Below are 72,089 nucleotides of genomic sequence, written 5' to 3'. Positions count from 1 at the left end.
GGCAGACATGGCTGTGGCAGCATGGTTCTCTGTTTCCTACTTTTGCCTCTTTGAACATATGCCGAATAAAACTTTCTTTTAGCTTTACTAAACTTTGATGGGATGTTTTTACCCTAAATCAGCAGCCAGGCCCCGCCAGGGCTCCTTACAGGCTTGGGAACACCTACGGGGCAAGTTCTACTCTGTCCTATAGAGTCGCTATGAGTCAGAATCCACTAAAAGGTAATTTTTTTTTTTTATTGCTTTCTCTATGGCTATTGAACATTTGTACTTCTTATTTTTTTGATTTGCCTTTGCCCTTTTATTTTTTGTTTCTTCCTAAATGAACAGTAGCATCATTCTATCCGGTAAGTTATTAGAAACTTCATCAAAAATACTGAGAACATTTCCCAAGGTAACCAGATTTCAATTGTCCCCCATTTAGAAGGAGTAGGGGGGAACACTGTCCACATGAGCTGCCTTTGTGTTTGTCCCATGCTTTGTGATTACCAGGATACACAAAAAAATTCAGCATGGTTCTACTGCTCTGAAAGAATTCTCTCACACAAAACCATGGAACCACAACTGGGATTTTCATAGGGAAGATGGAGAACAGGTTTTGCAAAACACACTCCAAGAAAAAATCCCTATTAGACAAGCCTGTTCTTATTCATTATCAACTGTATCTGGACTGGGGTGGGGGTGGTTTGCTAACAATTCATTTCTCCTCCTCAACTTGCTTCCTCAAACTTGTCTTGATGCTCAGCCAAGCAAAGGGCCCACCAGTTACCAGAGCTCACCCTTCTTGGAAGGCAGCTTGGCAATTATCTTCTTTTGGACATGCCCTTTGGGATATTATGCCCAACTTAAGCAGTTTATCAGAGTATTTGTTCTGATTGTTTCATGTTAAGTCCCACAAGAGTGTTAACTTTTTTAAATCTAGGTTCTGCACATTTCTGGTTAATTTTATTTTTAGGTATCTTTTTCCTTTTTGGTTACTATTGCAATGATAACTTGGCTCCATTATATTATCTAATCAACTTTTCTTTATATACATAGAATTTGAGTATAATTTGTGTGTGTGTGTGTGTGTGTGTGTGAAATTAACCATCATACTTAATTATCTTACTGTTTCTTGTAATTTTTTTTACTTCTGTTTTTCTTGATACATTATCCTCATCTGCAAATCATGACAATTGTGTCTTCTGTTCTCAAACATCCATAACTCTTATTCCTTACTCATTTCTAATTACATTGGCCAGTACTTCTAAACTAGGAGTACTAGTAGTAATAATGAGGTTCTTTCATCACAACGTCTAGCGGTTTCATTAAAAACGATACTGGCTTTGGTATATATATTATGTGTGTCCCATATAAATATATTGATGTCAAAGAAGTTTACATCTATTTCTATTTCAATGATGGCTTGGATTTCTTGTTTGTACACTTGTTTTCTTTTTTTGAATTTGTCACACATATATCCCTAAAAAACCTCTTTGCATGTGTGACTGAAGGAGCCCTGGTGGCGCAGTCCAAACCCACCAGTTGCTCCACAAAAGAAAGATGTGGCAGTCTGCTTCTGTAAAGATTACAGCTTTGGAAACCCTATGAGGCAGTTCTACTCTGTCCTATACAGTTGCTATGAGTTGGAATCAACTCTATGGCAATGGCTAGTGTCATGTAGACAGCCAAAATTGATAAAATAGTTCAAAAATAATACAAAATAATGTTGGCCATCGTCATGGATTGAATTGTGCCCTCCAAAAATACGTGTCATCTTGGCCAGGCCATGATTTCTAGTATTGTGTGATTGTCCACCATTTTGTCATCTAACATAATTTTCCTATGTGTGAGAGACTAAACTTTTATTTGTTAAAGCCATTCACTTGTGGTATTTCTGTTAGAGCAGTACTAGATAACTAAGACAGGCATGTTGACTTAAAAATAAAAAAAAAAATAAAAAAGTAAGGGCCACAAAGCCCAAGAGAGACAGAAATTAATATGAGCTTCATTAAAAAAAAAAAAAAAATTATTATTTATTTATTTATTTTTAATGAATGATGGAAAGTACTGTGGAAGATTTATTTTTTCCAGCTAAAGAAGAGCTTAGAGATAAGAGAGAGAAAGAGGGACCGGGGAGAGAGAGAGAAAAATTAGACTGTTGGAGAAGGTGGACATCGTGATTAAGGGTTATTATGTTTAGGCTAAAACATGTGCAGGAAAGCATTCATGTTCTACTTATAAGAGGGATGTTTGTGAAGAAAAACAATTTATTATTTAGTCAAATAGTTACTGGAACAGGAAATAAGGAATTATAATTTGAGATAAGAAGATAAACTCTACAAATGATGGAAACCCTGGTTGCATTGTGGTTAAGAGCTACAGCTGCTAACCAAAAGGTCGGCAGTTCAAATCCACCAGGTACTCCTTGAAAACCATATGGGGCAGTTCTACTCTGTCTTACAGGTTTGCATGAGTTGGAATGGACTCTGCAGCAATGGAGGACAGGAACAATAATGATACTGCGTCAAAAAAGAATGAATAGGAATTTTTAAATAGTACAAAGTGAATAAAAGTTTCACCAAGCCAGGAATTTGATATAAGCATGGCTTGAATTTCCTTTACCAAAGAGTACATTACTGTGTTATTTTATTTAAATATAATAGTAAACATTTCTGAAAACATCTAATTTATGTTATAGTAGTACTTTTTTCCAACACTGCTATCTTATTCAAAAAATTGGGGAGGAGAAAAAATAGAGAGGTTGAGTAATTTCATAAAGCTATAGGGAAGTAGTGGTAGTTTAGTGGTAGAATTCCCACCTTCCATGCGGGAGATCCAGGTTTGATTCCCAGCCAATTATACCTCATGCACGGTCACCACTTGTCTGTCAGTGGTGGTTGTGTGTTGCTATGATGCTGAATAGAAACCCTGGTGGCGTAGTAGTTAAGTGCTATGGCTGCTAACCAAAGGGTCGGAAGTTCGAATCCACCAGACACTCCTTGGAACTCTACGGGACAGTTCTACTCTGTCCTACTATGGATCAGAATCAACTCGATGGCAACAGCTTTTTTTTTTTTTTAATGATGCTGAACAGGTTTTAGCATAGCCTGGAGATCTACTTCCGAAATCAGTCAATGAAAACCCTGTGGATCACAATGGGCCAATCCTGTTGTGCACAGAGTCACCATGAGTCTGGGTGTGACTCAACACAGCTAACAACTAACAACATAGAGAAGTGTGGAGGAATAATTATGAAAAGTTCAAATAAGGTCCTTTAAAATATAGCTTCTGTGATGGGTTAATTTTATGTGTCAACTTGACTAGGCTATGACGACCTGTTGTTTGGTCAAACACTAGTCTAAACTCTATTAAGTAGTAGTGATTAAATCTGTTGGCCTTAAATAAAGCAGATTACCCTCCATCATGTCGGTGGGCATCATTCAATCAGTTGAAGGCCTTAAGAACCAAGTTGGAGTTTTCCCTACAGTATATTCTGCCTCCAGACTAAAAACAGCCATTTTGTTAAAACTCCCTCATTCTCCCTTTTTTTGTCACCTGATCTGTGGATTTGGGACACAAGACTGCAGAAATCTTCACTACAGATTTTGGATTTGTCAGCACCTCCCCTGCCCCACCCAACTCATGAGCCAATTCCTTAAAATAAATCTGTGTGTGTATGTGTGTGTGTGTATTATTGTCGTTAGATACCATGGAGTCAGCTTCAACTCACAGCAACCTTTTGTATAACAGAACCATATATTGCCTGGTCCTGCACCATTCGCACAATCTTTGCTATGTTTGAGCCCATTGTTGTAGCCACTGTGTCAATTCATCTTCTTGAGGGTCTCTGTTATTTTTGATGACCCTCTACTTTACCAAACATAATGTCCTTCTCTAGAGATTGGTCCCTCCTAATGATGTGTCCAAAGCTGGGCTTTGAACCGGTTCATTCTGGTTCAAAACCCTGCTGAGAATTTGCATTTCCACTTCATATACACTGAATCAGAATATACATTTATCAAGATCCCCAGGTGATTTTTATGTATGATAAATTTTGAGAACTGCTGCTCTACTAGTGGTTTTCAGAATTGGATCCTAACCAGCCATGTTAACATCCTCTGTGAACTTGTTAGAAATGCAAATTCTCAGCCGGTTCAAACCAGCAAGAACAGGTTCGAAGCCTTGATCCAAAGTACCCATCTCGCTCTGGTTCTCACTTATTCTCTTTCTCCAGAGAACCTTGACTAAGACAGACCCTCATAACCTCTTTCTATTCTTATCATCTGAAACTGCACACATGGAGAACATCACATCATCTCTGACACCCCACCCTCTGACTGCTACTTCCTTTTCCTGTAGATACTTGTACACACAGTTTCAGACACAAGATTGTAGTGAATTCTCCCCTGTATCCTAGCCCTTCCATTGGCTCCCATTGCACCTCATGCTTACTCCTGGTTTCCGTCACTATGTCCCTCAGTGGAGACACCACTGAAGGAGACTTAATTGTACAATGAGCATTTACTATATACAATATGCCATTGAGTTGATTCTGACTCGTAGTGACCCTATAAGACAGAGAAGAACTGCCCCATAGAGTTTCCAAGGAGCGCCTGGTAGATTTGAACTGCCGACCTCTTGGTTAGCAGCCGTAACTCTTAACCACTACGCCACCAGGGTTTCCCCTCAAAGTAGAGTTGACCTTAATAACATGGATGGAGTCAAGCTTTCAGGACATTCATTTGCCGATGTGGCTTGATGCAAAATGAGAAGAAATAGCTGCAAACATTCATTAATAATCAGAATGTGGAATGCACAAAGTATGAATCTAGGAAAATTGGAAATCATCAAAAATGAAATGGAACACATAAACATCGATATCCTAGGCATCAGTGAGCCGAAATGGACTGGTATTAGCCATTTTGAATCAGATAATCATATGGTCTACTATCCAGGGAACACTCGAAGAGGAATGGCATTGCATTCATCATTAAAAAGAACATCTCAAGATCTATTCTGGAGTACAGTGCTGTCAGTGATAGGATAATATCCATATACCTACACGGAAAACCAGCTAATACGACTATTGTTCAAATTTACACACCAACCACTAAGGCCAAAGATAAATTGAAGATTTTTATCAATTTCTGCAGTCTGAAATGATCGAACATGCAATCAAGATGCACTGATAATTACTGGTGATTGGAATGAGAAAATTGGAAACAATAAAGAAGGATTAGCAGTTGGAAAATATGGCCTTGGTGATAGAAATGATGCCAGAGATCACATGATAGAATTTTGCAAGACCAATGACTTCTTCATTGCAAATACCTTTTTTCAACAACACAAATGTTGACTACATGGATCTCACCAGGTGAAACAGCACGAATCAAATCGACTACATCTGTCGAAACAGACAATGGAAAAGCTCAATAGCATTAGTCAGAACAAGGCCAGGGGCCAATTGTGGAACAGACTATCAATTGCTCATATGCAAATTCAAGTTGAAAGTGAAGAAAATTAGAACAAGTCCACGAGAGCCAAAGTATAACCTTGAGTATATCTCACTGAATTTAGAAACCATTTCAAAATTAGATTTGATGAGTTGAACACTAATGACCAACAACCAGGTGAACTGTGGAATGACATCAAGGACATCATACATGAAGAAAGCAAAAAATAATTTAAAAGACAGGAAAGACCAAAATGGACATCAGAAGAGACTCTAAAACTTGCTCTTGAACATCCAGGAGATAAAGCAAAAGGAAGAAATGATGAAATAAAAGAGCTAAACAGAAGGCTTCAAAGGGCAGCTTGAGGAGACAAAGTAAAGTATAATGACACGTGCAAAGACCTGGAGATAGAAAATCAAAAGGGAAGAACACGCTCAGCATTTCTCAAACTGAAAAAACTAAAGAGAAAATTCAAGCCTCAGGTTGCAATATTGAAGAATTCTACAGCGAAAATATTAAATGACACAGGAAGCATTAAAAGTAGGTGGAAGGAATACACAGAATCACTGTTCCAAAAAGAATTGGTCAACATACAGCCATTTCAGGAGGAAGCACGTGATCAGGAACCGACGGTACTGAAGGAACAAATCTAAGCTACCCAGAAGGCACTGGCGAAAAACGAGGCTCCAGGAATTGACAGAATACCAGTTGAGATGTTTCAACAATCGATACAGTGGTAGAAGTGCTCACTCATCTATGCCGAGAAATTTGGAAGACAACTACCTGGCTAACTGACTGGAAGAAATCCATATTTATGCCTATTCCCAAGAAAGGTGATGCAACCGAATGCAGAAATTATCGAACAATATCATTAATAACACACACAAGTAAAATTTTGCTGAAGATCATTTACAAGCAGCTGCAGCAGTACATCGAAAGGGAACTACAGAAATTTAAGCTGGATTTGGAAGAGGATGTGGAAGGAGGGATATCATTGCTGATGTCAGATGGATCTTAGCTGAAAGCAGAGAATACCAGAAAAGTTATCTCCCTGTGTTTTATTGACTATGCAAAGGCATTTGACTGTGTGGATCATAACAAATTATGGATAACATTGCAAATAATGGGAATTCCGGAACACTTTATTGTGCTCTCAAGGAACCTGTACATGGATCAAGAGGCAGTTGTTCTTACAGAACAAGGGGATACTGCATGGTTTAAAGTCAGGAAAGGTGTATGTCAGAGTTGTATCCTTTCACCATACTTATTCAATCAGTATGCTGAGCAAATAATCTGAGAAGCTGAACTATATGAAGAAGAATGTGGCATCAGGATTGGAGGAAGACTCATTAACAATATTTGTTGTGCATATGATACAACCTTGCTTGCCGAAAGTGAAGAGGACTTGAATCACTTGCTGATGAAGATCAAAGGGCACAGCCTTCAGTATGGATTACACCTCAGCGTAAAGAAAACAAAAATCCTCACAACTGGATCAATAAGCAACATCATGATAAACAGAGAAAAGACTGACATTGTCAAGGGTTTTATTTTACTTCGTTCCACAATCGACACCCATGGAAACAGCAGTCAAGAAATCAAAAGATGCATCATACTGGGCAAATCTGCTGCAAAAGACTGCTTTAAAGTGTTATAAAAGAAAGATGTCACCTTGAAGACTAAGGTGCACCTGACCCAAGCCATGGTGTTTTCAATCATTTCATATGCGTGCAAACGCTGAACAATGAATAAGGAAGACCGTAGAAGAATTGATGCTTTTGAAGCATGGTGTTGGCAAAGAATACTGAATAAACTATAGACTGCCAAAAGAACAAACAAACCTGTCTTGGTAGAAGTACAACCAGAATGTTCCTTAGAAGCCAGGATGGCGAGACTGCATCTCTGGTACTTTGGACATGTTATTAGAAGGGATCAGTTCCTGAAGAAGGACATCATGCTTGGTAAAGTGGATGGTCAGCAAAAAAGAGGAAGGCTGTCTTGATCATCTAGTGCTGCTATAACAGAAATACCGCAAGTGGATGGCTTTAACAAAGAGAAATTTATCCTCTCACAGTCCAGTAGGCTAGGAGTCCGAATTCAGGGTGCCAGCTCCAGGGGAAGGCTTTCTGTCTGTGTCGTCTATGGAGGAAGGTTCTTGTTATCAGTCTTCTCTTGGTCTGGAGCCTCTTGATGCAGGAACTTCAGGTCCAAAGGACACACTGCTCCAGGTGCTGCTTTCTTGGTAGCATGAAGTTCCCCTGTCTCTTTGCTTGCTTTTCTCATTTATATCTCAAAAGAAATTGGCTTAAAATACTACGTAATCTTATAGATCTCATCAATATAACTGCTGCTAATCCATTTCATTGGCATAGTGGTTAAAAGCCATGGCTGCAAACCAAAAGGTTGGCGGTTCGAATCCAACAGGCACTCCTTGGAATCCCTGTGGGGCAGTTCTACTCTGTCCTGTAGGGTCACTATGAGTCGGAATCAACTCGATGGCAATGTGTTTGGTTTTTTGTTTTTTTTAATCCATCTCATTAACATCATAGTGATAGATTCTACAACACATAGAGAAATTACATCAGATGACAAAACGGTCAACAATCATACAATACTAGAAATCAGGACCTAGCCAAGTTGACAGATATTTTGGGGGGACACAATTCAATCCATGACAAAGACCCTCAATAAGATGGATTGACACAGTGGCTGCAACAAGGCACTCAAGCATAACAACGATTGTGTGGATGGCGCAGGACCGGGCAGTGTTTAGTTCTGTTGTACATTGGGTGGCTATGAGTTGGAACCGATTCAATGACACCTAATAACAACAACAATTCCCAGTACCTGTGACTGTGACCTTATTTGAAAATAGGTTTTTACAGATGTAATCAAGTAAAATGAGGTCATACTGGATTAGGGTCAGCCCTGATCCAATATGAAGCAGTTCTACTCTGTCATATAGAAGCAGTGGTTAAGTGCTGGGCTGCTAACCAAAAGGTGGGTGGTTCAAACCCACCAGCTGCTTCACTCGAGAAAGATGTAGCAGCTTACTCCCTTTAAGATTTCAACCTAGGAAACCCTATGTGGCAGTTTTTTGCTGTCATATAGGGTTGCTATAACCCTGGTGGTGTGGTTAAAAGTTCGGCTGCTAATCCAAAGGTCGGCAGTTCAAATCCACCAGGCGCTCCTTGAAAACCATATGGGGCAGTTCTACTGCGTCCTATAGGGTTGCTATGAGTCGGAATCGACTTGAAAATGGGTTTGGTTTTTTCTCTTTGGGGGGGATCAGAGCTATAGAGCCATTTTTCTTAGCCTCAAGACAGCCCCTCACCCAGCCCATTTCCTAGAGTTCTTTCTTCTCCTCAAACCTCCTTAAAGAGAAACAGTCACTGGCTAGCGGGAATCAGCTGAAACAGCTCCTGCCCTCCATCCTGACACTCCACATGACCTTTAGCTCATTAACTGCTTCATGCATGGTAAATTTTCCACCCCTGAGTAGAGAGCTGACATACTAATAAATAAAAATGAGTGGGGAATCGAACCCACACCTTAGGAAATGCTTACTCATTCTGGAAAGCTCTTCTTCGCTGGCACGAGAGCCATTTTATATTTTGTAATTGATCTTGTCTATTTTTTTTTATGTAAACCAGCCTCAACAAGCTGCCAGTGGAGGCAGTCTTGGACCGCACACAGCCCCATCTGTTTCCTTGCTTGGCCAACCAATACAGTTGCCTTTCATTTTCCCCATCTCAGTATACATCTTTTTGACCCTGATGGAGTTACGCTGAGCAAAACCCAGAGTCCCGGCAACACTATGAGTCTGAATCAACTTGAAGGCAACACAACAACAACAAATCCAATATGACTGGTGTCTTTACAAGAAGAGAAGAGACACACAGATGAGTAGGGAGAGATTGGGGTCCTATGTATCTACAAGCCAAGAAACACAAAGCATGCTAGCGAACACTAGAAGCTAGGAAGAGGCAAAGGAGAATCTTCCCCTAGAGTCTTCAGTGAGAACATCTCCCTGCTGACACCTTGATTTTGGACTAAATTTCTGTTGTTTCAAGCTAAGCGGTTTGTGGTAATTTGTTACTGTGGCTCTAAAAATTAAGATAAGTGATATCTAATAATAAGTGGCAAATTTGTTTTGTTTCTTCATGTAAGCACTTAGTACCTGTGTGACTCTGAGCAATTATTGAACTTCTCTCAACCAATTTTATATCTCTAAATTGAGTGTAAGGATCCCTGGTGGCACAAAGTTTGAACGCTCGGCTACTAACGGAAAGGTCGGTGGTTCAAACGTACCAGCCACTCTGTGGGAGAAAATACTTGGCAAGCTGTTGTGGTAAAGATCTTCCATCTAGAAAACCCTATGGAGTGGGGGGGAGGGGCGTGGTTTTACTCAATCCTATAGGGTCACTGTGAGTTGGAATTGACTTGACAGCACACAACAACAATGACAAAATGAGGATAACTATCCCTGCCTGTTGTAATTATTATGAAGATTAGGAATAATCTAGGTAAAGAGCCCTGGCCTATCAGAAGCACTTCTCAAGTGTAAGCTATTATTTTTACTATTTGCCTCTATGTTCTTCTCTGAATTCAGTCTCTTGCAAGAAGAGGTTTAAATGGGAGGCATCATGAAGGATTAACTATTAAATAAAAAGTTGAGATGTGTTGTCAAAAATGGGTGTTCAACTCAAAAAAAAAGGGGGGGTGTTCGTTTCAGAACATGTTTCCCAATAAAGCAGGGCCTTCAGGCCACCCTCTCTGAACCTTGAATCTGCTGCTCATTCAATATGTGAAGGGGTGGCTTAAATGGGTCTGTTCTACCGAGAGGTCATGGTTCCCAGACCTTCTGTTAGCCCAGGACAGGAACCGTTCTCAAAGCCAGCTCTTCAGACAGGGATTGGACTGGACTACAAGACGGGAAATGATACTGGTGAGGAGTGGGCTTCTTGGATCAAGTAGACACATGAGACTATGTGGGCAGCTCCTGTCTGCAGGGGAGACGTGAAGGCCGAGGGGGACAGAAACTGGCTGAATGGAAACAGAAGCACAGGGTGGAGAGAAGGAGTGTGGTGTCTCATTAGGGGGAAAGCAACTAGGAGTATATAAGCAAGGTGTATATAAGGTTTTGTATGAGAAACTGACTTGATTTGTAAACTTTCATTTAAAGCACAATAAAAATTTTTTCAAAAAAGGAAGGGTCCGTTTTAGCTGCCAAGCTTATGCCATTTGCAAAGACTAGTGACCGTAGAGAGAGCTCTTAGGAAGGGTAACTAACATAGCAAACACAGACTCCAGAGATGGTGAGTCATAAAATCATGTTTGAGGCAAAGGAGGCAGTTTCTCCTGAGTGGGGGAGAGGTACTCTGTGGGGTAAAAAACAGAGCCTTTTGTGATAAAGGAAAGCCAATTACTAAAAGGGTCTTGAAGTCCATTACCACAAAATTTATTTAATTTCAAAAACATTTGGGGAGGCGGAGCCAAGACGGCTTACTAGGTAGAAGCTACCTCGGATCCCCCTTGCAACAAAGACTCGGAAAAACGAATGAATCAATCACATACATGACAATCTACGAACCCTGACCATCAAACACAGATCTAAAAAGTTGACCTGCGTGACAGAGACTGAGAACAAACAATCACGGGGAAGCAGCGACTGTTTTCGGAGCCTTGAGCCAGCGTCCCAGTCAGGAAACCTTGGCGCCGGGCTTTGGACTGGGCACAGGGGAGCTGAGCACGGCATCCTGAGACGGCACAGACACGGGGCACAGCCCTGGCCCCCTGAGCTGACCTCAGGGGAAGCCCCGCCGGTGCGCGCAGGCAGCGCAGCGAAGCGGCTCATGGGAGGAGAAGTCACCGGGAGGCGGTGACTGGTTTTGGAGCCGGGAATGCGGCGTCCCAGCTGGGGAAACTTGGCCCTGGGCTTTGGACTGGGAGCAGAGGAACTAACCTCGGCTTCTGAGACAGTGCAAGCATGGGACGCAGGCCTGACCCTCGGGGGGCAATCTCTACCCAGCCAGCGCACACAGTTGACACGCCCCACGGGAATCTCAGATAAAACAGTCATCCCAAGCAAGATAAGTAACTTTGTCTATATTCTGGGGTGCTACTCTCTCCTATTTATCTAAACCCTCCCCTCCCTTTCCCAGGCGGCTTCATTAACATGGGAATTTCCTGAGCTAGAAAGTGAACTGCGCTGCGGTTTTTCTTTCTTTTTTTTTTTTTTTTTTGATCTTTTCCTAACCATTTCTCCTGGCCTGAGACAAGCAGCTACAAAAAACCCAGGGACCAAAAATCCTTCCCTAATTGGACTAAAAACACAGAATCAGCTCCAGCCAAGCATATGTGATCCACAGTCTTGGGCTTTCATCCCTACAGGGAACAAGGTGGCTATTATAATACAAAGGCATTTCTGATACGGATCTGACTGTAATTGTTTTAGTGGATTACTGGAAAGACAAGTTTCCCAGGTCTGGTATCTCTGCGTATCCAAGAGAGCCCTCACTGACCCACGACAGGGAACTGAGGGCTGAAGCTCCCCACAGACCACCTAACCTCCTGCCTTAGGGGTCTAAGGCGTGTGACACCTACCAATCTGTAGAGGTACTTGTATTGGGGGCCTAAGGTACAGCTACAGAGCCCACCCACCAAGGTGCTTTAGGAATAGAGACACACCTACCTCACTGACACTTGGGGGAAGCCTGTCAGCATCCTGCCCCCCTGGAGTGTGAACCCCAGCTGCTACTAGAATCTGGTGCACACAACCATCACCACTACTTCTCTAGGTGGATAGGTGACAGTCTGCACCACACACTTGACGACCGAAAATCAGATTCTACTCAAGAATAGTGAATGGACTCAGGCTTATATATCTGGTAACAGCCCAAACCAGCTGGTAAAAGGTCATAAGTGACTCAAGGGCTACAACAATCAAGACAGCGCAATCTAGTAGCCCATCTACGTATACTGAAAGAAAACAAAACAAGATAAGACTCAGTGTGCAAATATAGAATAAATCGCTACAATATCTTAGTGATGGCTTGGAGAGAGCAGTCGATATCAAATCATATAAAGAAGCTGACCATGATTCCTTCTACAACCCCCCAAACTAAATAATCAAAATCTTTCCCAAATGAAGATATAATCCTGGAATTGCCAGATACAGAATATAAAAAACTGCTTTACAGAATGCTTCAAGACATCAGGGATGACCTCAGAAATGAAATAAGGCAAGCTAAAGAAAAAGCCAAGGAACACACTGATAAAGCAGTTGAAAAACTCAAAAAGATTATTCAAGAACATAGTGGAAAAATTAATAAGTTGCAAGAATCCATAGAGAGACAGCATTCAGAAATCCAAAAGATTAACAATAAATTACAGAATTAGACAACGCAATAGGAAGTCAGAGGAGCAGACTTGAGCAATTAGAATGCAGAGTGGGAGATCTGGAGGACCAGCGAACTGACACCAATATAGCTGAAAAAAAATCAGATAAAAGAATTAAAAAAAAAATGAAGAAACACTGAGAATCATGTGGGACTCTATCAAGAAGAATAACTTGTGTGTGATTGGAGTCCCAGAACAGGGAGGGACAACAGAAAACACAGAGAGAATAGTTGAAAATCTGCTGACAGAAAACTTCCCTGACATCATGAAAGACGAAAGGATATCTATCCAAGATGCTCATCGAACCCCATTTAAGATCGATTCAAAAAGAAAAACACCAAGACATATTATCATCAAACTTGCTAAAACAAAAGATAAAGAGAAAATTTTAAAAGCAGCCAGGGATAAAAGAAAGGTCTCCTACAAAGCAGAATCAATAAGAATAAGTTCAGACTACTCAGCAGAAACCATGCAGGCAAGAAGGCAATGGGATGACATATATAGAGCACCGAAGGAGAAAAACTGCCAGCCAAGGATTATATATCCAGCAAAACTCTCTCTCAAATATGAAGGTGAAATTAAGACATTTACAGATAAACACAAGCTTAGAGACTTTCCAAAAACCAAACCAAAGCTACAAGAAATACTAAAGGAAATTGTTCGGTCAGAAAACCAATAATATCAGATACCAGCACAACACAAGGTCACAGGACACAGCATCCTGATATCAACTCAAATAGGGAAATCACAAAAACAAAAAAAGATTAATTAAAAAAAAAAAAAAAAGCTCAAAACAGGGAATCATTGAAGTCAATATGTAAAAGATCACAATAATCAAAATGAGGGACTAAATACAGGTGGCGTAGAACTGCCATATGGAGAGGGATACAAGGTGATATAGGACAGCACAAGTTAGGGTTTTGCCTAGAAAAACAGGGGTAAATATTAAGGTAACCACAAAGAGGTACAACAACTCCATAACTCAAAATAAAAACCAAGAAAAACACAATGACTCAGCAAACATAAAGTCAAATACTATGAAAATGAGGAACACACAATTTACAAAGAAAAACGTCTCAGCAAAAAAAAGTAAGTGGAAAAACGAAATTGTCAACAACACACATAAAAAGGCATCAAAATGACAGCACTAAACATATACTTATCTATAATTACGCTGAATGTAAATGGACTAAACGCACCAATAAAGAGACAGAGAGTCTTGGACTGGCTAAAGAAACACGATCCGTCTACATGCTGCCTACAAGAGACACACCTTAGACTTAGAGACACAAATAAACTAAAACTCAAAGGATGGAAAAAAATATATCAAACAAACAATAAGCAAAAAAGAAGGGGAGTAGCAATATTAATTTTTGACAAAAATAGACTTTAAAGTTAAATCCACCACAAAGGATAAAGAAGGACACTACATAATGATAAAAGGGACAATTGACCAGGAAGATATACCCATATTAAATATTTATTCACACAATGACAGGGCTGCAAGATACATAAATCAAATTTTAACAGAGCTGAAAAGTGAGATAGACACCTCCACAATTATAGTAGGAGACTTCAACACACCACTTTCAGAAAAGGACAGGACATCCAGTAACAAGCTCAACAGAGACACAGAAGACCTAATTGCTACAATCAACCAACTTGACCTCATTGACTTATACAGAACACTCCACCCAACTGCTGCAAAGTATACTTTTTTTTCTAGCGCACATGCAACATTCTCTAGAATAGACCACATACAACAAACCTTTGCAGAATCAGAAACATAGAAATATTACAAAGTATCTTCTCAGACCATAAGGCCATAAAAATGGAAATCAATAACAGAAAAATTAGGGAAAAGAAATCAAATATTTGGAAACTGAACAATACCCTGCTGAAAAAAGACTGGGTTATAGAAGACATTAAGGAGGGAATAAAGAAATTCATAGAATGCAACGAGAATGAAAATACTTCCTATCAAAACCTCTGGGACACAGCAAAAGCAGTGCTCAGAGGCCAATTTATATCAATAAATGCACACATACAAAAAGAAGAAAGAGCCAAAATCGGAGAACTGTCCCTACAACTTGAACAAATAGATAGTGAGCAACAAAAGAATCCATCAGGCACCAGAAGAAAACAAATAATAAAAATTAGAGCTGAACTAAATGAATTAGAGAACAGAAAAACAATTGAAAGAATTAACAAAGCCAAAAGCTGGTTCTTTGAAAAAATTAACAAAATTGAAAAACCATTGGCCAGACTGACTAAAGAAATACAGGAAAGGAAACAAATAACACGAATAAGAAACGAGATGGGCCATGTCACAACAGACCCGACTAAAATTAAAAGAATCATATCAGATTATTACAAAAAATTATACTCTAACAAATTTGCAAACCTAGAAGAAACGGATGAATTCCTAGAAAAACACCACCTACCTAAACTAACACAATCAGAAGTAGAACAACTAAATAGACCCATAACAAAAAAAGAGATTGAAATGGTAATTAAAAAAAACCCCAACAAAAAAAAGCCCTGGCTGGCCTGGACGGCTTTACTGCAGAGTTCTACCAAACTTGCAGAGAAGAGTTAACACCACTACTAACAAAGGTATTTCAAACCAGAGAAAATGACGGAATACTGCCTAACTCATTCCATGAAGCCACCATATCCCTGATACCAAAACCAGGTAAAGACATCACAAAAAAGAAAATTACAGACCTGTATCCCTCAGGAACATAGATGCAAAAATCCTCAAAAAAATTCTAGCCAATAGAATTCAACAACATATCAAAAAAATAATCCACCACGACCAAGTGGGATTTATACCAGGTATGCAAGGATGGTTTAATATTAGAAAAACCATTAATGTAATCCACCATATAAATAAAACAAAAGACAAAAACCACATGATCTTATCAATTGATGTAGAAAAGGCATTTGACAAAGTCCAACACCCATTTATGATAAAAACTCTCAGCAAAATAGGAATTGAAGGAAAATTCCTCAACGTAATAAAAGGCATCTATACAAAGACAACAGCCAACATCACTCTAAATGGAGAGAGCCCGAAAGCATTTCCCTTGAGAACGGGAACCAGACAAAAAAAAAAAAACAAGGACGCCCTTTATCACCGCTCTTATTCAACATTGTGCTAGAGGTCCTAGACAGAGCAATTAGGCTAGATAAAGAAATAAAGGGCAACCGGACTGGCAAGAAGGAAGTAAAATTATCTCTATTTGCAGATGACATGATCTTATACACAGAAAACCCTAAGGAATCCTCCAGAAAACTACTGAAACTAATAGAAGAGTTTGGCAGAGTCTCAGGTTGTAAGATAAACATACAAAAATCACTTGGATTCCTCTACAGCAACAAAAAGAACATCGAAGAGGAAATCACCAAATCAACACCATTCACAGTAGCCCCCAAGAAGATAAAATACTTAGGAATAGATCTTACCAAAAATGTAAAAGACCTATACAAAGAAAACTACAAAGTACTACTGCAAGAAACTAGAAAGGACCTACTAAAGTGGAAAAACATACCTTGCTCATGGATAGGAAGACTTAACATAGTAAAAATGTCTATTCTACCAAAAGCCATCTATACATACAATGCACTTCTGATCCAAATTCCAATGACATTTTTTAATGTGATGGAGAAACAAATCAGCAACTTCATATGGAAGGGAAAGAAGCCTCGGATAAGTAAAGCATTACTGAAAAAGAAGAAGAAAGTGGGAGGCCTCACTCTACCTGATTTTAGAACCTATTATACAGCCACAGTAGTCAAAACAGCCTGGTACTGGTACAACAACAGGCACATAGACCAATGGAACAGAATTGAGAACCCAGATATAAATCCATCCACATATGAGCAGCTGACATTTGACAAAGGCCCAGTGTCAGTTAATTGGGGAAAAGATAGTCTTTTTAACAAATCGTGCCGGCATAACTGGATATCCATTTGTAAAAAAATGAAACAGGACCCATACATCACACCATGCACAAAAACTAACTCCAAGTGGATCAAAGACCTAAACATAAAGATTAAAACGATAAAGATCATGGAAGAAAAAATAGGGACAACGTTAGGAGCCCTAATACAAGGCATAAACAGAATACAAAACTTTACTGAAAATGATGAAGAGAAACCAGATAACTGAGAGTTCCTAAAAATCAAACACCTATGCTCATCTAAAGACTTCACCAAAAGAATAAAAAGACCACCTAGAGATTGGGAAAGAATTTTCAGCTATGACATCTCCAACCAGTGCCTGATCTCTAAAATCTGTATGACTCTGTTAAAACTCAACCACAAAAAGACAAACAACCCAGTCAAGAAGTGGGCAAAGGATATGAACACGCACTTCACTAAAGAAGATATTCAGGCAGCTAACAGATACATGAGAAAATACTCTCGATCATTAGCCATTGGAGAAATGCAAATTAAAACTACGATGAGATTCCATCTCACTCCAACAAGGCTGGCATGAATCCAAAAAACACAAAATAATAAATGTTGGAGAGGCTGCGGAGAGATTGGAACTCTTATACACTGCTGATGGGAATGTAAAATGGTACAACCACTTTGGAAATCTATCTGGCGTTTTCTTAAAAAGTTAGAAATACAACTACCATACAACCCAGAAATCCCACTCCTCGGAATATACCCTAGAGAAATAAGAGCTTCACGCAAACAGATATATGCACACCCATGTTTATTGCAGCTCTGTTTACAATAGCAAAAAGCTGGAAGCAACCAAGGTGTCCATCGATGGATGAATGGTTAAATAAATTGTGGTATATTCACATCATGGAATACTATGCATCCGTAAAGAACAGTGACGAATCTGTGAAACATTTCATAACATGGAGGAACCTGGAAGGCATTATGCTGAGCGAAATTAGTCAGAGGCAAAAGGACAATATTGTATAAGACCACTATTATAAGATCTTGAGAAATAGTATAAACTGAGAAGGACACATACTTTTGTGGTTACGAGGGGGGGAGGGAGGGAGGGTGGGAGAGGGTTATTTCCTGATTAGTTAGTAGCTGAGAACTACTTTAGGTGAAGGGAAGGACAATACTCAGTACACGGAAGGTCAGCTCGACTGGACTGGACCAAAAGCAAAGAAGTTTCCGGGATAAACTGCATGCTTCAAAGGTCAGCGGACCAAGGGCAGGGGTTTGGGGACTATGGCTTAAGGGGACTTCTAAGTCAATTGGCAAAATAATTTTATTATGAAAACATTCTGCATCCCACTTTGAAATGTGGCGTCTGGGGTCTTAAATGCTAACAACCACCCACCTAAGATGCATCAATTGGTCTCAACCCACCTGGATCAAAGGAGGATGAGGAACACCAAGGTCACACGATAACTATGAGCCCAAGAGACAGAAAGGGCCACACGAACCAGAGACTTACATCATCCTGAGACCAGAAGAACTAGATGGTGTCCGGCCACAACCGATGACTGCCCTGACAGGGGGCACAACAGAGAACCCCTGAGGGAGCAGGAGATCAGTGGGATGCAGACCCCAAATTCTCATAAAAAGACCAGACTTAATGGTCTGACTGAGACTAGAGGAATTCCGGCAGTCATGGTCTCCAATCCTTCTGTTGGCCCAGGACAGGAACCATTCCCAAAGACAACTCATCAGACATGGAAGGGACTGGACAATGGGTAGGAGAGAGATGCTGATGAAAAGTGAGCTACTTGTATCAGGTGGACACTTGAGACTGTGTTGGCATCTCCTGTCTGGAGGGGAGATAGGAGGGTAGAGAGGGTTAGAAACTGGCAAAATTGTCACGAAAGGAGAGACTGGAAGGGCTGACTCATTAAGTGGGAGTATGGAGTAAGGTGTATATAAGCCTATATGTGACAGACTGACTTGATTTGTAAACGTTCACTTAAAGCACAATAAAAATTATTAAAAAAAAAAAAACATTTGGGAGTCACCGTAGGCTTTTGAGAAGAGCAGTAATGGATTCAGGATACTACTAAAAGATTATTTTTGTGGCTTGGAAGAGAGTAATTATGGAGAAGGTAGAATGATAAAATTTTGGTCACTTGAAGATAAAGATGTTCACTGGTGACCAGTATGTATTTTAGAAAGAATAACTTCTAATAGATGGAAAGTCACATGTTCCACAGATAAGTCAACTAAAGAAATAAGAGTTTGTGGAGATGCCATACTCACTTGAGTGCACATCTTTTGTTCACACAAACACCAAATCAAAAAACCAAACCCATTGCCATCAGGTTGATTCTGACCCCTAGAGGCCCTGTAGGGCAGTGTAGAGCTGCCTCATAGGGTTTCCAAGGAGCAGCTGGTGGATTGAAACTGCCAACCTTCGGGTTAGCAGCTGAACTCTTAACCACTATACCATCAGGGCTCCCCATCATCTCCTAAATGTGTGATTTTTTTAGAGGTGAAATACTTACAAGTTAATTTTATTTTTAGCATGTCAGACCCTGACCTAGGTTTGAGACTCTGTCACTGACTTCTCAAGTGACCTTTGGCAAGCCACATACCTTTTTTTCATCCTAAACCTCCTACTCTATAAAATCAATATAATGTCTTTTCTGACTGATAAAAGTACTTATTGTGGATTGAACTGTGTCCCCCAAAAATATGTGTCGACTTGGTTAGGCCATGATTCCCAGTGTTATGTAGCTGTCCTCCATTTTATGATTGTAATTTTATGTGAAAGAGGATTGGGGTGGGATTGTAGCACCCTTACCAAGGTTACATCCCTGATCCAATGTACAGGGAGTTTCCCTGGGGTGTGGCCTGCACCACCTTTTATCTTACAAGAGACAAAAAGGAGAGGGAAGCCAAGCAGAGATTTGGGGACTTCATCACCAAGAAAGAAGTGCCAGGAGCAGAGTGCATCCTTTGGACCTGAGTCCCTGCACAGAGAAGCTCCTCGACCAGGGGAAGATTGAGGACAAGGACCTTTCTCCAGAGCCAACAGAGAAAGGAAGCCTTCCCCTGGAGCTAACACCCTGAATTTGGACTTCTAGCCTACTAGACTGTGAGAAAATAAATTTCTCTTTGTTAAAGGCGTCCACTTGTGGTATTTCTGTTATATAAAACCCATAGCAGCACTAAATGACTAAGATAGTACTGCTGTGAAGAAAAACTGTGATAATGTACATAAACATATGCTGAAAAATACAGAGCATTATCCAAATGTAAAGTAGCATATTAAAATTTGAAGCATCTTGGTATATCTCAAAAACAAGCTTTGAAAGCACTAGCAGCAGTCTATTTTTCATCTATAGCGTTCTTGCTGTGCTCTAAAGAGGTTTCTCTTGGTTCATTCTTGATTCATGGCACAATTAAATGTTGTCTCTCTCGATCTTTGGAGGAATTTGTTTCCTTGGAGAATTAATTGCTCCAGATGATTGTGAGAGTACTTCTTCAAGAACAATTACTTTTTAAGATGAGTTTTTATTCATTTTATATAAATATCTAAATTGTATTAGATGTTCCTTAAGCAGAGTGTGCTGAATATAATTTAATGTTTTATTGGTGACTCAGTATCATGCCAAACATCTGCTATTATGATAGTGAGCTATGACTCAATGATGGGTTACCAACTTTCAAGAAAGTGAATATAATGAGAGCGTGCATACACGTACAAAGTTCAGAAAAAATCAGGTGTAGGAAAGTGGTTGCTTCCTATCTAGTCATTTCACCCTGGACTCTTGTGTACGATACTACGTGCCGTATTTGAAGGAGGACATTGGCAAAGTGGAGCATCCTAGCTGAAGAGGACAGGCAAATGGTCTAGAAACAAGGTTCAGCCAAGGAAATGACTGAAAGAATCAGAGAGGCTTAACTTGAAAGAGAAAACTTAGAGAAAATAAATGTTTAAATGTTGGTAGACCCCCCTCTGTGAAGATGCAGTAGATACATTCTGTAAAGATTTAGAACAGAGAGCCAGGACCCTAGGTAAAATTATTATAAGGAAGCAGATTTTGGTTCAGTATAAAAGAAACTTATCCTTGTAACTCATTTTGGCTCAATTTATGGACAAGATCCTACTTAGTTTCACAGGTGATAAAAAGATAAGCAAACCAAAATGTGTCCAAATAGAGACATTAGCCCACTGTAGCTGGAATGCAGTTGTGTGAAACAGAGCAAAGAGTGTTGGAAAACAGAGGGACCCAGATCCTGGAGGATCTGGAGAGCTAAGTGAAGGATATTGGATTGTTTTTAAGTTGGCAATTAGGAGTGATAAAGTGTTTTAAAATCCCTTTTAACTCGAATTTTAGTTGCAAAATACTTTTTACAAAAGTAAATCAAGTTTATTATTTAAAAAATGATAACATATCAGCCCAGCAGCAAGGACTAGAAGGCAGGAAGGGACAGGAAAGCTGGTAATAAGGATCCCAAGGTCAAGAAGGGGGAGTATTGACATGTGGGGTTGGTAACCAATGTTACAAAACAATATGAGTACTAATTGTTTAATGAGAAGCTAGTTTGTTCTGTAAACCATCACTGAAAGTACAATAATGAAAAAGATAAATAAATAATTCCAAAAATTTTTAAAAAAGAATACACTATGTACAAAGTGAAAGACTACCAATTCCCAGAGGTAGCCATGAACAGTTTAACTTGTATCTCTGCTTAACATTTTCGTGGTTCAGGCTCCTCATCTATAAAATGGGGACAATAACCGTACCTACCTCATAGAGTTGTTATGAGGATTAACTGAATTATGGCCAACTCCATGAAGGCAGAGATTTTATCTAATTCAGGATTTCTCAACCTCTGGACTACCGGTATTTTCAACTGGATAATTATTTGTTGTAGGGGGTTGGTCTGTGCATAGTAGGATTTTTAACAGCATCCCTGACCTCTACCCAGTAGTAAATCCCCTCCCTACAGTTGCAACAACCAAAAATGTTACCAAACTTGGCTAAACATGCCCTGGGGGGCAAAATCACCCCTGGCTGAGAATCACTGGCTTATTTCATTGCTGAATGCCTACTGCCTGGCAAGCTCAAAATAAGTTGATTTGAATGAATGGAGTGAATTAATACATGTCATCCTCACAACTGAACTGATAAGCAATGTCATGATAAATGGAGAAAATACTGAAATTGTCAAGGATTTCATTTCACTTAGGTCTGTAATCAATGCCCATGGAAGCAGCAGTCCAGAAGTCTAACATTGGGCAAATCTCTGCAAAAGACCCCTTTAAAGAGTACAAAAGCAAAGATGTCACTTTGAGGACTAAGGTGTTCCTGACCCAGGCCATGATATTTTTTAATCTCCTCCTATGCAAATGAAAGTTGGACAATGAATAAGGAAAACCTAAAAAGGAACTGATGCATTTGAATATGATGTTGGCAAAGAATATTGAACATACCATGGACTTCCAGAAGAAGGAACAAGTGTGTCTTAGAAGTACAGCCAAGTGTGCTCCTTAGAAGTGAGGATGGCAAGACTTCGGCTCAAGTACTTTGGATATGTTATCAGAAGGAACCAGGCCCTGGAGAAGAACATCATGCTTGGTAAGGTAGAGGGTCATCAAAAAAGAGGAAGATCCTCAAGGAGATGGATTGACACCATGGCTGCAATAATGGGCTCAAACAGAGCAACAATCGTGAGGATGGTGCAGGACCAGGCAGTGTTTTGTTCTGTTGTACATAGGGTCGCTTTGAGTAGGAACCGACTTGATGGCACCTAACAACAATGCTCCATGAAGACTGCACGCACATAGGCAGCCCTCCCTAAGTGTTAACAGTGTTAGCTATATTTTTTAATATTATTTTCCTTCTTGACTATATACCATATAGAACTATTTCTACATAAGTGAGGTCATAACATGTGTACTTTCCTTCAGTTTGCAATTTTTCACTAACAATATATCTTGAACATCTTTTTAGAGCCGCACACATAAATATAGCCCTATCTCCATCATTCCTAAGGAGTCATAGTATTCTACTGTATGGGATATGTCCTATTATAATTCACTATTGATGTATAATTATGTTAATTCCTAATTTCTTGTTATTACAAATAATGTTAAAATAAACATTTTCCACCAAGAATTCTTTAACAAAGTAGTGACACAATCAGACCTATGAAATTTATTATGTCCTAATTTGGAAAGAGATTCCTTGTCCACTGGAGAGAATTCCATCACTGGCAATACATAAGCACATAAGCAGAGGCTGTCGGACCACCAAAGAGGAAGACTACAGAGGTGAACTGTGTGCTGGCTGGAAGATTGGGCTGCACAATCTTGACATTCACTTACCATCCTGAGTCTGGATTGTGGTTATGCGTTCTGGCAATAGTGGTGTGTGTATGCCTATCTCTTTTTCCCTAACCATGGCCGTAGACTAGGGTATTCTTGTAGTTTATGTGTCTACTATTTAGAATTCTTCTGTCTTTTTGGGACTGTCAGGCAGTCAGCTACCACTTCTTGATGCTTCGCTGTGTCTGCCTCACCAGCTACTAATGGATGTGAAAGCCGTTTGTTTAATTGTGAATGCCAGGGAGATGTGTGGCAATGGGCTGCGTTGGTCTCCCATGGGCTGGATGAACCCAGATAAGCATGTTTATTATAACTGTATCTAAAATTAAAGTAAATAAATAATGAGTTAGAGCCTGAGTGTTGGTTTGTTTTGTTTTGTTTTTAAATGGATGAAAAGTACTGACTGACTTAATACATGAATCTTGTGACATCTATTTATACTCTTAGAGATTTGGGAGGACTATTCTTGTTTCCCATCTAGATTCTAGACACTTGAGATTGCTGGGTGGGGTGATTGTGCACAGGTGTGGTGTTGTACCAAGTCGCCTGCCATTTCTGCCTATGTTGTCTGTCAAACAAGGTACCAAATATACAAATAAATACCGTAAATAAGCAAACAAATAATTCTCCAATCTCAATCAATACTTCCCTACTTAGAAATTGAAAAATTAATACATTATTTCTGTTTGGTTGTTGAGTATCAGGTTCCTTTACTTGTAGAATTAAGTTTGTGTTCATAAAATAACTTTAGAAATTCAGAGGAGGGAAAATATCTACTATTTAAAAATATCCCACTATTTATTTTCATCTACCACTTTTTAGCACCTAGGCATTAAAATATATCAGGATTAGGAGCTAAGTGTATTCCATAATCTGTCATCATTCTCTCACTTCAAGAGGCCTGTCATTAACCTTTTCATTAATTCTGTATCTTTGAGACCCTTGTAAGTCAACACTTACCCTAAATTACTACTCAAATCAAACCCTGGTTTTGCATCTGCAGCCTCTCTGTTCTAGTCTGTAAAGCCTACAAGCTTCACTGTCTAGTCCCCATGTCTGCCTCACTCCAGAATCTGGCTTGAAGCCCCGGACTTTCTCACATCTAATTGCTGGCTAGCAAATCGCACTAGTAAGCAGCTTTCACATGTCTGTGTTTTAAAAATAGCTAATATGACTCACTCACAATTCTTACTCAAGCTAACAGGATCGGTCTTGTGCCCCAGGGATGGCAGAGCAGAGGGCAGTGTGTGAAAAAGGAGAACACTCATATTCAGAAATAATTCTTTAAATTTCATATTGGTGTTGGATTTATCCCTGGTATTTCCAGTAGGAAACATATCTACAAGTGATTTTCTGTAGCCATATTCTTTCTTAACTGCTTAACCTGAGGATACTCATTTCTTAAGTTTGGTAGGACTAACAGCACTGTCTTAGTTATCTAGCACTGCTATAACAGAAGTACCACAAGTGGGTGGCTTTAACAAACAAATTTATTTTGTCACAGTTTAGGAGGCTAGAAGTTCGAATTCAAGTGCTGGCTCTAAGAGAAGGCTTTTTTTTTTCCTCTTTCTCGGCTCTGGGGCAAGGTCTTTGTCTTTTCAGCTTCTCTTCCTTGGCTCCTTGGTGATCTTCATGTGGCATGGCATCTTTCTTCTCCCATCTCTTGTGTATTTAATATCTTTTATATCTCACACCCTACACTAATACTGTCTCATTAACATAACAAAGAAAACCCACTCCCAAATGGGATTATAACCAAAATATAGGAGTTAGTATTTACAACATGTTTTGGGAGGATATAATTCAATTCATAACAGGCACTGTCATGCTTTTTCACGGATCCCACTGTTTAATATTATATATATATAATAACATTAAGGTCCCCAGAGTCCTCCTGGGTGGTACAAATGGTCAAGCGTTGAACTACTAACCAAAAGATTGGCAGTTCAAACTCACCCAGAGCTACCTCGGAAGTAAAGCCTGGTGATCTGCTTCTAGAAGGTCACGGCTTTGAAAACCTTATGGGGCAGTTCTACTTTGTAACACAGGGAGTTGCCATGAGTCAGAATTGACTGGACAGCAACAGGTTTGTTTGGTTTTTTGTTTTGTTTTTTTTTTTTGTTTTAATGATAACACTAAGCATGGCTCTGGTTTCAAAAGTGGCCTCTGTCACACTGTCTTCTGCCTTAGCATCCTGAGATGAACCTTTTCTCCATTCATTCCTTCATTCCAGAAACCATCATTGGTTACCTTCTGTGGTAGGCAGGGCTGCCATGTTCCCCAAATCCAGGGGGCACCATTCTCATTGTGTTTCCTGGGGTTGAGCTACAGGGAGTGTTCTCTGCAGGTGTGTATTTAGGGCAGGGAACAGAAACTCTGTATGATATAGTCACATAGACCTGGCCCTCCAGGAGTAACAAATAATCATTTTTACTACAAGGAAGTTATTGTGCATTTATTATTCATTCACGCCTACTGGTTATTCATTAATGAATAGGACAGATTTACATTAGCCTTGGCCTCTGTCTGGCAGCTTTCTCAACCTCCAGTGACTCTGTCCCTGATATAAAAGTACACTTAGTTATCCACGTAAGCACAAAGCAGGCAGAGATTCGAAACCAACCATGAGCCACGCAATAAAAATGCTGGCTTTCATATAAGGTTTCTGTCTTATAAAATGTTGATAGCTCTTATCAACCAGTGGAATAAAGTCCAGCCCTGTACCCAACAGAGCTGACAAAACAACCTTCATAAGCCACAGTCAAGTTTAATTATCACAGTCATTCCCTCCATTTTTTTAATAAAACTAGGACAACAGAAAAATTACTTCTCTTTAATACCATCGAGCCAGGAAGTTCATAAAATCTAGCCATAAGGGGTTTATTTATTATCATTTGTAAAAAAAAAAAAAAAATCGCTTTCAGTAAGAAAACTTTTTTTTTCCTAACAGTAACTGACCTTTGCTACAATTTTTTTTCACCCCTGTCAAACATTTCCAAGACTTGACATAACTATTTATGTTAGTTGGACCCAAAACACCTTGTGATCCAGGTAGAAATAATTCTTCAAGCAGAGGAATTTATATGACTATGCCTTTTACTATCCATTAAGCAACTTTTTATGTCGGATCTACTTGTAACGTGTATTCATTCAGCTTGTAAGGGGAAACAGCATGCAGTAATTTTAAGTAACATGCAGTAAATTTTAAGTAACATTTACTAAATTAACTAACATTTACACAGAGAAACAATTAAAAGTAAAGAAAAAACAAAAACCTTCTCTAGCACTTAAAGAAATGGGCAATACTGAAAAACAGGTAGGGTCCCATGGTGGAAGGTACTGGGAGACAGGCACTTGTATATATCAGGTGGGTGTATAAACTGTGTAGAAACTAGGACTTTAGTGTGACTGTGCTGTGGGTGAGGAACTGCTGGGAGCAATTTGCAGTAGGTGAGGTACTCGGGAAGAAACGCCTGGTGACCTACTTCTGAAAAATAAGGCATCAAATGCCCCATGGAACAGTGTTTTACTCTGAGACACATGGGATTGCATGTGAGTCAGAACTCACTCAACAGTAACTGGCACTGTCATGAAACTGCAATATGTATAGATGCTTTTACCCAAAAATTCGACTTCTAAGAATTTACTTGAAATAAATAATAGCAAAACACAAAAAATAACTTAAAATGTGTAAAAATGGGGATGTGGTTATACAGCTGTATGACATGCTCTTCTTCAGCCATTAAAAAATATCACAGAAGAATACTGGATAATATGTTAAGTGAACAAAACCAGATGAATACTAGGAACCCAGTTTTTTGAAATTATTAATACACGTATATATGTACTGAAAAAATACTGGTAGGCCTTACGTCAAAATGTGAACTAGGTTTAAATTTGGATAAAGAAATATGAGTGATTTCTATTTTCCTCTGTGTGCTTTTCTGTATTTTCCAAGTTTTCTAAAGTGAGTATTAATTCTGTAATCAGAAAAAGAAATATTACAGGTGATGTAATTTTAAAGTTTTCTACGGCATGATTGTATAAAGTCCACATGCTAAGAAGTGAAAGTGTCCTTTTTATATGTGCTATCTGCACGTAAAACAAATCAAAATACAGATTTTATCTTCTCTGTGATAAGAATATTTACACTCATCTTTAAAGATGCACACTGTATGGTTGCCTCTCTGTGGTGAAATCCAGAATCTTGACAAGCGTTTCTTTGTACAATACTAGGATTAATAAAGAATAACCACAAATAAGTTACCTTGACAAACAATAGAGAAACACTCCTGGAGCACCAACAAGATAAACGGTATGAAATTACTTGTGTATCAAATTATTATGATAATATTTCAGTGCTGTTTGTAGAGTTCCAGGGTATTTTTTACAGTAGTCCCTCCCCCATTCTTCCTTTCCATTCCGCAGTTTCGGTTACCCGCGGTCATCAGTGGTTAGGAAATGTTGAGTAGTAGCATGATGAAATCTCAGCCATCCCTCTGCATCATTCACAGAACTTTCATTACAGTATATTGTTATAATTGTTTTATTATTAGCTACTGTTGTTAATCTCTTACTGTGCCTAATTTATAAATTAAAGTTTATCATAGGTATGCATGTATGGGACAAATCACAGTATATGCAGGGTTTGATACCATCTGCAGTTTCAGACATCCACGGGAGGTCTTGGAACATATGCCCCGCGGATAAGGGGGGAACTACCGCAAATTTTAAGCTGTTTGTTTTGTTGATGCGTTTAGTGGGGTTATCTGCTAAACTTAAGCTATATAAAAAATTGCATGAATTTTTTTTCCCCTTCTTATGCAAAAGATGTTGCCATTCACTCCTTGAACAGGCAGATCATTGTGCCCCTGGCATGCCAGGAGGGCAAGGGCCTCCCAGAGAAAGGTAAGAAGAGGCTTTTTGTTTAAAGCCAGTTCCAGATTTGAGACGTTGAGAGAAACTATTTACATTAGGAGCCCATGGGTCTTCTGGGAAGGGAGAGACAAATATTTCTCTCCTTGTCCCTCAAGCCTTTTACCTAGTTTCACGTGGATTTATAGACTTGGACTGGGGTGGCCCGGACTAAGGCCCAGGTCCAGGTAAAGGTAGCAGTCCCGAAATAAGGCGTGGGAGCAGGCGGCTGGCCCTGATTCTCATCAAAAAGGGGGAGTAAGGGTTTTGAGTCTGTGAGAATTCGATCCTGCACTCCTCCTGAACCAGCCATCTTGGGCCCTCTGCTCCTAAGCCAAACTGAATCCACTGCCCTTAAGTCGATTTTGACTCACAGCAACCCTGTAGGACAGAGAAGAACTGCCCCATAGGGTTTCCAAGGCCATAAATATTTACAGAAGCTGACTGTGACATGTTTCTCCCCCGAGTGGCTGGTGGATTCAAACCGCCGACCTTTGAGTTGGCAGCTCATGCTTTAACCACTGGGCAACCTGGTCCCTTAGACCTCTAATTTGGGATTCTGGCCTCTCAGGGAATGCCTGCCCTTGAGGATCTACTGCAAATTTTAAAGGGCTCTGCACCAGCCAACCTAACGGTAGCAGCTCCAACTCCATGCTCTGGACAGACTCTGAAGACAGAAGCAATACTCAACCCCCTGCAGTAGTTCTGTTCTTAGACCCGGGCAAGAGGGGCCACTGTTCTGGGTCCACATCTTAGGGGGCCACATAAATCACAGAAAGAGTCACAAAATAAATGTATTCACAAACACACAGGCCTCTTTGTCATTTAGGATGTAAGGTACTAGCACAGAATAGCCTGTAATCCTAACACTCACTCCTATGGCTAACATCATTCAGGCCAGAGAAACACTTCTCCACATCTCTTGCCTTATGTCCTGAAACTAAAGGCCACTCTGACCAAATGTGAAGGTTTGAAGGGATGTTGCTGTCAGTGTCAGAAAAATACACTGCCTGAGATCAAAGGGAGCAGGGCAGGACTGCCTAGGTAAGAGAAAGCACGAATTGTCAGATCCTTCCCCTCAGACAGCATGAACGTCGTAAGTAGATCCTTGTTTAAGGGAAGAGTCACTTTCCAGTTAGTGGGGAGCTTCCATTTTCTTGCTTCTCTTCATGTTCCCAACTTATGCATACCTTCTGAAGGCACTCAATAATATTTGCAACAGTGGCACAGGAGGTTGATGGATGTTTTGCAAGATTAAACAATTGATGTTACTCTTAATTGTGCATGTACATGTCTGAACATTCTAAAGACGAATATTCTTTTTTTTCAGTCTGTTAATTTTTTTATTTTTTATTGTGCTTTAAGTGAAAGGTCACAGATGAATTTAGTCTTTCATACAACGAATATTGATTCTTTATGTTGACAACTGGATGGATAGTTAATGCTAGTATCCTGCTTAATTTAAAAATTAATAAAACATAATTAAATTTTCAAAGAGTTACATAAAAATTCATCCTTTAAAAATAACTTTGAGGTAAAGTTGTAATATTCTGTAATTATAATTTATATTTTGCCTTTAATTTGAAAAATTTTAAGGAAAAATGTTTTTTAAAAAAATATTTAAAAATTCAGGGAGTAGCCAGGATGGTGGAATACACAGATGCGTCCGTGGAGCCCTCTTTACAACAAAGACCCCAAAAAACAACTGAAACAAGTATATCCATGACAAGCTGGGAGCCCCCAGCATCAAAGGCAAGCTTAGACAATGAACTGAGGGGCAGGGGGGAGGAAGAGGCCGTTCAGAAGTGGAGAGGAATTACCCGACCTGAATCGCAGAGAGCCCTCAGGCACCATTCCCAGAGCAGCGGCAGCAGCGGTGGTAGGCTGGTCCTAGCGTTAGGCCACAGTTTCCTCAGGGAGAAGCAGCCAGCCACACAGCCCACTCACACCCCTGGAACCTGACGAGAACGGTGGACTCTCGGCAAAAGCTAAGTACTTGCATATATTTTACTGTGCCCCCCACCCCCAACCCCCAAGCTGGCTTCAGCGGCTGAGTCACTGGGCCTGAGATAGACCCTGGTGAGCACCTGGAGCCGTCCTCCCAGCCTTGGGGAAGGAAAAAAATTGCAACTTGGGGGGAAAAGATAATTTGCTAGCTCCATTAACTGGAGGAGCTCAGGACAGAAGTGGCTCCTGTCCAGGCATAAACCACCCGTGGACCTTGAGCACATTTCCCTTCTGCATGGACCTGTGTGGGCCTATTTTGGGAGAACAGGCCCTTGTTGGCAAACTCCAACCATTTCAGCTATGCGGTGGAGAGGAGGGTATTTGGCGTTTGACATTGCTTTGCCTATTAAACAAGGTCCTCACCTACCCACAATAGGGACCTTAGGATTAGTAGCTCCACTCAGGTCGCCCAGCCACCCATGACAGGGTACCAAAGATAAGTGGTACTTCCCAGTCCTTACAACAAAAACATTGGGTGCCCATGCTCCCTCTACAGAACCCACCCACCAGCACGCTCTAGGGACTAGAGACGTGTTTTACTCAGAGACACTTGGGGGTTGGTTCTCAGCCCCCTGCCTTGTTCAGAGCTTGACCCCCTGCTGCAATCAGATACCAGTATATATGCCAATCACCCCTGCCCCTCTAAGACTATAGAACAGGGCCTGTACCACACACTTGATATCAGCTACCTGGAAACCTGAGCTGAATTCATACAAGAAAACTGAATGGACTCCTAGACTGATATACCTGATAACAGCTCTAGCCAGCTAAGGACAGGACACCAGAGCTCCAAAGGTAAAAATAATCAAGCTAGCTCACTCAAGCAACCCATAGCGGTATACCAAAATAAAACAAAGAAAGCAGCTATGACACAGTAAGCAAGCATAAACTAATACAATAACTTATAGATGGCTTGGAGAAAACAGTCAATATCAAGTCACATAAAGAAACAGGCCATGATCACCTCAACAGGCACTCAAAACAAAGAATCCAGGGATCTTTTAGATGAAAGTGCATTCCTGGAATTACCAGATGCAGAATACAAAAGTTTAATATACAGAACCCTTCAAGACATCAGGAAGGAAATGAGGCAATACGTAGAACAAGCCAAGGAACACACAGATAAAGCAACTGAAGAAATCAGAAAGATTATTCAGGAACATAATGAAAAGTTTAATAAGCTGGAAAAATCCATGGGCAGACAGCAATCAGAAATTCAGAAGATTAACAATAAAATTACAAAATTAGATAACTCAATAGAAAGTCAGAGGAGCAGAATTGAGCAAGTAAAAGCTAGAATTTCTGAGGTCGAAGATAAATCACTTGGCACTAATATATTTGAGGAAAAACCAGATAAAAGAATTTTAAAAAATGAAGAAACCTTAAGAATCATGTGGGAATCTATCAAGAGAAATAACCTAGGAGTGATTGGAGTACCAGAACAGGGAGGGATAACAGAAAACACAGAGAAAATTGTTGAAGATTTGTTCGCAGAAAACTTCCCTGATATTGTGAAAGGTGAGGAGATATCTACCCAAGATGCTCATTGAACTCCACATAACGCAGATCTTAAAAGAAAGTCACCAAGACATATTATAATCAAGCTTGCCAAAACCAAAGATAAAGAGACAATTATAAGAGCAACGAGGGATAAACGAAAAGTCACATACAAAGGAGAGCCAATAAGAATAAGCTCGCGGGGGGCCAAGATGGCTGACTAGGTAGATGCTACCTCGAATCCCTCTTGCGACAGACTCGGAAAAACAAATGAATCGATCACATACATGACAATCTACGAACCCTGACCAACAAACACAGATTTAAAGAGTTGACCTGAGTGACAGAGACCGAGAACGAACAACTATGGGGAAGCAGTGACTGTTTTCGGAGCCTGGAGCCAGCGTCCCAGCCGAGGAACCTTGTCGCGAGGCTTTGGATTGGGTGCAGGGGTGCTGAGCACTGCATCCTGTGATGGCGCAAACACGGGGCACAGCCCGACCCCCCTGAACTGACCTCAGGAGGGGGCCCAGCCGGTTTTTGCGGGCGGCGCAGCGATGCGGCTGGCGGGAGGAGAAGTCGCTCAGAGGCAGCAACTGGTATTGGAGCTGGGAGTGCAGCGTCCCAGCCAGGGAACCTTGGCGCTGGGCTTTGGACTGGCAGCAGAGGAACTGACCGTGGCTTCTGAGACAGTGAAAGCGCGGGATGCGGGCCTGACCCTCGGGGGCAATCTCTACCCAGCCAGCAGAATCTCAGATAAAACGGTCATCCCAAGCAAGATAAGTAACTTTGTCTATATTCTGGGGTGCTACTCTCTCCTGTTTTTCTGAACCCTCCCCTCCCCTTCCCAGGCAGATTCATTAACATTGGATTTTCCTGAGCCAGAGGGAGAACTGCTCTGCGGTTTTTCTTTTCCCTTTTTTTTTTTTTTTTGGCCTTTTCCTAACCCATTCTTCTGGCGTGAGAGAAGCAACCACAAAAAACCCAGGGACCAAAAATCCTTCCCTAATTGGACTAAAAACACAGAACAAGCTCTAGCCAAGCATACGTGATCCACAGTCTTGGGCTTTCATCCCTACAGGGAACAAGGTGGCTATTATAATGCAAAGCATTTCTGACAGGGATCTGACTGCATTTGTTTTAGCGGATTTACTGGAAAGACAAGTTTCCCAGGTCTGATATCTCTGCGTATTCAACAGAGCCCTCACTGACCCACAACAGGGAACTGAGGGCTGAAGCTCCCCACAGACCACCTAGCTTCCTGCCTTAGGGGTCTAAGGAGGGTGACACCTACCAATCTGTAGAGGTACTTGCATTAGGGGCCTAAGGTACAGCTACAGAGCCCACCCACCAAGGTGCTTTAGGAATAGAGACACACCTACCTCACTAACACTTGGGGGAAGCCTGTTAGCATCCTGCCGCCCCTGGAGTGTGAACCCCAGCTGCTAATAGAATCTGGTGCACACAACTATCACCACTACTTCTCTAGGTGGATAGGTGACAGTGTGTATCACACACTTGATGACCCAAAATCACATTCTACTCAAGAATAGTGAATGGACTCAGGCATATATATCTGGCAACAGCCCAAACCAGCTGGTAATAGGTCATAAGTAAGTCAAGGGCTACAACAATCAAGATAGCGCAATCTAGTAGCCCATCCACATATACTGAAAGAAAACAAAACAAGAAAATACTCAGTGAGCAAATATAGAATAAATCACTACAATATCTTAGTGATGGCTCGGAGATAGCAGTCGATATCAAACCACGTAAAGAAGCAGACCATGACTGCTTCTACAACCCCCCAAACTAAAGAATCAAAATCCTTCCCAAATGAAGATACAATCCTGGAATTATCAGATACAGAATATAAAAAACTGCTTTACAGAATGCTTCAAGACATCAGGGATGACCTCAGAAATGAAATAAGGCAAGCTAAAGAAAAAGCCAAGGAACACACTGATAAAGCAGTTGAAGAACTCAAAAAGATTATTCAAGAACATAGTGGAAAAATTAATAAGTTGCAAGAATCCATAGAGAGACAGCATTCAGAAATCCAAAAGATTAACAATAAAATTACAGAATTAGACAACGCAATAGGAAGTCAGAGGAGCAGACTTGAGCAATTAGAATGCAGAGTGGGAGATCTGGAGGACCAGGGAATTAACACCAATATAGCTGAAAAAAAATCAGATAAAAGAATTAAAAAAATGAAGAAACCCTGAGAATCATGTGGGACTCTATCGAAAAGAATAACCTGAGTGTGATTGGAGTCTCAGAACAGGGAGGGACAACAGAAAACACAGAGAGAATAGTTGAAAATCTGCTGACAGAAGACTTTCCTGACATCATGAAAGACGAAAGGATATCTATCCAAGATGCTCATCGAACCCCATTTAAGATTGATCCAAAAAGAAAAACACCAAGACATATTATCATCAAACTTGCCAAAACCAAAGATAAAGAGAAAATTTTAAAAACAGCCAGGGATAAAAGAAAGGTCTCCTACAAGGGAGAATCAATAAGAATAAGTTCAGACTACTCAGCAGAAACCATGCAGGCAAGAAGGCAATGGGATGACATATACAGAGCACTGAAGGAGAAAAACTGCCATCCAAGGATCATATATCCAGCAAAACTCTCTCTGAAATATGAAGGCGAAATTAAGATATTTACAGATAAACACAAGCTTAGAGAATTTGCAAAAACCAAACCAAAGCTACAAGAAATGCTAAAGGAAATTGTTCGGTCAGAAAACCAATAATATCAGATACCAGCACAACACAAGGTCACAGAACAGAGCATCCTGATATCAACTCAAATTAAGTTAACTCAAATTAACTCAACAAAAACAAATTAAGATTAATTTAAAAAAAAAAAACACACTCAAAACAGGGAATCATTGAAGTCAAAATGTAAAAGATCACAATAATCAAAAAGAGGAACTAAATACAGGTGGCATAGAACTGCCATATGGAGAGGGATACAAGGTGATATAGGACAATACAAGTTAGGTTTTTACTTAGAAAAAAAAGGGGGTAAATATTAAGGTAACCACAAAGAGGTACAACAACTCCATAACTCAAAATAAAAACCAAGAAAAACGTAATGACTCAGCAAACATAAAGTCAAATACTATGAAAATGAGGAACACAAAATTTACAAAGAATAAGCTCGGACTACTCAGGAGAAACCGTGCAGGCAAGAAGGCAATGGGATGACATATTTAAAAAATTGAAGGAAAAAAATTGCCTGCCAAGAATCATATATCCACCAAAATTGACTCTTAAATACGAAGGTGAAATTAAGACATTTCCAGATAAACACAAGTTCAGGGAATTCGTAAAAACCAAACCAAAACTACAGGAAATACTAAAGGGAGTTCTTTGGTTAGAAAATCAATAATATCAGGTATCAACCCAAGACTAGAACACTGGGCAGAGCAACCGGAAGTCAACCCAGACAGGGAAATCCAAAAAAATAAAGCAAGATTTAAAAAAAAAAAAAAAGCCCAACACAGGGTAACGGCGATGTTATTATATAAAAGAAGACAACATTAAAATAATAAACAGGGACTAAGAAATGTAATCATACACCTTCCATATGGGGAGGAAGATATGGCAATACAAACAAATAAAAGTTAGTTTTAAATTTAGAAAAATAGGGGTAAATAATAAGACAGCCAGAAAGGAGACAAACTATCCTACTCATCAAAATAAAACACAAGGGAAAAATACAGACTCAGCAGAAACAAAATCAGCAACAACAAATATGAGGAAGGGACAATATATAAAGAAAATCTACTCAGCACATAAAATCAAGTGGGAAAAAGAAACTGTCAACACACAAAAAATGACATGAAAATGATAGCACTAAATTCATAAAAAAAAAATTCATACCTATCTATAATTACCCTGAATGTAAATGGACTAAATGCACCAATAAAGAGACAAAGAGTGGCAGAATGGATTAAAAAACATGATCCGTCTATATGCTGCCTACAAGAGACACACCTTAGACTTAGAGACACACCTTAGACTTAGAGACACAAACTAAAACTCAAAAGCTAGAAAAAAATATATCAGGCAAACAACAATCAAAAAAGAGCAGGAGTGGCAATATTAATTTCTGACAAAATAGACTTTAAATCCATCAGAAAGGATAAGGAAGGACACTGTATAAGGATTAAAGGGACAATACACCAAGAAGATGTAACCATATTAAATATTTATGCACCCAATGACAGGGCTGCAAGATACTTAAACTCTATCAGCATTGAAAAGTGAGATAGACGGCTCCACAATAATAGTAGGAGACTTCAACACACCACTTTCGGTGAAGGACAGGACATCCAGAAAGAAGATCAACAAAGACACGGAAGATCTAAATGCCACAATCAACCAACTTGACCTCGTAGACATATACAGAACACTCCACCCAACAGCAACCAACTATACTTTCTTTTCTAGTGCACATGGAACATTCTCCAGAATAGACCACACATTAGGTCATAAAGCAAGCCTTAGCAGAATCCAAAACATTGAAATATTACAAAGCATCTTCTCTGACCATAAGGCCAAAAAAGTGGAAATCAACAACGGGAAAAGAAATCAAACACTTGGAAACTGAATAATACCCTGCTCAAAAAAGACTGGATTATAGAAGACATAAAGGATGGAATAAAGAAGTTCATAGAATCCAATGAGAATGAAAACACTTCCTATCAGAACCTTTGGGACATAGCAAAAGCAGTGCTCAGAGGCCAATTTATATCAATAAATGCACACATCCAGAAAGAAGAAAGGGCCAAAATCAAAGAACTATCCCTACAACTTGAACAAATAGAAAGAGAGCAACAAAAGAAACCCACACGCACCAGAAGAAAACAAATAATAAAAATTAGAGCTGAACTAAATGAAATAGAAAACAGAAAAACAATTGAAAGAATTAACAAGACCAAAAGATGTTTTTTTTCAAAAAGTCAACATAATTGATAAACCATTGGCCAAACTGACAAAAGAAAAACAGGAGAGGAAGTGAATAACCGGAATAAGAAATGAGATGGGCAATATTACAACAGACCCAACTGAAATTAAAACAATCATATCAGATTACTGTGAAAAACTATACTCATACAAATTTGAAAACCCAGAAGAAATGGATGAATTCCTAGAAACACACTACCTACCTAAACTAACACAAACAGAGGTAGAACAACTAAATAGACCCATAACAAAAGACGAGATTGAAAAGGTATTCAAAAAACTCCCAACAAAAAAAAAGCCCTGGTCCTGACGGCTTCACTGTAGAGTTCTACCAAACTTTCAGAGAAGAGTTAACACCACTACTACTAAAGGTATTTCAGAGCATAGAAAAGGATGGAATACTACCAAACTCATTCTATGAAGCCACCATACCCCTGATACCAAAACCAGGTAAAGACACCACAAGAAAATTATAGACCTATATCCCTCATGCCTCATGAATGTAAATGCAAAAATCCTCAACAAAACTCTAGCCAATAGAATTCAACAACATACCAAAAAAATAATTCACCATGACCAAGTGGGATTCATAGCAGGTATGCAGGGATGGTTCAACATTAGAAAAACAATTAATGTAATCCATCACATAAATAAAAGACAAGAATCACACGATTTTACCAATTGATGCAGAAAAGGCATTTGACAAAGTTTAACACTCATTCATGATAAAAACTCTCACCAAAATAGGAATACAAGGAAAATGCCTCAACATAATAAAGGACATGTATACAAAGCCAACAGCCAACATCACCCTAAATGGAGAGAGCCTGAAAACATTCCCATTGAGATCGGGGACCAGACAAGGATGCCCTTTATCACCACTCTTATTCAACATTGTGCTGGAAGTCCTAGCCAGAGCAATTAGGCTAGATAAAGAAATAAGGGGCATCCAGATTGGCAAGGAAGAAGTAAAAGTATCTCTATTTGCAGATGACATGATCTTATACACAGAAAACCCTAAAGAATCCTCCAGAAAACTATCAAAACTAATAGAAGAGTTCACCAGAGTATCAGGATACAAGATAAACATACAAAAATCACTTGGATTCCTCTACACCAACAAAAAGAACATCGAAGAGGAAATCACCAAATCAATGCCGTTTACAGTAGCCCCCAAGAAGATAAAAAACTTAGGAATAAATCTTACCAGAGATGTAAAAGACTTATACAAAGAAAACTACAGTACACTTCTTCAAGAAACCAGACGAGACTTAGATAAGTGGAAGAACATACCTTGCTCGTGGATAGGAAGACTTGACATTATAAAAATGTCTATTCTACCAAAAGTGATCTATACATTTCATGCAATTCCGATCCAAATCCCAAGGACATTCTTTAATGAGATGGAGAAACAAATCACCAATTTCATATGGAAGGGAAAGAGGCCCCGGATAAATAAGGCAATACTGCAAAAGAAGAACAAAGTGGGAGGCCTTACTTTACCTGATTTTAGAGCCTATAATGCCGGCACAGTAGTCAAAACAGCCTGGTACTGGTACAACAACAGATACATGGACCAATGGAACAGAATTGAGAATCCAGAGATAAATCCATCCACATATAAGCAGCTGATATTTTATAAAGGCCCCAAAACAGTTAAATGGAGAAAAGGCAGTCTTTTTAACAAATGGTGCTGGCATAACTGGATATCCATCTGCAAAAAAATGAAACAAGACCCATACCTCACTCCATGCACAAAAGCTAACTCAAAATGGATCAAAGACCTAAATATAAAATCTAAAATGATAAACATCATGGAAGAAAAAATAGAGACAACGTTAGGAGCCCTAATACATGGCATAAATAGTATGCAAAAAATTATAAAGAACGTAGAAGAAAAACTAGATAACTAGGAGCTGCTAAAAATCAAACACTTATGCTCATCCAAAGACTTCACCAAAAGAGTAAAAAGACTACCTACAGACTGGGAAAAAAGTTTTTAGCTATGACATTTCTGATCAGCACCTGATCTCTAAAATCTACATGATACTACAAAAACTCAACTGCAAAGAGACAAATAACCCAATTGAAAAATGGGCAAAAGATATGAATAGACACTTCACTAAAGAAGATATTCAGGTAGCTAACAGATATATGAGGAAATGTTCACGATCATTAGCCATTAGAGAAATGCAGATCAAAAGTACAATGAGATTTCATCTCACTCCAACAAGGCTGGCATTAATCCAAAAAACACAAAATAATAAATGTTGGAGAGGCTGTGGAGAGATTGGAACACTTATACACTGTTGGTGGAAATGTAAAATGGTACAACCACTTTGAAAATCGATTTGCTGCTTCCTTAACTTTTTAACAAGCTAGAAATAGAACTACCATATGAACTAGCAATCTCACTCCTTGGAATATATCCTAGAGAAATAAGAGCCTTTACACGAAGAGATATATGCACACCCATGTTTATTGCAGCACTGTTCACAATAGCAAAAAGATGGAAGCAGTCAAGGTGCTCATCAACAGATGAATGGATAAATAAATTATGGTATATTCACAACATGGAGTACTACACATCCATAAAGAATAGTGAAGAATCTGTGAAACATCTCATAACATGGAGGAACCTGGAAGGCATTAAAAACCAAATTACGCTGAGTGTAATTAGTCAGTTGTGAAAGGACAAATATTGCATAAGACCACTATCATAAGAACTTGAGAAATAGTTTAAACTGAGAAGAAAACATTCTTTTGTGGTTACGAGACAGCGGAGGGAAGGAGGGTGGGAGAGGGGTATTCGCTAATTAGATAGTAGATAAGAACTACTTTAGGTGAAGGGAAAGACAGCACACACTACAGGGGAGGTCAGCATAATTGGACTTAACCAAAAGCAAAGAAGTTTCCTGAATAAACTGGACCATGGTTTCAGGGGACATCTAAGTCAATTGGCATAATAAAATCTATTAAGAAAAATAGACCACATATTAGGTCATAAAACAAATCTTTGCAGAATCCAAAACATTGAAATATTACAAAGTATCGTCTCAGACCACAAGGCCATAAAAATGGAAATCAATAACAGAAAAATTAGGGAAAAGAAATCAAATATTTGGAAACTGAACAATACCCTGCTGAAAAAAGACTGGGTTATAGAAGACATTAAGGAGGGAATAAAGAAATTCATAGAATGCAATGACAATGAAAATACTTCCTATCAAAACCTCTGGGACACAGCAAAAGCAGTGCTCAGAGGTCAATTTATATCGATAAATGCACACATACAAAAAGAAGAAAGAGCCAAAAGCAGAGAACTGTCCCTACAACTTGAACAAATAGAAAGTGAGCAACAAAAGAATCCATCAGGCACCAGAGGAAAACAAATACTAAAAATTAGAGCTGAACTAAATGAATTAGAGAACAGAAAAACAATCGAAAGAATTAACAAACCCAAAAGCTTGTTCTTTGAAGAAATTAACAAAATTGAAAAACCATTGGCCAGACTGACTAAAGAAATACAGGAAAGGAAACAAATAACCCGAATAAGAAACAAGATGGGCCACATCACGACAAACCCAACTGAAATTAAAAGAATCATATCAGATTATTACAAAAAATTGTACTCTAATAAATTTGCAAACCTAGAAGAAACGGATGAATTCCTAGAAAAACATTACCTACCTAAACTAACACAATCAGAAGTAGAACAACTAAATAGACCCATAACAAAAAAAGAGATTGAAATGGTAATTAAAAAAACTCCCAACAAAAAAAAGCCCTGGCTGGCCTGGACGGCTTTACTGCAGAGTTCTACCAAACTTGCAGAGAAGAGTTAACACCACTACTAACAAAGGTATTTCAAACCAGAGAAAATGACGGAATACTGCCTAACTCATTCCATGAAGCCACCATATCCCTGATACCAAAACCAGGTAAAAATATGACAAAAAAAGAGAATTACAGACCTGTATCCCCCAGGAACATAGATGCAAAAATCCTCAAAAAAATTCTAGCCAATAGAATTCAACAACATATCAAAAAAATAATCCACCACGACCAAGTGGGATTTATACCAGGTATGCAAGGATGGTTTAATATTAGAAAAACCATTAATGTAATCCACCATATAAATAAAACAAAAGACAAAAACCACATGATCTTATCAATTGATGCAGAAAAGGCATTTGACAAAGTCCAAAACCCATTTATGATAAAAACTCTCAGCAAAATAGGAATTGAAGGAAAATTCCTCAACATAATAAAAGGCATCTATACAAAGACAACAGCCAACATCACTCTAAATGGAGAGAGCCCGAAAGCATTTCCCTTGAGAACGGGAACCAGACAAAAAAAAAAAAAAAAACAAGGATGCCCTTTATCACCGCTCTTATTCAACATTGTGCTAGAGGTCCTAGCCAGAGCAATTAGGCTGACAAAGAAATAAACGGCATCCGGATTGGCAAGGAAGAAGTAAAATTATCTCTATTTGCAGATGACATGATCTTATACACAGAAAACCCTAAGGAATCCTCCAGAAAACTACTGAAACTAATAGAAGAGTTTGGCAGAGTCTCAGGTTATAAGATAAACATACAAAAATCACTTGGATTCCTCTACAGCAACAAAAAGAACGTCGAAGAGGAAATTACCAAATCAATACCATTCACAGTAGCCCCCAAGAAGATAAAATACTTAGGAATAAATCTTACCAAAGATGTAAAAGACCTATACAAAGAAAACTACAAAGTACTACTGCAAGAAACTAGAAAGGACCTACTAAAGTGGAAAAACATACCTTGCTCATGGATAGGAAGACTTAACATAGTAAAAATGTCTATTCTACCAAAAGCCATCTATACATACAATGCACTTCTGATCCAAATTCCAATGACATTTTTTAATGTGATGGAGAAACAAATCAGCAACTTCATATGGAAGGGAAAGAAGCCTCGGATAAGTAAAGCATTACTGAAAAAGAAGAAGAAAGTGGGAGGCCTCACTCTACCTGATTTTAGAACATATTATACAGCCACAGTAGTCAAAACAGCCTGGTACTGCTACAACAACAGGCACATAGACCAATGGAACAGAATTGAGAACCCAGATATAAATCCATCCACATATGAGCAGCTGATATTTGACAAAGGCCCAGCGTCAGTTAATTGCGGAAAAGATAGTCTTTTTAACAAATGGTGCTGGCATAACTGGATATCTATTTGCAAAAAAATGAAACAGGACCCATACCTCACACCATGCACAAAAACTAACTCCAAGTGGATCAAAGACCTAAACATAAAGACTAAAACGATAAAGATCATGGAAGAAAAAATAGGGACAACGTTAGGAGCCCTAATACAAGGCATAAACAGAATACAAAACATTACCGAAAATGACGAAGAGAAAACAGATAACTGGGAGCTCCTAAAAATCAAACACCTATGCTCATCTAAAGACTTCGCCAAAAGAATAAAAAGACCACCTACAGACTGGGAAAGAATTTTCAGCTATGACATCTCCGACCAGCGCCTGATCTCTAAAATCTATATGATTCTGTTAATACTCAACCACAAAAAGACAAACAACCCAGTCAAGAAGTGGGCAAAGGATATGAACACGCACTTCACTAAAGAAGATATTCAGGCAGCTAACAGATACATGAGAAAATGCTCTTGATCATTTGCCATTGGAGAAATGCAAATTAAAACTACGATGAGATTCCATCTCACTCCAACAAGGCTGGCATGAATCCAAAAAACACAAAATAATAGATGTTGGAGAGGCTGCGGAGAGATTGGAACTCTTATACACTGCTGATGGGAATGTAAAATGGTACAACCACTTTGGAAATCTATCTGGCGTTTTCTTAAAAAGTTAGAAATACAACTACCATACAACCCAGAAATCCCACTCCTAGGAATATACCCTAGAGAAATAAGAGCCTTCACACTAACAGATATATGCACACCCATGTTTATTGCAGCTCTGTTTACAATAGCAAAAAGCTGGAAGCAACCAAGGTGTCCATCAACGGATGAATGGTTAAATAAATTGTGGTATATTCACACAATGGAATACTATGCATTGATAAAGAACAGTAACGAATCTGTGAAACATTTCATAACATGGAGGAACCTGGAAGGCATTATGCTGAGTGAAATTAGTCAGAGGCAAAAGGACAAATATTGTATAAGACCACTATTATAAGATCTTGAGAAATAGTATAAACTGAGAAGAACACATACTTTTGTGGTTACGAGGGGGGGAGGGAGGGAGGGTGGGAGAGGGTTATTTACTGATTAATTAGTAGATGAGAACTACTTTAGGTGAAGGGAAGGACAATACTCAATACACGGAAGGTCAGCTCAACTGGACTGGACCAAAAGCAAAGAAGTTTCCGGGATAAACTGAATGCTTCAAAGGTCAGCGAAGCAAGGGTGGGGGTTTGGGGACTATGGCTTAAGGGGACTTCTAAGTCAACTGGCAAAATAATTTTATTATGAAAACATTCTGCATCCCACTTTGAAATGTGGCGTCTGGGGTCTTAAATGCTAACAAGCACCCATCTAAGATGCATCAACTGGTCTCAACCACCTGGATCAAAGGAGAATGAAGAACACCAAGGTCACACGATAACTATGAGCCCAAGAGACAGAAAGGGCCACATGAACCAGAGACTTACATCATCCTGAGACCAGAAGAACTAGATGGTGCCCGGCCACAACCGATGACTGCCCTGACAGGGGGCACAACAGAGAACCCCTGAGGGAGCAAGAGATCAGTGGGATGCAGACCCCCAATTCTCATAAAAAGACCAGACTTAATGGTCTGACTGAGACTAGAGGAATCCCAGTGATCATGGTCCCCAAACCTTCTGTTGGCCCAGGACAAGAACCATTCCCAAAGACAACTCATCAGACATGGAAGGGACTGGACAATGGGTAGGAGAGAGATGCTGAGGAAGAGTGAGCTACTTGTATCAGGTGGACACTTGAGACTGTGTTGGCATCTCCTGTCTGGAGGGGAGATAGGAGGGTAGAGAGGGTTAGAAACTGGCAAAATCGTCATGAAAGGAGAGACTGGAAGGAGGGAGCAGGCTGACTCATTAGGGGGAGAGTAAGTGGAAGTAAGGAGTAAGGTGCATATAAGCTTATATGTGACAGACTGACTTGATTTGTAAACGTTCACTTAAAGCTCAGTAAAAATTATTAAAAAAGAAAACATCCTGCATCCCACTTTGAAGAGTGGCGTCTGGGGTCTTAAATGCTAGCAAGCAACCATCTAAGATGCATCAATTGGTCTCAACCCACCTGGATCAAAGGAGAATGAAGAACACCAAGGACACAAGGTGATTACGAGCCCAAGAGACAGAAAGGGCCGCATGAACCAGGGACTACATCACCCTGAGACCAGAAGAACTAGGTGGTGTCCGGCTACAACCGATGACTGCCCTGGCAGGGAACACAACAGAGAACTCCTGAGGGAGCAGGAGAGCAGTGGGATGCAGACCCCAAATTCTCACAAGACCAGACTTAATGGTCTGACTGAGACTAGAGGAATCCCAGTGGTCATGGCCCCCAGACCTTCTGTTGGCCCAGGACAGGAACCATTCCCGAAGCCAACTCTTCAGACATGGATTGGACTGGACAATGGGTTGGAAAGGGATGCTGGTGAGGAGTGAGCTTCTTGGATCAGGTGGACGCTTGAGACTATGTTGGCATCTCCTGCCTAGAGGGGAGATGAGAGGGTGGAGGGAGTCAGAAGTTGGCAAAATGGACACAAAAAGAGAGAGTGGAGGGAGAGAGCAGGCTGTCTCATTACAGGGAGAGAAATTGGGAGTGCATAGCAAGGTGTATAGAGGTTTTTGTGTGAGAGACTGACTTGATTTGTAAATTTTCACTTAAAGCACAATAAAAATTATTTTTAAAATATACATATATAATTTTTTACCTTTATTTTAGTTTACATATTTTTATGAAAGTATATTCAAATTTCATACGCTTTGAATACAATTTTAGTTTTTAATTGTTGAGGTCATTACTGTTAGCAGATGGCAAATTATGAGAAAATTTTCATTATAACCGTAAAACTCCTGATTTTGCTGAAAGGAGGGTGAGAAAAATAAATTTTATGAAAAGAGTGATATCCGTTTATAAATTAAATATGTCTATTTTTTAATGATTGATTCCAACATTATTCAGAGAAGATCATCCATTTATTTTCCCTCTCTTCTTTCATGCATCAAAAAATCATAGCATAATAATGGACTTATCTTTATAATGTCAAACAATCTCAACTTTGCCCTCATCAACCAGAAGTTTCATATCAAATTTATTTTAAGAGTTTGATTTACCAAAAATATCCTGTCAATTTTCTATCTTATTCTCATTCCTCTTTCCAAAATGAATACTATTGCAAAGAATAGAAAGGAAGCTTGGCGGGGGGAATTGAAATGACAATTTTAGTAGGTATCTATGATGTGCAAGCAGCAGGAAGTGAATTATGTTTTATGTAGGTCATCTCTTTGCTGCATTATTTTTCTTGGAACTCTTGGAATATCATCTGTAGCTGTGAAACGTGTCAACGACACCCCTGACGGAACTGTAGTTGAGAAGGGTTTTGTGGAAAACATGCAAGGTATATTTAGAGCTTTATAAATAACAAGGATAGCAATTGTGGTAGCCAGCTTATGTCAAGTTCTTATGGGTCAGCACTGCTTAGAGTTTTACCCATGAGTTATCTTTTTTAATTCTCACTATAGGAGAAGATAGTATTATTGTGTCTATTTTACAGAAACCCAAGGCCAAAGAGATTAAGAAACTGTCCTAGCGTCCCAAAGCTAGTAACTGGTGAAAGTGAGATGCGAACCCAGGCAATCTTATTCCCAAACTTGCCCAGGTCCTGGGGTCATTGTGCCTTGCTTCCAATCCTGGCTCCACCATTTATTAATTGTGTGACTTCAGGAAAGTTACTGTCTCAGTGTAGGTTTTCTTACCTTTATAGGGGAATACTAGTAGTAATGAACATCCTGGGGTCACTGTGATAATTTAAAGAGACATTGAGGGTAAAGTTCTTAGTAAAATGTCATACAGAATAAGTATTCAATAAATGTTAGTTATATCTGTAAAGATTATTATTATTAACTAAATTATTTTTATTATCTAAATTAGACTACTTTAAAAATATTCCTGCCCAGAGAGCAGTGGGATGCAGACCCAAATTCTCATTAAAAGACCAGAGTTAATGGTCCGACTGAGACTAGAAGGACCCCGGTGGTCATGGCCCCCAGACCTTCTGTTAGCCCAGGACAGGAACCATTCCCAAAACCAACTCTTCAGACAAGGATTGGACTGGACTATGGGACAGAAAATGATACTGGTGAAGAGTGAGCTTCTTGGATCAAGTAGACACATGAGACTACGTGGACATCTCCTGTCTGGAGGGGAGATTAGAAGGCAGAGGGGACAGAAGCTGGCTGAATGGACACGAAAAGAGAGAGTGGAGGGAAGGAGCAAGCTGTCTCATTAGGGGGAGAACAACTAGGAATATATAAAAGGTGTATATAAATTTTTATATGAGAGACTGACTTGATTTGTAAACTTCCACTTAAAGCACAATAAAAATTAAAAAAAAAAAATCCTGCTCATTTGTCTAGTAATTCTACTTTTCAGAATCGATTCTGAGGAAATAATCACACATGGATGTGCAGACAAAGGTTTATGTAAGCGGATATTCCTTGAACTTCTTTAAAAATGACATTTTAGAAACAATGTAGGTGTGCAACAAGTGGAAGGTAGCTAAATAAGTGGTTCCCTATGTTGGATTATTAGCAGACACTGAGGGAAATGTTTCAGAAAAATATTTAGTCAAATGGGGGGACAGCTTATTGTATCAAGTAGGCAAATAAAGAGAAATACAAATCTATAAATGCTATGCTATCTTAATTTAAACCCATTTATTAATTAATGTAAGAAGTATTTCTTGAGTGCCAAGTATGTGCAGGAAACCCTGGTGTCATAGTGGTTAAGTGCTACAGCTGCTAACCAAAGGGTCGGCAGTTTGAATCCGCCAGGTGCTCCTTGGAAACTCTATCGGGCAGTTCTACTCTGTCCTATAGGGCCACTATGAGTCGGAATCGACTCGACGGCAATGGGTTGGGTTTGGTTTTTGGAAGTATGTGCAGGCACTGTTCTGGGCAATGGGAGTACAGCAGTGAATAAATAGTCACTATTTCTCTGAAGGAGCTCTAGTGGCACGGTGGTTAAGTGTTTGGCTGGTAACCAAAAGGTCAGCAGTTCAAATCCACTAGCTGCTCCTAGGAAACCATATGGGGCTGTTCTCCTCTGTCCTATAGGGTCACCATGAGTTGGAATTGACTGGATGGCAGTGGGCTTGTTTTTTTTCTTTGATTTCTCTTTCTCAAGGAGCCCTGGTGGCACAGTGGTTAAAAGCTTGGCTGCTAACCAAAAGGTCAGCAGTTCGAATCTAGCCACTTCTTAGAAACGCTGTGAGGTAGTTAGTTCTCTACTATCCTATGGGGTCACTAAAAGTCAGAACCGACTCAGTGCGAACAGGTTTGGTTTATCTCTCTCAAAAAGGAGATTCATTCTAGTGGAATGTATACGTATATACATAAAAGAACCGAAAAAAAATGCATAAACTTGTTTGCAGGTTTGCAAGGCCTACTACTATGTATTAGCATATAGACTATCACAACTGTTTACATTGATTTATGTCTTAAATACTAGTGCTGCTATAACAGAAATACCACAAGTGGATGGCTTTAACAAAGGGAAATTTATTTTCTCACAGTCTAGGAGGCTAGAAGTCTGAATTCAGGGTGCCAGCTCCAGGGGAAGGCTTTCTCTCTCTCTGTCGGCTCTGGGAGGTCCTTGTCATCAATCTTCCCTGTTCCAGGAGCTGTTCAGCACAGGGATCCCGGGTCCAGAGGGTGCCCTATTCTCCTGGCTCTTGTTTCTTGGTGGTATGAGGTCTCTCTGTCTCTCTGTTCTCTTCTCTCTCTTGTCTTAAAAGAGATTGACTTAATATACAACCTAATACTGTAAATTGAGTCCTGCCTCATTAATGTAACTGCCTCTAATCCTGCTTCATTAACATCATAGAGATAGGATTTATAACACATAGGAAAATCGTATCAGTTGACAAAATGGTGGACAACCACGCAATATTGGGAATCGTGGCCTAGCCTAGGTTGACACACATTTTGGGGGGACAACAGTCAATCCATGAAAATGTATCATTTTTAAAAGAATGAACATGTTACTCTTATAATACTAATGAAATAACATATGAAATGAATATATCAATAATTACATGCATTGTATGGAAAATCTTTTGGACACCTGTTGCTCTTTAAAAATCATTTTTTATTAATTCACATTTTAAAATACAGAAAAGTATAATGAAGAAAACTGCAACCTTATGTATAACAGAACAAAACATTGCCCAGTCCTATGATCATCTATATATGCTTTCACTTTTGTTAGTCTGAATCATTTAGGAAATATTTAGGGCTACCTTTATTATAAAGAATGGAACATAAAAGAAAATTTCTTACAAGTGTTTTACACTAAAACAACTTAATAAAAACATGAATTGAATAAATCAAGAATTCACAGATAAAATGATCAAATAACAGAATATTTCTAAAAAGAGAAATATTGCAGTCCTAAAGGGGAGACAAATGGTTAAGAGATTGGCTGCTAACCAACAGGTTGGCAGTTTGAATCCACCAATCGCCCCTTGGAAACCCTATGGAGCAGTTCTACTCTGTCCTATTGAGTCAGTATGAGTCAGAATTGACTCAACGGCAATGGGTTTTTAAAGGAAAAAATGAGGACTAAAACAACATTATTACAAAACAAATGAATTAATAAATGGTTTTTGTGGTTAGCTGCTGTACAGTTGACTCTGATTCATGGTGACCTGCTGTACAACAAAATGAAATATTTCCCAGTCCTGCTTCATCCTCACAACCACCAACATGTTGGAGTCCATCACTATGGCTACTGTGCCAATCCATCTGTCATGGATTGAATTATGTCCACCCAAAAATGTGCGTATCAACTTGGTTAGGTCATGATTGTGTGGTTGTCCTTCATTTTGTGATTGTAATTTCATGTTGAGAGGATTAGGTTGAGATTGTAACACCACTGTTACTCAGGTCACCTCCCTGATCCAAGGTAAAGGGAGTTTTCTTGGGGTGTGGCCTGTACCACCTTTTATCTCTTAAGAGATAAAAGAAAGGGAAGCAAGCAGAGAATTGGGGACCTTATACCACCAAGAAGGCAATGCCGGGAGCAGAGCGCATCCTTTGGACTCAGGGTCCCTGGCAAGAGAAGCTCCTGGACTGGTGGAAGAGTGATGAGAAGGCCGACAGAGAAAGACTTCCCCTAGAGCCAGTGCCTGAATTTGGCCTACTAGATTGTAAGAAAATAAACTTCTCTTTGTTAAAGCCATCCACTTTTGGTATTTCTGTTACAGCAGCACTGTTGCTCTAACAAATACCTAAAATGTGGAAGTGGTTTTGAAACTGTTGGATAGTTGTGACAGCAGCAGAGGACCAGCACAGCAGAGAACCAGCAGCAGCAGAACTAGGAGACCAGAGTGAGACAACACTGAAGCCGACCCATGGAGCCAGATTGCTGAGTGCCTGTGCACAGGAGGCTTCCTGGTGGAGTGGGGTGCCTCCGGGCACTTATCAGCTGAGCTACAGAGCTTTGGAACACTTGCCCCACAGGGCAGATGCGGGTGTGAGGCCCAAAGAGCCCAGAGGCCAAGAAACCAGGAAACAGAAGCCGAAGAGACAAGGAACACAGGAAGCCAAGCTGCCTCAGTCTCAAAAGGTATGGCCACAACCTCAGGGGTTTCAAAGGGTGGAGCCATGGCCTCTGGTGTTTCTAAGGGTGGAGTTGCCACTCAGATGGACTAGGAGTGGCCTAAAGCTAAGGGAGCAGATTTGCTGTTCCAGTGGGCCTGGAAGGTGGAGGTAAAGCCCAGGGCCGAAGTGCCTCCACTCAGAATCTGGAGAGTGTGGTCGATGCCTAGAGTCTGGAGGGCAGGGCCATTGTGTAAATTGTCTCAGAGAACAGAGGATTATTTTCAAAGCCTTGAGGGCTTATGTAATGTGTTCTGCTGACTTGCTTGGTGCCTGTTATGCTATCTTTCCCTTCAGTTTCTCCCATTTGTAATGGGAATGTCTAGCTTGTGCCTGTTCTTCCATTGTACCCTTGGAAGCAGGTAACTTGTATCCTAGGTTTCACAAATGAAAAGGAATTTTTGAATTTTGGACTTGGAGTTGAGACTTTTGCTATGACATGATGGAGTGAATATGTTTTGCATGTTGCAAGGACGTGATTTGGGGGGGTAGCAAAGGGTAGAATGTCATGGATTGAATTGTGTGTCCCCAAAAATGTGTGTATCAACTTGGTTATGCCATGATTCCCAGTATTGTGTGGTTGTCCTCCATTTTGTGATCGTAATTTTATGTTTAGAGGATTAGGGTGGGATTGTAACACCACCCTTACTCAGGTCAACTCCCTGATCCAAGGTAAAGGGAGCTTCCCTCCGTTGTGGCCTGCACCACCTTTTATCTCTCAAGAGATAAAAGGAAAGGGTAGCAAGCAGAGAGTTGGGGACCTTATACCGCCAAGATAGCAGTGCTAGGAGCAGAGTGCATCCTTTGGATTCAAGGTCCACATGCAGAGAAGCTCCTAGTCTGGGGGAAGATTGACGAAGAAGGCCGACAGAGAGAGAAAGGCTTCCCCTAGAGCTGGCACCCTGAATTTGGACTTGTAGCCTACTAGACTGTAAGAAAATAAACTTCTTTTTCTTAAAGCCATCGACTTGTGGCATTTCTGTTGTAACAGCACTAGATAACTAGGACATCATCTCAGTGAGAATCTCCCATGCCTTTGTTGGCCCTTTACTTCTTCTAACATGATGCCTTCCTCCAATGATTGATGACATGCCCAAAGCAAGCAAGGTAGAGAATGTTCTGTTGTGATAAGATTTTCATTAACTAATTTTCAGAAGTGATCACTAGGCTTTTCTTCCTAGCCTGTCTTTGTCTGGAAGCTGTGCTGGAATCTGTCCACTATGGATGACCCTGCTAGTATTCTAAGTACCAGTGGCATAGTTGCCAGCATCACAGCAACATGCAAACCACCATGGTACAACAAACTGACGGAGAGGTGGTAGAACAAATGATAATACCAAACCCATTGCCATTGAGTTGATTCTGACTTATCGCAACCCTATGTGTTACAGAGTAGAGCTGAACTCCATAGGGTTTTCTTGGCCGTAATCTTTATGGAAGTAGATTGCCAGGCCATCCTTCTGAGGTGCTGCTGGGTGGGTTTAAGCCACCAACCTTTCAGTTATTAAATCAAACCCATTGCTGCCAAGTCGATTCCAACTCATAGTGACCCTACAGGACAGAGTAAAACTGTCCTATAGGGTTTCCAAGGAGCAGCTGGTAGATTCAAACTATGGACCTTTAAGTTAACAGCTGAGCTCTAACCAGGGCTCCTTTTCAGTAGTTGAGGGCAAATTATTTGTATCACCCAGGGATGTAAGTGTTGGTTTAAAAAAACAAACAAACCTGTTACCATCAGATTGATTCTGACTCACAGCGACCCAATAGGACACAGTAGAACTGCCCCCGTAGGGTTTCCAAAGAGTGGCTGATGGATTCGAAATATGCCACCAGGACTCCATGAGGGACACAATAAATACAGGTGAAAACTCTGTTACTAAGAGAGGTAATCACAATGAAAGCAAGCAGAATGAAAAAGACAAAGATTAAAGCAATTAGAGAGGAGGGATGGACATCAAAGATAAAGACAATCAAATCTGAGTATAACTGATGCCTATGATATATACATGAACGTATGTCTATAGGTCAAATTCCCAGGAGGAATGAATGAAATTATTAATGTTGATTAGGTATGACACCATCCTGTAAGAAGTACTTTACCTGTGTCTTCTCAGTCTGGGTTACAGAGTTTTGACTGCTTATTTTAGCGGATCTTATCATATTTGAGGCCCTCCTTAACAATACCTGGAAGTTCCTGAAAATTGTGGGTTTTTTCTCCTTTTTATTTGATGTATTTTTTTAACTGATACTTTAAAAGGAAATAAAAATTATTCTTGTACTGGAAAGATGTAATTAATGGACTAGGTACAATGTATTAAATATCCCGGATACTGCAAGCATTTCAATTGGTCCAGTCTGGAGGTGAGTCGTATCTGTTCTATGAAGAAGACAGTTTCTGAGTATAGTACAATGTCAGCCACTCACATTGTTCCAGGCCAGTTTAGGCCCTAAAGTGAGGGGCTGCAATAAAAGACTAAGTGTAAATTGGTGGAAGTATTTATTGCAAGGAACAGTGAAAGTGGTACCTTCCAGCTGCCACTGTACCAACAATAACAATATTAATACATTGCTTAGCTTATAATAAACACTCAGTAAGTATTAACTAAGTGTGTTACATGACATCTAATCATTATCACAATTCTATGAGTTAGGGACTCTTGAAATTTCCATTTGACAGATACAGACACCTTTCAGTATTAACCTACATAAAAAAACCTACATAGCAAACAGTAAAGCTGGAATTCGAACCAGGCCGTCTGACTTCAGAGATCAGATAAAGAAATGTTGCCTTCTACATCTGACAGTGGACCCAACAATGGCAAAACCTCTGTGTAAATAAAGGCCATCCAAATGAGAAAAAGCAAAGACTGTTTATTCCTTGCTTGCTATATAGCAAGGAAGTCATCCACCATCACTCACCATTTGGAAGACTCAAAGGCAGGCAGAGAAGTGGGAAAGCTTTATAGTGGAGAAAAGGGAAGGCTTCAGATATACCCTGATTGTAGCTGTTGCCATGAGGAAGCTTGAGGTGGGCTAACTAGAAGTGGAACATGCTACATGATTGGTTAAGGGAGCATACTTCGTGTTCTCTGGTTGGCCCTTGACTGGAAGCAGTGGCAAAAATTAGGGAAGTTAGCAGTTAGCATTAAGTCCTGACTGGGACTGATTGCTACAAAGGGCGTGGTTAGCCTTACTGGGCTGATTGCTCCAGGCTGTGGGTCAGAGTTCTGTTTGTATACACGGTCTGGTCATTGTATATTCCGTCTATCACGCATGTATGCTCAACAGCAGCGGCACCATGTTCAGCTAACGCTGGCAACATAGTTGCTGCTTTATGGATTGGAAGTGACCAGAATCTCATCTGCCAACTGCAGTGAGTTAGAGTAGGAGAGGAGAAAAACGGTTCCAAGAACTACACCAACTTGCACATGGGAAATAGCCCCCAGTCCCTCCTAGAATGATTCTAGAGGAGTATGAGAAAACTAGAGCCCTGGTGGCGCAGTGGTTAAGTGTTTGGCTGCTAATCGAAAGGTCTGTGGTTCAAACCCACTAGCTGCTTCCTGGGAGAAAGATGTGGAAGACTCAAAGGCAGGCAGAGGAGTGGGAGTTCTGTGGGGCAGTTCTGCTCTGTCCTATAGGGCAACTACGAATTGCAATCAACTCGATGGCAATTTTTGTTTTTGTTTTTTAAGAGACCCAAAAGAGTAGCAGGAGCAGATCTGGAGAAATACAAATTTGCGACTACCTTTGTCCATAGTTTTACCCTAGGCCTGGCTTTCCTAAGTCTAAGTAAGTATACATTTGTTGTTGTTGTTAGGTGCCACGGAGTCAATTTCATTTCATAGCGACTCCATGTGACAGAGTAGAACTGCCCTATAAAGATTACAGCCTAGAATGCCCTGTGGGACAGTTCTACTCTGTCACATGGAATAGCTATGAGTTGGGATCCACCGGATGGCACACAACAACCCTTACAGGTGCAAATCGCCAGATCTTGTGCGAAGCCACTGGATAGGTTTGAAACGCCAACCTTTCTTTTTTGGAATTTAATTAAATGTGTCCTAGAGTTCTTTTTTTTTTTTTTTTTTTAGTATTGTGATTTTTGGTTTATTGTGATTTAGGTGAATGTTTACAGAGCAAATTAGTTTCTCATTGAATAGTTAACACATAAATTGTTTTGTGACATTGGTTGTCAACCCCTTGATGTGTCAACACTCTCCCCTTCTCCACCCCCGGTTCCCTGTTTCCATTCATACAGCTCTCCTGTCTCTTCCTGCCTTCTCAGCTTTGCTTTTGGGCTGGTGTGCCCATTAGTCTTGTATACATGATTGAACTATGAAGCATGTCTGTCATGTGTGTTATTGTTGGCCCCATAGACCTGTATAATCTTTAGCTGAAGGGTGGACCCCAGGTGCTAAAAGGGTGTCCAGGGGCCATACTTTCAGGGTTTCTCCAGTATCTGTCAGATCAGCAAGCCTCATCTTTTTTGTGTGTGTGTTAATTTGAATTTTGTTCTACACTTTTCTCCAGCTCTCTCCGGGACCCTCTACTGTGATCCCTGCCAGTGCAGTCGGTGGTGGTAAGCCAATACCATCTAGTTGTTCTGGGTTTAGTCTGGTGGAGGTTGTGGTAGCTGTGGTCCATCAGTTCTTTGGACTAATCTTTCCCTTGTGTCCTTGGTCTTCTTCATTCTTCTTTGCTCCAACCACCAACATTTCAGTTAGCAGCCAAATGCTTAACCATTGCACCACCAGGGCTCCTTGATTCTACATATGCAGTTCCTGAAAACCACGGTATTTAGGCAGTCTGACAAGGATACTGAGTCTCAATACCTTCTCAGTAGGGTATTGGTAAAACCTGTAACTGAAAATAAACAGCTCTGAGCTTGTTCTTCTCTTTTATTGTTCTGGCTGGAATTCACCCCAGGATCTAAAAGCTCATACCAGTCTTTATCCGAGGCTGTGCCACACAGGTGCATGCTAGAATGGGAATTTCCTGGTCTGAAGCTAAATACAGAAACTAGTAGATTTCTCAGCTTCTGTCTACAACTGTTCAAGGTTCAGACTGAAACAGCTGGTTTCATCTACATTGCATTAATTTCTTGTTAGATGTACAGCTTCATCTATAGGTACAGACTTTCATCTCCACCATGTTAATTGTTCTAGTCATTTTTGTTTGTATTTGCTACAGTCAGCTTCCTGTAAATGGTATAAGTCTCCTTTTTTGGTACTCTGCAAAACGCCTTTCTTTTCTCCTCCACTGCTACTGACCAAACCAAAACCCATTGCCAATGAGTTGATTGCTATTCATAACGACCCTACAGGACAGAGCAGAACTGCCTTATAAGGTTTTCAAGGAGCAGCTGGTGAATTTGAGTCTTTTGGTTTGCAGCTGAGCTCTTAACCATTATGCCATTAGGGCTCCTTTATGCTATGGGGGAGGGTTTTATTGATGGCCAGCTTTTGGAAGGACGAAAACAAGTTCCAGGCAGAGCGCTTTATGAGGACTTTCCTCACAATTTAGAAGTACTTTACTTCAGTGGTTATTTGGGCCATTACTCAACACCATTGCCTTACTGGTATCCCAAGCCCATTATTTAGAATGGTTACATAGGGTTGAAGTAAGAAAACATTTGCATACAAACAACAAACAGTAAGAATTTTGGAGTCTGATGCTTTCCTTTCTCATCTAGACCTTATTCTTCCAAGCTGCATGACCTTGGGCAAGATAGTTAACCGCTCTAAACCTCAGTTTCCTTGACTACAAAATGATAATCGGGAGTCCCTAGGTGCAAATGGTGAATGTGCTCAGCTACTAACCAAAAGTTTGGAGGTTTGAGTCCACCCAGAGGTGCCTAGAAGAAAGCCTTGGTGATCTACTTCTGAGAAACTAGCTATTGAAAAGACTAGAGAACACAGCTCTACTCTGACACACATGGGGCTGCTACTGTAGACATCGGAGTAAACTCCGCAGTAACCAGTTTTCATAGCAACCATTTCCAAAAAGTCACTGCTCTTTCTTTTGCATGTTTTAAACACTATAAGAAGTCTGTTCTTTTTCTGTGTTAATTAATATCTTTATTTGGGGAAAGTAATTTTGGGAGCTAACATTTTATTTAGGGTTGTGACAAAACTGTAGATTCTGTGAAATTTACAGCTGTTTGTGTACCTTGGTGACATACCAACTACTTCTGACAAAATTTAAATGATTAAGTTTGCACACAGCTTTTCCTGTTTATGAGTTGATTTTCAGTCTGGTATTGCTTTTTCTCAAAACATAGAATTCTTGAAGTATTGGTGGATTTTCTTTTACATAAACAAGGATATGAAAAACTTACTCAAAACGCAGGAGATGTAGGTGAGTTAAGAACTAATGATAGTAATTATCTCACGAACCACTGCCTCCTCCACCTTGAGACTAGAAGAACTAGATGGTGCCCAGCTGCCAGTATTGAATGTCCTGATTAGGAAGACAGTAGATGAATCATGATAAAAAAGGAGAAAAATGTGGAACAGAACTTCAAATTCTTAAGGAATCCGAAGTTACTGGACCTATTGAGGCTGGAGGAATCCGTGAGACTATGACCCTGAGTTGCTCTTCGAACCTTAAATTGAAACTATCCCCTGAAAAAAAAAAAAAAAAGTAACAGTTTAGCCCAGACTAAAGATTCTCACCCTTGAGTATTGCATTTGTTTGTTTTCAATTATCTATATAAGACCAAAGCGTCAACAGCTATTTTAAGCCATAACCAAGAAAGTTGGGGGGCAGGAAGTTTAAGTAAACGGAAAGAAACAACCTGAACAGAAATGAGAATGTTGAAACAATGTGCAGAATGCAAGCGATGTCATTCATCATTATGTCTAGAAACTGTGGAAAGGGGAGCTGGTTTTGTTGTATACATTTTCACCAAAAATAAAATTAATCAAATATTAAAAAAAAAAAGAGCTAATGATAGATGTTTTTAAGGAGAAAGAAAGCAGGAATGTTTTTCATAGCTTGTGACATGCTTTGCATTTTGGCCCTAGGTCTGCAGTGTTCAAAATAAATTTTTCGCAATATTAAATTTGTGTATGAACTCATAAACTTTATTTTTCCGTTCATGAACCGTGGAACGTCTGGTCTGGAAGTCAGACAAGATTCAGAAGCGTGGTACAAGAGAAAAGGGCTTTTGTAACAGCATACACAAAGGAGCAAGACATTATGCTGGGCAAATTTCAGAGTGGCTGGCAGGCATTTTCTTTCTTTATTTTGGAATATGAGGAAATTTTCAAATAGGTTAAATTGAGCAAGCAAGTCTTGATTGGCTAGCCTATGTTTCCCTGTCCTGGAGAGTCGATTGACTTGGATTTCGGCTTCTGGGAAAGTTAGGCATTTACGAGAAAAAGAAATAGGTTTCAGTTTGCTGACGTGAGGCTCAACACGAGTGACTCCATTTTGGGTGTAGTTTAGTTTGGTTAACAGTAGTCATTTCTAAACTATCCCACTGAAATTTGGGAATACATTCAGAGGAGCACCCGGTTTGAACAGAGCACTTGGCTCTACTGAGGGCATCCAGTCTGGGGTGAGGAACCTGCAGCCAGAGTACCTTGGCTTGTGCTGCCTGCAGTAGGGGGCCTGACAGTAGCCCCACTGATTCTTGCTACTTTTGACAAATCAGCTTGTCAACCAGAAGTGACCATAACCAGTTTAGACCACACCCAGCTGCTTCCACCTGAAATTATAAACTTTACTTATTTGGGATTTTCCAAACCCACATTCCTTTGAAACTTCCTCATGGCAAAGCCAAGAACCCTTACACCTATTACAAATGAAAAAAAGGACATGTGGCTCAACCATAAATTTATCCCCCCCTGAAAAGACCCCCTTTGCTTAAATGACACCTTTTCAGAACCTCATCTCTTTTTTCTCCAACCAGCTTTCTCAAAATATCTTAGAAAAAGAGATTGCTATCTTTCTCAGGGTTTCCTCGGTGGCACTTGACTACTAACCAAAAGGTTCACAGTTGAACCCACCTAAATGTACCTCGGAAGACAGGTTTCTGAAAGGTCACAGGCCTGAAAACCCTATGGGGCACAGTTCTCTGCACACATGGGGTCTCCCTGAGTCAGATCTCGAGGGCAACTAACAACATCTTTCTCAAATCGAAGTCCTTGGTCTCCTGTTGAATGCCAGGTTTCCTTCCTGCAGCAATTTGGTCTACTCTCAAATAAAACGTTTGTTCAAATTTTTATAACTCAGTGTCAGAATCTGCCATTTAACAAGCCCTAGAAAATACTGAAATTGTCAAAGGGTTCATTTTACTTGGATGCACAATCAACAGCCGTGGAAGCAGCAGTCAAGAACTCAAACGAGGACGTGTTGTATTGGGAAATTCACTGCAAAAGACCTCTTTCAAGTGTTAAAAAGCAGAGATGTCACTTTGAGGACTAAGGCACACCTGATCCAAACTCTGATATTTTCAATTGCCTCATATACGTGGGGAAGCTGGACAATGAATAAGAAAGACTGAAGACAAATTGATGCCTTTGAATTATGGTGTTGGCAAAGACCGTGGACCACCAGAAGAATGAGCAAATCTGTCTTGGAAGATGTACACCCAGAATGCTCCTTAAAAATGAGGATGGTAAGACTTTATCTTAGACATGTTATCAGGAGGGACCAGTTCCTGGAGAAGGACATCATGCTTGGTAAAGTAGAGGGCATTGAAAAAGAGGAAGACTTTCAACAAGATAGATTGACACAGTGGCTAAAACAGTGGGCTCAAACATAACAATGATTATGAAGACGGCGCAGGACTGGGCAGTGTTTTGTTTTGTACATAGGGTCTCTATGAGTCAGAGCTCTGCTCAGTCTCTGACCCTTTCTTTAAAGCCTTGAATTTCAGGCCAAGGACTCCAGCTGATTTGACATCCTTCTGCCAATGCCGGCTCGGTTTCCACCCCACTAGGAATTTACTATTCAGCAACCCAACCCTACTTCCTCCAGGCCAAATACTGACCTACTAAAGGCAGGCTAGACCTGGCGCTTATCTGTAAATTGAAAAGGGAGAATTAGGTAATCCCAAAGGTATTCTACAGCTCTAAAGCTCTTTTTTTTCCTAAAGCTCTTACTCTCTGTTTAAGAAAAACAAATAGTGGGGCTAATGCCATAAGTGAAATAAGATTCTCCCCTAAAAATTCCTTAGCATACTGGTATTTGTCATATTGTGATGTGAACAAAAATGCTAAGGGCTGTATGTTTGGCTTGAAAGGTCTGCTACGGGTAAACAAGGGATTAATTACAAGTGAAAGCAGGAGTGAGAGTTAGGAGAAAAATAATCTGTCAGTACATGGAATTTCATATCCTGAACATAATCCTGAAAAAACTGGAGATTTCCTAGGGCCCTTTGGACTATTTGTCTTTTCATAAAATGGTTTTGACTTTCACCCTAATGCAGCCTTAGCCCAGGTGAAGGCAAGTAGCTTGCTATTTGATAGGGCTATTTGCATTTCAAAGCTAATCAGTATTAAATAATCCACTGGTAAAAGGAGAGTCAGAGGGCCATTGTGTGTATTTCATTATTGTGAAAACAAGCTGAGAGGCTGAGAGGCCTAGCTCAAATTCTGAAGATAAGAAAGTGGATTATGTAAAAGTGCCTTAATGAGTGAGTTACTCATTACTTCCCACTGAGAGAAGTGGAAGGGCCACATGACTGCGAGGACTTACTATAAGGAAGTGGCAAAAAGAGTGGGGAGAAAATTTGTATTTGTTGTCAATATTGAAGCTGTAATCAATTAAAAAAAAAACCCGTTGCTGTCAAACTCATAGTGACCCTATAGGACAGAATAGAACTGCCCCATGGAGTGGTTGGTGGGTCCACTATTCTACCAGGGCTCCTTAGTTGGATGGTTACTTTCTAGGACCTTTATACTTTGAACTAATTGATGATTATAATGTTTCATTGCCTATTCAGACCAAACTTGATTGTAATTCTAATCCAGTGGTTCTTAACCCTGGCACATCACCAAGGAAAAAGAAAAAATACCGATGCTAGTTCCCACCACAGAGATTTTATATAATTAGTTTGGAGCGTGTTTGCTGGTCATCAGTATTGTCTAAGTAGTTCCCCAGGTGGTTCTCCTTGGTTGAAGGTTGGGAACAAATATTCTAATTTATATCCTGAGCATAATAATCTTCTTGTCCTCAAAAAAGACCCCATTGACTTGTCGACTGTCTACAGCTGTGGTATCAAATTTTAATTATGCCCATCTATTGGTTAAAAAAAAAAGCACGTACTAAAGTGTGTATATATATATACTTACATAGATGTACTATTTTACTAAATAATCTATATATCACCTGTTATGGTTTGAATTGTATCCCCCAAAAATGTGCATCAACTTGGCTAGCCCATATTTCCCAGTATTGTATGGTTGCCCTTCATTTTGTTATCTGATGTAATTTTCTTATGTGTTGTAAATCTTAACTGTTACGATGTTACCAAAAAAAAACCCATTGCCGTGGAGTTGATCCTGACTCACAGTGACCCTATAGGATAGGATAGAACTCCCTCATAGTGTTTCCAAGGAGCACCTGGTGGATTCGAATTGCTGGCCTTTTGGTTAGCAGCGGTAGCTCCTAACCACTACACCACCAGGGTTTCCAGGGGAGATGGTAGCAAGCCTTAAATAATAGATTTTAGATTGTACCTGTTTGGAATGAGGAGAACACATAAGACCCAAATGAGGAAAGACCTTTCTGAACACGTTTGTGCCAAGACCCAGGACTTACATGGGTTAAGTTCACATTCCTCAGCCAGATTCCATTCTTTAAATTTTCAAGTCTCTGTTCAACCCTTAATCTTCTTGTTTTCCCATGCCCCTGTGTGTTTGCTATACACACTGGCAAACCCCCTTCCCAAGTGAAATTAATCTTCCAATATTCTCAAAGCACTTGGTTTAATCCACAGTGATAGCCCTTGTTGATTTTCCTTTTGTTGTGAGTTTTGAGTAGATGTCTCAGGCACCAGATTGTATGCCCCTAGAGAACACAGACAATGTCTTGTTCATCTTTATATCCACCCCTTCCTATACTCGGTACAGAGGAGTATTTAGTAAATGTTACTTAAAATTATTTTTTCTTGTTTTAAACTAGTGAAAATGCCGCATGCTGTTTCCCCTTACAAGCTGAATGAATACTCGTTACAAGTAGATCCAACATAAAAAGTTGCTTAATGGATAGTAAACGGCATAGTCATATAAATTCCTCTGCTTGAAGAATTATTTCTACCTGGATCACAAGGTGTTTTTGATTCAACTAACATAAATAGTTATGTCAAGTCTTGGAAATGTTTGTCAGGGGTGAACAAAAATGTGTATTTTTTAACTGGGGTATTCCAAGTTTCTTAATTTTTTTTTGCTTTGAAAAATAAATATTAAGGTACTTGTCACGTATTTGCAAATGTTTTCCCGGTTTGTCATTTTCTCCTGTAATTTTGTTTGACAATTGTTTGACATACAGATGTTTTAAATTGTTTATGGTTTCACACTTATCAATCATTTTTTTAATATTTTCTCCTTCTGGTTTTATGTACTTATACAGGAGAGTTCATTTGCTGAAAATTCACCCAGCACACTTACGACCTGTGCATTTTTCCATATGTAGGCTACATTTCAACGAAATTTACCACAAATAGTGAAGATCTTTTCTAGTCTACACACACCCACATACAAAGATTTATTCTTCTGGTTATTCCATTTCATTTTTTACTCTTTAATCTACTTGGATATGCAGTTGTAAAGTAAAACAACCAAATGCACTTTTCCAAATTGTCAACTAATTTTAGCAAAACCAACTGTTTTTTAATATAGATAAATTAATAGCTGGCTTTATTTTGTTTTGTTTTCTTATCTCAGCATTCTCATTTGCAAAATGAATAAAATGGATTGATTTCTTGGCATTTCTCTGTGTCTATAATTTTTATAATTTAGTGACATAGATGTTACCTGTGCATCAGGGTTGTATCCTTTTACCACACTTATTCAGTCTGTATGCTGAGCAAATAATCTGAGAAGCTGGACTATAAGAAAAAGAACGCAGCATCAGGATTGGAGGAAGACTCGCTAACAACCTGCAATATGCAGATGACACAGCCTTGCTTGCTGAAAGCGAAGAGGGATTGAAGCACTTACTAATGAAGATCAAAGACTACAGCCTTCAAAATGGATTACACCTTAATGTAAAGAAAACAAAAATCCTTACAACTAGACCAATAAGCAACATCATGATACACAGAGAAAAGACTGAAGTTGTCAAGGATTTCATTTTACTTGAACCCACAATCAAAGCCCATGGAAGCAGCACTGAAGAAATCAAATGATGTATTTATTGTATTAGGCTAATCTGCTTCAAAAGATCTCTTAAAAGTGTTAAAAAAAAAAAATGTCACTTTGAGGACTAAGAAAGGCCTGACCCAAGCCATTGTGTTTTCAATTGCCTCATATGCATGCAAAAGCTGGACAATAAATAAGGAAGACAGAAGAAGAATTGATGAATTTAAATTATGGTGTTGACAAGGAATATTGACTATACTGTGGACTGCAAGAAGAATGAACAAATCTGTCTCTGAAGAAGTACAGCCAGAATGCACCTTAGAAGCATGGATGGAGAGACTACATCTCACATACTATGGACTTGTTATCAGGAGGGATCAGAGCCTGGAGAAGGACATCATGCTAGGTAAAGTGGAGGGCCAGCGAAAAAGAGGAAGACCCTCAATGAAATGGATTGACACAATGGCTGCAAAAATGGGCTCAAGCATAACAATTCTGAGGATGGTTCAGGACCAGGCAGTGTTTTGTTCTGTTTATGTAGTGTCTCTATGAGTTGGAACCGATTCGACAAGACCTAACAACAACAAGAAACATAAATGTTAGAAAGTAACCTATGGTGATTTAAAACCATAAAGAGGGGGCAACCCTGAAAGAAAATACAGTAACCATACATCTAACAAGTCCAGAGATATGTAAATAACCAACCTATTAATGGCAGTTGTTTTCATATTAGTAAAGGCCGTGATATTTAAAAAAAGGTGAAAATAAAAGTAGAGAAGCTATTTATTCTAGACTTCTAAGATAAATAGTTCAGTAAAAAAGTTTTCAAAGAAGTAAATCCAGCCATATCAGCAGCAGAGAAGGTCTTTATTTTGTGGGTAAGCTGGCATCTGCTCCTACCTCTGGTAATGGAATATCCGTTTGGCCTCATAGTTCCTGCCCCTCCACATATCCCTTCATCAGCTCCTGATATTAACCTTGGAAGCAATGCAGCCTTTGACCTAGTTAGATACAGTAGGCTCTGGTAATTGTATTAACATTATCAAAGCCATCAAGTCAATTATTAGTTGCCCTTGAGCTCTTTCTGTAATGGACACATTCATAGAGTAAGTTTTGGTATTTAAGTCTTTAATCAGAAACTGAATCCACTGGAGCTTAGCATAGGAGCATGCTGGAGGTAATTTTACTCATTATCACGGAATCACTACTCCTTCCAGTGCTTCTCAAGGTCTCCTGGCTGGAGGAGTAAATATTTCTATCACTTAGAGTAATATAGGAAACCCTGGTGGTGTAGTGGTTAAATGCTATGGCTCCTAACTAGAAGGTTGGCAGTTCAAATCCACCATGTGCTCCTAGGAAACCCTATGGGGCAGTTCTACTTTGTCCTATAGGGTCACAGCAGTGGGTTTGTTTGTTTGGTTTTATATCTATGCACATAATACCATTTGGGAACAGGGCTTTCTTTTATGTTAATAAGGTCACATCACTGTAGGGTGTATTTTAAGCCAATTACTTTTGAGGTATAAAAGGAACAGATTAGTTACAGAAGCAAGCAAGCACGGATTGGAGAAGAGAGATGCCACGCCACATGAAGATCTCCAATGAACCAAGTAACAGAAGCTGAAAAGAGACAAGGGCCTTCCTCTAGAGCCAAAGGAGAGAAAAAGCCTTCCACTAGAGTCGGCACCCTGAATGCAGACTTCTAGCCTCCTAAATTGTGAGAAAATACATTTCTGTTCATTAAAATCACCCACATGGATAATTCTGTTATAGCAGCACAGAGAAACTAAGACGTGGCTATTGTGATTCACCAAGATGTCACTTCATCTACCCTACTATTCTGAAATATGTATGCCAAACCCCTCCACTAATGTATTGCAGATATCTTCAAAATTATAAAATCAGCTCTGTCTACATGGTCCTGTGGGAAGACCCCAGGTGCTGTGCTCTGAGTCCACCATGCATGTCCACTGGAGTCAAACTTTCCATGGGCTGCTCCCAACCAATGACCAAGTGTGGCAGGGAAATAGAGGCAGGCCCATTTCTTACCTGGTGGCTTTGGTCTGAGGACTCCTCACCGGCTTAACAAAAATTTCCCTGGAACTGCACTGCAGTTTAGACTCTTCCTATCCACCCTTTTTTTCTTCCCAGGGGTCAGATCAACACTGAAGTCTGAAGGCTCTCTCGGCTTCCTCTGTTCCCTCTCCATTTTTCCTAATGGGTATTTTCTCCCCCAAATTTCTCGTACTTCTAATCCTGTCTTGACATCTGCCTCTCCAAGGACCTGAATTAACCAGAGTCTATCTTTTCTTTCCTGTGTATATATTTCTCCCTAAATGACTCAGGCCAAGCAGAACTATTAAACTTGATACACACCATCTTAGTTATCTAGTGCTGCTATAACAGAAATACCACAAATGGATGGCTTTAACAAACTGCAGTTTATTCTCTTACAGTTTAGGAAACTAGAAGTTTGAATTCATGGTGCCGGCTCTAGGGGAAGCCTTTCTTTCTCTGTCAGGTCTGGGGGAAGGTCCTGGTCTCTCCTGAGCGTTTGTTCCTCAGTGATCTTCATGTGGCTTGGCATGTCTCTTCCCCCATCTCTGCTTCTTTTGCTTGCCTGTTTAATCTCTTCTATATCTCAAAAGAGATTGACTTAAAACACACCTACACTAATCCAGTCTCATTAACATACCAAAGACAACCTACAAGAGATGTCCAGTGATTCCTGATCCATCACAATGTGAGAAAGTTTGCATGTCACAACCTGCAGGGTTTGTGCCAGTCGACAAAAAAGCTTCCTTCATAACCTAGAGCAAGCATGGTGGATTGCATTTACAGGTTTTATAACATTGCCTTTGTTCCAAGCTCATGATGACATAGCAATTGTGGATACTAGCATGAATGGTTCACTTTCCTAGTTACTGGGAATCTGCCTTCCACAGTCCACAGTCATCAGAATGATTGTGCTAGAAACTAATAACACTATTGTCTTTGGAGGAATTCTAGATGGCTAACAGATAAGGCATAAAGAAAAGAATTTTAATTTTATACCCTTCTATACCTACTGAAATTGAATTCAGAGGATTGCATTACTTACTTCATAAATAAATAAAATGTAAATTAAAAGAATTCTGCTGTTCCTATAAGATTTGTAGATGGCCTTACCCTTTGCCATCAACCATTGACAGAAGGGGGTTGGTGAATAAATACCCCAGTTCCTCACCCTTCAGACAGGACAACTCCAAACCTACTCTACACAATCTCCCAGGTTTGATTAAAGTTATGGGTCCTCTCACCAGAAAAATTAATATCTGCATATATGTACACAATTAGGATAATCAAACCTGTACTCAAAGCTGTGCCTTAGGAACCCAGACCAAGTCGAACCACTACCTTATTGGCTCCCATAACAGACAATCCATTCCAGCTACCAACTGGGTCATCTACACCTAGTCCAACCAATATTAAAATTAGAATGCCTAAATGGACATGAAAAGAGAGAGTGGAAGGATGGAGCAGACAGTCTCATTGAGGGGAGAGTAATAGCAAGGTGTATATAAGTTTTTATGTGGGAGACTGAGTTGATTTGTAAACTTTCACTTAAAGCACAATAAAAATTATTAAAAAAAAAGAAAAAAAAATCAGAATTCCTGCTAAATGAGCCCACTTTTATGCCCATCTTGGAAACCTACTGTGTTTCACTGATCCCTCCTCATCTGGCTAAATTGGACCCTGCTTTGTATTCAACCTCAATACACCATATCACACTAGAGACATTATACACACACATACACACACACATAAATAAGTTACTCTTCTCAAGGAGCCCTGGTGGCAAAGTGATTAAGAGCTCAGGCTGCTAACCAAAAGGCCAACAGTTCAAATCCACTAGCTGCTCCTTGGACGCCCTATGGGGCAGTTCTACTCTGTCCTATAGGGTCACTATAAGCCAGAATCAGCTCGAAGGCAACAGGTTCGGTTGTTTTCTTGTTTTGTTTTTGGTTTGTGTTGGGCACAAAAGTCTGCAATATTAAGGAGAGTAAAACCAAAAAAACCCAAACCCGTCGCTGTCGAGTCGATTTGAACCATCTACCTTTTGGTTAGCCACCAAGCTCTTAACCATTTTACTTAAAAATTCTCTCTTCAGTAGTAAAAAGGAGTAGCCTGGGGTACCAGGAGGCTAAATGTTTATCTCCTTATTTTGTTGAAGATTACAGTTCTACTTGGCTTATTTATTTTTTGACTTGGTTGGAGGCCTTTCTTGCTTGCTGTTTTTACTTGGCTTTTATCCTTCTTAAGAGATTGTTTGGAGTCTTAGAAACTATTATAAGAGGTTAGCTCTGGAAACTGCTGGCATGTTGTTTGGCAGATGGATTTTTGCAGTTTTGCAGACCAAAACTAATTATCCATTTTGAGTTGTCATCTGAGTTCCTATCTGAGTTACCAGTATTTGTCCATTTGATTCTTCTCCTGTCCATTAAGCAATTTCACCGCATGATAGAGCAGCTACACAAAAAATGTTAAGGAAACCAGCAGCCATTTGTTGAAAGCCATATGGAATATGCCGGCACTATTCACCAGAAGTCCATTTCTCTCCTTAATCAAGCAAGTAGGAAATTGATAATACTGGAATAAAACCAGAAAAACAAACCCATTGCTGTCGAGTCAATTTCGACTCATAGCGACCCTAAAAGACAGAGTAGAACTGCCCCATAGGGTTTCCAAGGAGCACCTGGTAGATTCAAACTGCCAACCTTTTGGTTAGCAGCTGTAGCTCTTAACCACTACGCCACCAGAGTTTCCAATAATAAATTAAAAAAGATGTGGCTGAACACACCTATGGGACATGTTCTGCAGAACTTCTACCATGTTAACAGATTCCAACATATGCGTTGAGTACAGTTCTACTTGGCCAAGCCAAAGAGCACTTAAATTTCCATCTGAATAAAGCAAAAACTAAAGTGGAATAAATTGGAATTACTTAAATACTCTTTGAATCAATAACCAAAAAATGAAACCAAATCTTTTGCCACCTAGTTAGTTTTGACTAATGGTTAACCCATGTGTTAGAGCAGAACTGCTCCATAGGGTTTTCTTGGCTGTAATCTTTATAGAAGCAGATCACCAGGCCTTTCTTCTATGGTGCCAGTGGGTGGGCTCAAACTGCCAACCTTTAGGTTAGTAGTCAAGCACAAACTGTTTGTGCCACCCAGGTGCCTTTTGAGTCAATACATGTTAAATATGTTTTAAATGTTTGTCTTAATTATCTAGTGCTGCTATTATAAAAATTCCACAAGTGGATGGCTTTAACAAACAAAAAGTTATTTTCTCACAGTCTAGTAGGCTAAAAGTCCAAATTCAGGGTGTCAGTTCCAGGGGAAGGCTTCTCTGTCAGCTCTGGAGGAAAGTCCTTGTCATCAATCTTCCCCTGGACTAGGAGCTTCTCCATGCAGGGACCCCAGTCCAAAGGACAAGCTCTGCTCTCAGCACTGCTTTCTTGGTGGTATGAGGTCCCCATTCTCTGCTTGCTTCCCTTTCCTTTTATCACTTATAAGATAAAAGGTGGTGCAGGCCACGCCCAAGGTAAACATGCTTTACCGTGGATCAGGGATGTGACCTGAGCAAGGGTGTCACATCCCACCCTAATCCTCTTTAACCACAGGCAGAGATTATGATTTATAACACACAGGAAAATCACAAAACAGAGGACAAGCACACAATACTGGGGATCATGGCCTAATCAAGTTGACACATATTTTGGAGGGACACAATTCAATCCATGACAGTGTTCTTCCCTCATTTTTTTCTTAAGTCTTTACAAAGGGTCAACTGCCACCCTCACCCCCACCCAGCATCTTCTGCCAACTCTTAGGTTTGTCTGACTCACTGGCTCAACAGAAATTAATCTCCTTTCAATGATACTCCTTATATTCCCTGTCCTATTTCTTCACTGGTTAGCAATAGCAGCATCAGGAAATAGGGGGGAAAAATCAACCATAGCTTGTTTGTTTATGGTACTGCTTCCTTCTTCAGGCCCTTCGCATCATGTCCTCCCAGATCTAATAATTCAAACCTTCTTTCAGATCCTGGTCCTCATAACAGCCTCCCCCTCCATAGTCCCTTTGCCACTGACATTGCTTCTTACTGGAATGTGTCTTCCTCCTTTAGAGTACCTCCTACTCAGCCTTCAAGTCTCAAGGCAGGTACTGCTTCCTTTGGGAAGATTTCTCTGACCTCATTGATGAGATAAAACCCATTGCCATCGAGTTGATTACAACTCATAGCGACTCTATACGACAGAGTAGAACTGCCTCACAGGGTTTCCAAGGAGCGGCTGGTGGATTTGAACTGCTGACCTTTTGGTTAGCAGCCGAGTTCTTAACCACTGTACCACCAGGGCTCTCACTGACTAGCTGAAACCCTTCTATTATACATCTCTCAGAATGCTCCTTGGAATTTAGGATGGCGAGATTTTGACTTGAGCACATCATGAGGAAAGACCAGTTGCTAGAAAAGGACATCATGTTTGGTAAAGTACAGGGTCAGTAAAAACAAGGGAAACCTCAGTGAGATGGACTGACATAATATCTCCGACAATGGACTCAAACATTCCAATAATCATGGAGACGGCACAGGACCAGGCGATGATTTATTCTTTTATATTTAAAGTTGCCATGAGTTGGAGCCAACTCAACGGTAACTAACAACATAGGTCCCCAAGCACCACAGAATCCTCCTTTATAATATTTTTCATATGGCTAGGCTAGGTTTTATTATTGGATTATTGTCTGGTCATCATCCTCTCTATTACTCTGAGTGAAATTTTTTAATGAGGTAGACAAAATGCGAAGAAAACTCAAACCAAACCCACTGCCATCGAGTTGATTCCGACTCATAGTGACCCTATAGGACAGAGCAGAACTTCTCTATAGGGCTTCCAAGGAGTGGCTGGTGGATTCAAACTGCCGACCTTTTGGTTAGCAGCTGAACGCTTAACCACTGCACCACCAGGGCTCCATATATATGTGGAGAGGAAGGGATATTTATGACATAGGACACAACATGAGTAAACAAACACACACCAGAGTAAGGGGTCTGCTTTGGGAGTAACAGTTCAGTATGAGTAGTCATGGAGTTTCTAAAAGGGTGCTGGAGACTCATAGTTTATTTTTATATGCAATAAAATTTACCTAAAAGTGAAGTCATGATTCTTAACAGTAAAAAGAACAGTTTTTAATAAGGGAGACTTCTTAAAACTTTTAAGTTCTTTTGAATAAGGAATGTTTAAACCAAACCAAACCTAATGCCACTGAGTCGGTTCCAACTGATGTGTGTAACATAGGGTTAATGGCTGTCCTATCCAGGGAGTTACCTAGCGGTCCAAAGAACAGACTTTCCCTGCCACCTCCACTGTCCCTGAGCACACCATCCACTTCACCTTTGGTTTGTTTTGTTTTTCACTACTGATTAATAGAATGCACAAATCCCTTAATAAGGTCACGAAACCTGCCTGGGGTCTGTGGTTCCCAGGCTTCCCACTCCTTACTGACTTTCCATTTCTGCTACTCACTCTTTCAACCCTAATCAGGGTCTTTAATTCAACTTTCCACCACATTTCCCACCAGTATCTATCCATGGCAGATAACTGAAGCCATCTGACCACTTCTTCCTTTCACTTCCTTAAATACAAATGTACCCCCTTATCCTTAAGACTGCAACCAATATAGAATACCAGTTCCACACCACAGAATTTGCAACTTGCCTTGAAACAATGTTTTGTTGTCAATAAGGTTTGGCAGAGAAATCTCGGCTCCCAATTCCGTGTCTGAGCAATAGAAGATTAGGAATACCTAGCTGGCCCTGTGAATGCAAATTCCTATAGAAATAGCCTTAAAAAAGATGTTACATCATGCTGATTCAGAAACCCTGGTGCAATAGTGGTTAAGTGCTTCAGCTGCTAACCAAAGGGTCGGCAGTTTGAATCTGCCAGGCGCTCCTTGGAAACTATGGGGCAGTTCTACTCTGTTCTATAGGGTCGCTATGAGTCAGAATCGACTTGATGGCATTGGGTTTTTTTTTTTTTTTGGTATGATTCAGGAACACTACAGCCTAAATAAAGACCACTGGTGATGCAATGGTTAAGGGTTTGACTGCTAACCAAAAGGCTGGTGGCTGGAACCCACCAGAGGCTCTGTGAGAGAAAAGACCTGCTCCTGTAAATATTACAGGAAACCTTATGGGGCAATTCTCCGTGGGAAATTAGCCATGTTTACAGCATGGTTAAGAGGCCGTTAAGTGCCTGATTACTAGCTGAAAGGCTGGTGGGTTGAACCCATCTATAGGGGCCTCAGAAGACAGGCCTGGCAATCTACTTCCGAAAGGTCACAACCTTAAAAACCCTGTGGAGCAGTTCTAATCTGCACACATGGGGTTGCCATGAGCCAGGATTGACTCAACAGTAACTAACAGCAACGGGCATGATTAGTATGAGAAAAGGTGTTTACACCTACAACCAATGTAAAATAAACTAATTCCTCAAAGGCCTGTCATCTAGGTTCCCAAATCTGGATCACCAGCCAGGCCGGCTCTTTGCTGACTTCTCCACTTGAACGCGCCCCAGGCACTCAAAACCTAACATTTACAGTCCACGAAACCGGCTTGTCCTCTCTTCCCTATTTAGTTAGTAGCACCCTTATCCACTGATTCACCTGAACCTAGAAACCTGAGGCAGCCTTGATTCTTTCCTGTTCCTCACTGGCCACTAGGGTTAAATCCTCCTAGTCCCTCCTCTGAAATCTCTCTCAAAGCTCTCTCCTGAGTTCAGACCCCAGCAGCTTTTACTGATTATGACAATAGCTGCTTCTTCCTTTTGTTTCTCCCCACCCTCCTCAGGTCATCCTTGGCACTGCCACTGGAGTTCTTCCAAAACACAGATACGATTATGCCAGCCTTCTATTTAAAGAAAAAAGAGAGAGGAAAAAAGGCACCTTGGATAACTCTGCTAAATCAAAAAGCCTGACTTCAGAAGGACAAGATCTTTGCCCACTCTGTGTCACAGCTAATTGCCTGGTGTACGGCTGCGGCTTTTGCCAACAGCAACTTTCCATGAGTGTCAGATGTGGGCCCTTCAATAAGGTCAGGGAAGAGCAGCTCTAATGCTTTTGTCGTCTCTCCTCCTATGCCCTAGAAAAACCAATAGTGAGTCTCTCCCCACCATTCAAATTAACATGTGAAGAAGCCTGGAAGCCAGGCAGCCAGAAGGAAATACAAACTGAGAAGAGTCCACTGCTTTGGTTCAACTGGGGACTCCTGCTACGGAAATAATTCACTGGCTTTCCTTGTCTAACCTCAGAATCCCAAACGCTAGAGCTGTGTCTTGTATTTAATTATGGTACCAAGCCAGCTGCATTGAGTCAATTCTGACTGATGGTGACCCCATGTCTGTCAGAGCAGAACTGTGCTCTGTAGGGTTTTCAATGGCTGATTTTTCAAAAGTAGATTGCCAGGCCTTTCTTCCAAGGTGTCTCTAGGTGGACTCGAACCTCCAAGCTTTCAGTTAGCAGCTGAGCACATAAACCATTGGCATCATCTGCTCATCTTAATCAACTTTTCTGAGCTCTCCCCCTTTCACCACTTTCCTAATGTACCTCTTGTCGTCTTGCTAGAGTTTAAACAGCCTTAGTTTAACTCGTTAAGGCATTCTATACATTTTTCTATTCAAATGTGTTAGAATAATTTAGAATGCCAACCATTTTCTCTTGGATTATAATTCCAAGTTGAAGTTTCAGGATTTGAGTTCAAATTCTGAAAGAATACTTTTTCTTTTAATTAAATTAATTTGGAATCTAAATTAATTCAGTCAACAAATATGTTCTGAGCACACATTTAGCACCAAGCACTAAGCTGAATGCTGGGGCTACAACAGTGCCCTCATGGAGCGGAGCTTGCAATTTGGTGAGTGGGCTAAGTAGTAACCAAACCATCAAATAATTACATATTCAAGTATGAGACCACAAATGCGAAAAGTGTTCTGAAGGAGACAGTATCCTGAGAAACTGTAAGGCTAGAATTTGATTTAGTCAGGGGATTTCTTGGGAAGGGACACTTGACCTTACAGGTGAAAGATGACTAAGATATGCCCACTTGAGAATGTAAACAAATAATACTCCAAGCAAGGGAATTAAAAAAAAAAAAAAAAAGCCCAAACCCAGTGCTATTCTGACTCATAAGAATCACACCTGCAAATTCTCTACAGCTGCAAGGGTGTGGGCAGTATGAGATGAGCCTGGAGAGGTAGGTAAGAGCTAAACCGTTCAGAGTCCAGAAGTCTTATCCTTA

General features: G+C 40.0%; 1 long non-coding RNA gene across 1 annotated transcript; it reads left to right on the top strand.

Moving 5' to 3' along the window:
- The first annotated feature begins 49,315 nt into the window (after positions 1-49,315).
- On the top strand, positions 49,316-71,103 carry LOC126061804 (uncharacterized). The gene is made up of 3 exons (XR_007513885.1): positions 49,316-49,405; positions 53,968-54,016; positions 70,644-71,103. It is a non-coding gene; the product is annotated as an uncharacterized LOC126061804 (long non-coding RNA).
- The last annotated feature ends 986 nt before the right edge of the window (positions 71,104-72,089 follow it).

Source organism: Elephas maximus, chromosome 18, assembly GCF_024166365.1.
Source record: "Elephas maximus indicus isolate mEleMax1 chromosome 18, mEleMax1 primary haplotype, whole genome shotgun sequence".
Taxonomy (NCBI): Eukaryota; Metazoa; Chordata; class Mammalia; order Proboscidea; family Elephantidae; genus Elephas; species Elephas maximus.
Note: the sequence above shows the minus strand (reverse complement) of the source record. Positions and strands in the feature narration are given on the sequence as shown.